Below are 72,089 nucleotides of genomic sequence, written 5' to 3'. Positions count from 1 at the left end.
TGAGTTGTACTCATTTATTTTTCATTAAATATAATAAAACTGAACAAGTTAGATTATAAACAAATTTACCGTAATTTAGTTGTTCATAGCTATGCCTGAAATTCCGGGATGTCACAAATCTGCACCAGTACCAAGGTCAGGATCAGCCTTTAGAGGCTCCAGAAACCAGGTCAAGTTATCCTTGTTTTCCATATCAACAACAACCCAAGCTATTGGGAACACTTGGTTATTAACATCTCGACATATGGTTGAGAGTAATTCACCTTTAACCCGACCCTTCAGAAAGCACCCATCCAACCATATAGCCCTCCTACACCCTATTTTCTAGCAAACACTTATAGATTTGAAACAAATTTAAAACCTTTGAAAATAATTCTTCTCATTTGGATTAGTAGTAACACTAACTTTGCACGTAGACCTAAGGTTTGACTCAACAACTCTTTGGCATAATCCTAAATTCTTGCATAGTGTTCAGTTAATTTACCCATTTTGGGGTAACAATAGACCTAATTTTAAACACTATAGAACAAAGATCTTAGAACTCATTTCTTTAACCTGGAAGGTTCTTTCATCGTACATCCAAGGTATATAAATTATGAATGGGTACTTATTATCTTCATTTCTCTTACCACATCTTGCAATAAATCTTCTATTGTCACTCTTTTTAAAGTATATATTGTACCCTCCATTAACTTCATAGTTTGTCACACTGAATTTCAGTTGTGCAGGTAATTTGAACACGTCCCCTAACTTAGGTTGCATATTATCCCACCTAACGTTTGGATCATGTATTGTGTAGTTGTTTGTCACTACTTCCCCTTCTCATCATCGCTTTTCAAATCATTACCATGATACACTCGAGCTTTCACTTCATCAGTCATACTTGAATTTATGATGCTCTCATCATTAATTAGAATGTTAAGAAATAGATCCTCACATTTATCAAGCCTTGATACAAACTATTGCTCTGGTTTACAATCCATGTAAATCCCGTGCAGCTCGAAATCCATCTCATTAAACCCAGAAAATGACTTGTAAATTCCAGTAAATGGGTTGCCGTAACCATCGTTTGAAGAACCCATTTCTAACTCATTCACAATCACAACCATTATAAAAAAAACAAAGAAATTAACGAAGATGATTGCAACTATTTTTGCTCATAAAAACCATGATCAAGGACAATGATTTCAAAACCCTCTTATCAGAACAATGCTTCAAAACCCTAGCTTCAAACAACGAAAATGCTTGAAAACCCTAATAACTTCCTTCACCAGAGAGAGTTTAACATTTGAGTTCCTACTAACTTCGTCTGAACAAGTAGTAGCATTGAAGGGTGGTAGGGTGTGCATCTCAATGTTGAAGGAGTGTACTTTTGTTAACGGAGGTTACCCAGCTTCAGTGACATGACCCGTTACCTTTGAATGGTTATCGGTTGCTAAAGGGTGAAACCGGTGAAAAGCATTAAATCAAACAAGAGGGGCAAATGTGAGGCATTCGTGGCAAAAGAAAAAGACCTTGGACATATTTTTTTGTGTAAAATTGGGGGCTCTTGTGGCAATACACTATAAGTCAGGGGCTCACCGGAAGTAAATAAGTGGAGGGGATAAAGGGCAATATCTATGTCTTACGACATCGTTTGGATGATCAATTCACTTTCCGCGTTTGTGGTACTACCAGACTACCACCACTCGCTCAACTATCAGTTACCTGCAAAACCCTAACAAACCCTTCGGTTGTTTAACGTACCAAGACCTAGAGCAGTTCGGCCGGCGATGGAAGAGACGGCGGCGGAGCTTATAGTCGGAGAACCACCGAAGATTCCGACTGAGCCACCTCAACTGCCTCGAAAATCGGTGCTTGAAATGTCAGCGGACGAGCTGGTGGCGAAATCTATAGTTCCGGTGAAGAAGGAATATATGTGTCCTATACCTATCAGACTTGGTAGTGATAACAATGGAACATCAGGCGACGCTGTTCCTGCCTCCACCACCGCCTCTGCACGACCTGTTAGCAAGGAGAAGAAATCGAAAAGACAGCTCAAGAGAGAACGAAATCAGGTATTTACCTGTGTTTATGCTTACCATTTAGATTTAAAAATGTCGTTTTTAAGGGATATAGCTCTTAACCCTCATCTACTGAAACATGTAATTCAACTTGCAGGAAAAGCAATCAACACGTAATCTCTGTCCTATGGTTGCTAAAACAGGAAAAGCAGATTCATGTCCTTATAATGATAAGTGTCGTTTTAGCCATGACATAGAAGCATTTAAGGATCAGGTAAAAAGTGATAACAATTCTGTAGTCATTTAACTTTTTATTTTCATGACATGGGAGACATTCTAAAATGCAGAAACCTGCTGATTTGGAAGGAAATTGCCCTTTTGAGGGTGATGAAGGTCCATGCCCCTATGGATTAGGTTGTAGATTTTTAGGTACTCATACAACTACTGATGTTGCAAGTGGAATTCCAAAGGGAAATAAATACTCTGAAATCAATGGACTGAAGAAAGATGTCCAAAGGCTATTGTGGAAGAACAAAATGAAGTTCCCTAAAGCAGATGCTGAACTCAAAGTCCTTGGTTTAATGGTATTAATGAATAACAATTAACACCCTTCATATCATCTGAATTTAATAAAAAAGGCTATTGTGTTCCTAAGTTCCTTTTTGTTCGAAATGTAGGGCCCAACAAAATCAAAAAAGACACCCTCGACTAACAATGAAGAAGAAAATCAAACGGTTTCAAATGATTCTCATGTCACAAACGAGAATCGTTGTGGTGAAAATGAAATGAACGAGTGCTCTCTAGAAGCTACTGAGAAAGCCGAAGGAAATAATAGTGGTGATGATCCTCGACCCCAAAAGAGAGGAAAACCATTACATGATCAAACTTCTGAAGTCATTGGAGAAACCAACGGTTTGTTTTCTTTATCTCTAGGCTTCTCTTAATCCCTGTTCAGGTTGTACTGTGTTTGACATGCATCGAACTGACACTGATAGATTAGATTATACATTTTCTTTGTATCTTGTGATAGGTTCAAGTTATGAGGTGAAAGATGTAGACATAAATCCAACTACTACCGAAATAGAAACCGAAAAAACCCTAAAGTTACACCCACGTGAAAAGAAACTAATCGATTTTAAAGATAAGCTATACCTTGCACCTTTAACGACAGTTGGGAACCTTCCTTTCCGAAGGGTTTGCAAAGCATTAGGTGCTGACATCACATGTGGCGAAATGGCAATGTGCACAAATCTTCTACAGGTTTCTAATGCTCTACAAAACTACAATGACATAAAATCTGAAATTCTTAATGTATTTTTATTTGTGATCAGGGTCAGGCTGCTGAGTGGGCCCTATTAAGGCGCCACGTGTCAGAAGATATATTTGGAGTACAAATATGTGGGGCCTATCCTGATACTGTTGCTCGAGCTTGTGAACTAATTGAACAGGAATGTACAGTTGATTTCATTGATATTAATATGGGATGTCCGATCGATCTTGTGGTTAATAAAGGTGCTGGATCAGCTCTTCTTTCAAAACCAATGCGTATGAAAAATGTGATTCAAGCAGCTTCTTCTACAGTAGATATTCCAATAACTATAAAGGTTTGGTGTTTTGTTAATTATGGTTAATCTCAAAAAAGACCTTTTATTTTGTGTTTTTTTTTTTTTTCCGGATTAAACCTCGTATTTATTTTTTTTGCATGAAAAAGACCTTGTATTTTTCATTTTATTCGAAAAAGCCTTCAACTTTGTATTTTTTTTTTCAAAAAATACCCTCAAACTTCTAAATGCTTCCAAATAAACCATCAACTTTTTTTAGTTTTTTCTCGAAAAAATCCTCGCTACAAAGTGTTAATCTCAAAAAAGACCTTATATGTTGTCTTTTTTCCGGATTAAACCTCAAATTTATTTTTTGTCTGAAAAATGCCTTTTTTTTTCTTCTGAAAAAGCCCTCAACTTTGTATTTTTTTTTCCTAAAAAACCCTCAACCTTCTAAATGTTTCCAAATAAACAATCAACTTTTTTAGTTTTTGTCTAAAAAACCCTCACATTTTACTATAATGAAGGGTTAATCTCAAAAAAGACTTTATGTTTTGCTTTTTTTTTTTCTGAATTAAACCTCAAATTTATTTTTTGCTTGAAAAATACCTTGTATTTTTTTTGTTTTTTCCAATCTGGCCCTTTTAGTCATTTTTAAAAAAAAAAGTTGTAAAATTTGAGGGTTTTTTTTGAAGGTCTAGGGTTTATCTGGAAGCATTTAGAAGGTTTGAGAATTTTGTTTTTGGAAAAAATGAAAAAATACAAGATAAAAAAATAAATTTTCGGTTTAATCCGTAAACAACACAAAACATTAGTCCTTTTTCGAGATTAACCCTATTAATTAAGAGTAAATTACTGAAACGGTCCCTATGGTTTGGTCAAAATTACACATTTGGTCCCTAACTTTTTTTTTGCACTCGGATTGTCCCTGTGGTTTGATTTTGTTGCATCTTTCGTCCCTTACATACATAAAGTTAGGGACCAAACATGCAATTTTGACCAAACCATAGGGACGAAAACGCAATAAAATCAAACCACAGGTACGATCCGAGTGCAAAAAAAAGTTAGGCACCAAACGTGCAATTTTGACCAAACCATAGGGACGATTTCAATAATTTACTCATTAATTAAATAGAAAAATATTACCCGATCGATAATTTATTTATTTTTTTTATATGGTTCAAGGCAAGAACAAGTTACTACGAGGGAAGAAGCCGTATCGATTCTGTAATAGCTAATATTGCCGAATGGGGAGCGAGTGCAGTTACTATACACGGTAGGTCCCGCCAGCAGCGTTACACAAAGCAACCCGATTGGGAATATGTTTACCAATGTACGAAAAAGGCCCCTCAATCTTTGCAAGTTCTCGGAAACGGCGACATATTTTCGTTTTCTGACTGGAAGACTCACAAATCCGATTGCCCTCAGCTTTCCTCTTGCATGATTGCCCGTGGCGCTTTAGTTAAGGTCTGTTCTGTTATATCCCCATTTCACCTTTTCCGTGTGAAAAGACGTAAATACCCTTACTTTATGTTTTTGTAATGTTTGTATGTTTGTAGCCCTGGCTTTTCACTGAAATTAAAGAGCAGCGTGACTGGGACATAAGTTCGGGTGAACGGTTGGATATTTTTAAAGATTATGTTCGTTTTGGACTCCAACATTGGGGTTCCGATACTAAAGGTATCATTTTACATTTAACCTTTTTTCTTTTATATTTAAAAAAAAAAAATTATAAATAGTTTTTTAAATTTACAGGTGTGGAGACAACGAGGCACTTCTTATTGGAATGGCTTAGTTACACATACAGATATGTTCCATTTGGTTTGTTGGAAGTGATTCCTCAGAAGCTTAACTGGCGTCCACCTGCTTATTTTGGGCGTGATGATCTGGAGACATTAATGGCTTCTGAATCTGCAGCCGATTGGGTACAAGTTTTATTGCATGGCTTACAAGTTCATTTTTGAAATGTAATATAATATAATATAATATTTTTTTGTGCAGATTAAAATCTCGGAGATGTTGCTTGGTAAGGTTCCGGATGGGTTTGTGTTTTCACCGAAACACAAATCCAACGCTTTTGATAAAGCTGAAAATGGCTGATTTTGCACAATTTTGAGGAAATGCAAAAGTGACTATTATTATTATTATTATTGAAATTGGTCAAATTGCATACTCAGTTAAGAGTTACTTTACTAACAATTTTTTTTTTTTTGAGAGGAGAAAAGCTACTTCAAAACTATGGAAATTTCGTAACCTGTTTATGTTTGGCTGGTTTGAGTTTCGAGCTTTAACTGATATACTATTTAGTTATATTATGAATTATAAAATAAAAGGTGAAAATACAAATTTTTTTTGAATACATAATGGAAGTTTATTTTAACCAAAATACAGTTGTTAGTAAAAACTATATGTGAAAGCTTAATGTTAGAAATCAAAATACTGTTTACTTCAACAATTAAAATCTTGAAATTTTGTTTAACAAAGCCTATGCCATGCCTCTTTCTCCATGGTAGATTACTAGATTTGACAGTGAAACGGGTCGAGAGTGAATCGATTTTGATCCAAATTTTGTTATCAAATTTCATAATTTGATCCCAACCTACTCCATAACCCGTAATGTTTTGAATATAATCAAGTTCATACTTTTAGCCACTGTGTTCAAATCTGTCCCATAACTTATATTTTTTTCGAATTACCTAACACATTTCATTTTACTTGATTTTTAAAATGACATTTCTTAAACTAAAAATGTCCACTGTAACTTAATACTTAAATTAACATTTCTTAAATAAAACAAATGTCAATTTAGAAAACGTATTATATACTCCATAACTTTAAATTAGAATTAAAAATCATTATTGCAGTAATTTCTAATTGATTTTTTATTGTCGATTGCACAGTTATAGAGAATAACGATTGCAAGCTTTATTCCAATTAATAGATGATTTGATTGATTTAAAAATGTCATTGAGATTGCTTGATGAAATATAATTGGAATGAAATCTTGTTTCTTAGAGAAAACTGAAAGTTTGGATGTTGATTCCTTGAGCCCAAGATAAACACAGTTTGACATTTTTCTTTTGAGCTTTCGACTGGAATTAAAAACAAGCGATAAACCGTGTAAAATATAAGTCCATTCAAAATATCATATACATATGAATGAAGTTCGATTTATTGTTAAAACATCTGTAACAAATTAAAATGCATACCTATTTTTATAACTTCAAAAGTTTCTATTAGACCCACAAAAAACATCCCTTTAATTTTCACTTTAATATGAATATCACATATATTATATTCCATGAATGAGTTACATGCATTATGCATACACGTGTTTCATTTCGATGCTAGGTAGGTTCATCCCTTTTCGAGCATCTTTGCATTTTCATTAGGTCGATGTGTCACATGGTGATGCTTCAATTTCAACTTTTTGGTTAGACGTGTAGAAATTTCTAATGTTGTATTCCAGAAAATTCATTTCATTTCGATCTTATATTTTTCTTTTTTAAATATCCGGTCATACTACTTTTGTTTGCATCTTTTCTAGGTTAATAAAATTTATACAATTCATTAAAAAAACAAATGGACTATGTGCCGATGAGACATGATTCAGTTTAGGGTTCTTATTCCTAGTTTTTAACTACAGAAATGGTCCATGAAGTTTGGAAAATGACAAAATAAAAAGGGACAAAAAAGAGTGCTAATTTCATCATTTACATGTTATATTTAACAGAGGTATTTGAAAGTAGCTAGGTAGGGACCAACTGACAAAATATGATGGATTTGTTAACCATAATTCAAATTTGTGACCAAATCTGTAAAAATCTATCAACCGGACCAAAACAATTTACTCTACTTATAATATAAAACTCCAAATATACTTTGAATGAAAAACGTAATATTTTATAATTAAATGTATAAAATCTTATCATGGAGTTAGATGTTTATGATCGTGTATTTTTGGCGGTAGATATTAATTAATAACTCTAGTCTTACTAGGTGTGAGACCCGTGTATTACACGGGTTGATTTAAAAAAAGATTAAACATTAAAATGTACATTATTACTATTTTTTAATGTACAATTTTAAAATAAGAAAGAAAGAAATATATTTATTGCAATTTAATATTATAATGATATTTAATACTTTACATATATAGTATATGACTTTACTTTTAAAAATTAAAACAAACCAAAAATTGACAAGTGGATAATATTTATTTCAAAAATACTACAAAATGACAAGTGTCAAAACTAATGAGAGATTGACATGTAGCAAAAAAAAAAACCTTCATTTATTCAGGAGGATATCATATCCGAATACATATGAGATGCAATTCTTTTATAGGTATTTTTGCTTATTTTGATTTTATTTATCACTTAACGATACCTTTAATATTAAATAAAGAAATTTTTTTTACATATAAGCTTGAAAATGTAAAAATAAGTCACGAAGCAAGATTTGCTACACGTATCAACCACCTTCCAGAAGTTGCATACAACGTGCAGGAGTTAGCGGAATCATTTGCGCCCACAAGCGATGTAAATGCCTAAATTGAGTCTCGAACTATGCTGATGAAATTTGTTCAAAAAAGGTTTTTATATGTGAAAAATTTGTTAAAATATTAAAATATTAAATTTTTTTGATATTTGAACAAAAATGTTTTTAAAAACAAGGTAGTATATAGTAAAAATAAGATTTTTTAAGTGAATATTTTTTTTTTGCGTAAGTATGATTTTATAAAACAAAAATAACATATTCTAAACCCATTGCTTTCGAGCAATGTTGTTTTCACATAGGTGCACAAACAAAAAATAATTGTTAAAAATGAATACTATTACCGTATTTTAAATTTAATCAGAAAAAATAATAATATAGAGACTTAATTGAATATAAAGCCAAAATGTAGGGATTTTATAATAGATTTCCCTAAATATAATGCTATTACAGTTTAAAGAAACTAACTTGCCTCTATACATTGCTATTACAATTAAATAAATGCAAGTAAATTATTATGACGTCGATTTGCCTACATTAAATGAAAAATAATCGGCTATACAATGAAGACCAGATTAAGTATAGTAAGGTCATTTAGTATAAAAAATATATATATGATATTTAATTTTCTTAGAAAAAATATCAAACATAAGTAAATCCCATTGTTGTTTTTCCGCCACAGGGTATAGTTACATAATTTTTTTCTGCGACAAGGACCAATTATGTAATCATTTTTCAACCTTTTTTTTTTCTACCACTGACACCAATTATGTAATCTTTTTATGTGTAAGGACCAATTCTGTAAAGTTTTTCCTACATATGGACCATTTGTCTAATGTTGTACACCATTGGTAATTTGGTATTATTGTTAAAGAGCCATACATACGTATCAGGCTATTATGGGCAAACTAAGCTTCATTTGATTTGGTATATAATATATTTTAAAAAGGTATCAGAAAGACTTTCTGGTCCTTATTTCTACATCGTTCTAATCGCTAATCCACTCCACTTGAAACCCCACATGGATACAAAGTTGGACATTATGCTCCATAATCAAATTGAGATTCCACCATACGATTTTGCTCTCCTATATATTAAAAACAAAATCAAGATTAATTTAGTAAAGATTAAAGCAAAGTCAAATTTAGATTAGATACAAAGAGAGCTAGTTAACTCTACATTCGAAGAGTTAGACAAGACATATAATTAAGTTGTTGCGAAGACTTTGGCTCAAGAGCTTCAAAATATTCACTGTAGTTAGCACCAGATGTCGGCTTTCCTTTCGGTCGTGGATTCCTCCCTCCTCCTTTCCGCCACACTTATCAGCAAAATTACGAATATACCCCTACGAGATTTCAAGAAAAGAATCAGGCCCGTCCCAGAGGGTGGGCGATAGAGGCGACCATCCAGGACCCATCTTTTAAAGGGGCCCAATTTTTTTTTTTTTTTTTTTTTTTTTTTTTTTTTTTTTTTTTTTTTAGAAATTGTTATATTTAGAAGATAGTACAAGTAATTTTCTTTTGATTATGAAGTTATTATAATAAACTTGATGACATTGGTGTATATTAAGGGTCAATTTTTTTCTTTTGTCCTGGGCCCAAAATATGTTTGAAACGACTTTGAAAAGAATATCAATAAAAGAACACGAGGTAGTAATTGCAAAATGAATTGAATATATAAATAGGATTTGGTCATCACAAAGTAAGAGAGGAGTTTTTGAATAAAAATTGATAAATAGAAAGGGTTGTATACCAAATCAAATGAAGCTTAGTTTGCCCATAATAACATGATACGTATGAGTAAGGACTAATTCTGTAAAGTTTTTTCAATTCCACCCCCTAGCATCAATCTAATTAACCTTTCATTTTTTATTTGACATCAATTTTTTTTTCTTTTATTATTATTATTATTATAAATTTCGATAACCATATAAAATTCGGATAATATTTTAAAATTCGGACAACATTTTAAAATTTGGACGACATTATAAAATTCAAACGACTATATAAAATGAAACAAAAGTAAAGTTTGTTTTCAATCCGCATAACGCACCACACAAATGTAATACTGAACCAATTAATATATCTGTGATAAATAAATATGAATTTTGCTTTTGTTCCGTTTTATATAGTCGTTCGAGTTTTATTATATCGTCCAAATTTATAATGTCCGAATTTTAAAATGTTGTCCGAATTTTATATGGTTATTGAAATTTATAATAATAATAATAATAAATAAATAAATAAATAAAAATTAAAAACAATAAAAAAAAAAACAAAATAGGAAAAAAGAAACCCAAAAAAAAAAAAAAAAGTGAGAAGGGGTGGAATTGAAAAAGAAAAGACTACTTATAAAATTAGCTAATAGAAAGTGACAAAAGCAAAGGGCTTGACCTAGAAGTAAGAATTTTCAAAACTAATGATGCAGTGTCAACTTAAATTTCAATACCTCTCATATTGCTAAATTCAGTTGGACATGGAAGGGTAAAATTAGGGATAAACCTTGAACGCAATAATCCAAGAGAGAATCAAATGTTTGTATCAAACGATATTTAAAAAGGTAAAATTAAACCCTTATCCATTTCCTTCATTTCATTGCCCATTGCTAATGCAAAACCGCATGAAATGAACCATCTATATTCTATCCATCACCATCAAAGTAGAAAACGAACAATTAGCCACAGTATTAAACATCATTTCTCTAAGTTAGTCATTTTAGTAAAACAAGATTATTCATAGATCATAAATCGTAATACCACATCCAAGACAAAAATTGAAAAAGTTCCCAAAATCATTAAAACAACATATAAAACCATGATCAAATCTTCTCCTACTAAACATGAACTTGTTCTTCATAATTCACATCCAAATCCTCCCCTTTCTTTTCTTTCGATCCTTCAAGCCACCCCCCATCAATCGACCCAATACTCCCATTCAACCCATCATCCACAAAATCCCCGACCCGTTTCACAAGCCCACTCGGAACCACCGGATAATCCCCTGAAAAACACGCATAACAAAAATTCCCCGAATCACCCTTCAACATCTTCTTCAAACTATCGATTTCAAGAAACGCCAAAGAATCAGCCCCAATAAACTCCCGAATCTCCTCAACTTTCATTCGATTTGATATCAATTCTTCAGGACTTGGTGTATCAACACCATAATAACAAGATGCTATGATTGGAGGACTTGCAATCCTCATATGAACCTCTTTTGCACCTGCTTCTTTTAATAATCGGACTATTTTTGATGATGTTGTCCCCCTAACAATGGAGTCGTCCACCACCACCACCCGTTTTCCCTCCAAAACCGCTCTTACAGGTGAAAGCTTCAATTTGACCCCAAAATCACGAATCCTTTGAGAGGGTTCGATGAATGTTCGACCAACGTAATGTGACCGGATTAATCCTTGTTGGAATGGAACTCCGGCTTTGTTTGCGTACCCTATCGCCGCCACCACGCCGGAATCTGGGACTGCAATCACCACGTCACAGTCGACCGGCGACTCTGTGGCGAGGATTTCCCCGAATTGCTGGCGGGATTCATAGACGGATTTCCCGAACACGACGGAGTTGGGTAGAGAGAAGTAGATGTGTTCGAAGATGCATGATTTGGGTTCTGGGTGTGGCATTAAACAGAGGGATTGGATGCCGTCTTTGTCGACGATTAAAACTTCACCTGGGTTAACTTCTCTTTCGTATTTAGCTTCGATTAGATCGAGAGCGCAGGTTTCAGATGCGAAAACTATGGCGCCATTGCTTCGTTTTCCCATTACTAATGGCCGGAATCCATATGGGTCTCGAACTGCGACTAATTTGTCTTCTGTTATAAACACCATGGAGTAAGCTCCTTTGAGCTTTTCACAAGCTTCAACGATTCTTAGAAAGAAGGGTCTTTGTTTAGATATGGCGATTAGATGCAGAACAACTTCGGTATCTGAACTAGTACCAAAAATTGAGCCGTTTTCTTCTAACTCAGCTCTTAGGGTTTGATAATTTACCAGATTTCCGTTATGTGCGACGCCGACGCGGCCGAACCGGTAACCAGCGACGAAGGGCTGGACGTTTTTGAGCATGGATTGACCGGCGGTGGAATAGCGGACGTGCCCTATTGCGTTGTCTCCAGGGAGTTGGTCGAGTTTTGATTGGTTGAAGACTTCTGAGACGAGGCCGACGCCGGTGACGGACTTGAGGACGCCCTCGGCTGTGGCGGTGACTATCCCGGCGCCTTCTTGGCCGCGGTGTTGGAGGGCGTGGAGAGCTAAGTAGCAGAGACGTGAGGCTTCTGGGTCGCCGTAGATACCCACTACGCCGCACTCTTCACGAGGTTTATCGTCTTCATCAAATACTAAATCCTCTTCATCTGGGTATGATTCCGATGATGAAATAACGTCGGAGATTGGGTTTTTAGCAGCGGTTGTTGAACGGGCTTTGTGGGTGAGAGTAAACGACAATGTTTTGTGTAGAGGTTTAAAGATGGGTTTAGAGAAGGCAGGAGATGGTTTGTCGACGGAGTTACAGAGAGGGGAACGGTGGGAAATTGAGGCGGAGGTGGCAGAGGCAGTCGTGGTGGCGGTGGCAGCGGCGGCTGCCATTGTCTAAGGAGAGCGGAGAAGGGCTATGAATATCCAAAGTGGAATGGCGAGGTTTTGGTGTTTTTATGTTGGGTTCTCCTATGTACACGAATCAATTCATGTATTACATTAAAATCAATAAAATAATAGTATTATAAAAAACTTAAATGCCATACATTTATTTTTGAATGACAATCAAGAATCAAAGTTCCATCAAACTAATTTAATTTTTTTTGCCCCCTTTATTTTAGAATCTTCAAAATGCATACCTTAATGTTTTTAATTTATATTTAATCTCTTGTCATTTTTGTTAAGGGTAAGCAAATTCAAACCAAAAAAACTGTAAAGCCGATTAAAACCGATGAAACCGAAATCAAAGCCGATAAAACTAAAACCGAAACATAACCGATGGTTAGAGATTAAATATTTTAAAAAACAAAAAATTTGTTTTGGTTTTGGTTTTTACCCGAAAACCAACTCATCCAACCCGAAAAACCGACCATAATAAGAAACCGTCCTTTACAATTATATATATATATATATATATATATATATATATATATATATATATATATATATATATATATATATAATTTCACAATTGGTCTATATGGTTTACAGAATATCGCTCTTTGACTACTTCCTAGCAAAAAGTCACACGACTAGTCCCCGTGGTTTGTAAAATTACATGAAAGATCCTTCTACCGTTAAATCTAACTTTCTAGCTGTTAGATTTTAATGGAAATTACTATTTTGCCCTTGTACCAATATTGCAATACACTACAAACCTCAAGGACCATTCGTGTAATTTTATAAATTTGAAATTATATATATATATATATATATATATATATATATATATATATATATATATATATAATTTCAACAATTTGATAATTTTTTTTTATCTTGTTGACATTTTGTTTTCTTGTTTTATTTTATAGTTTTAGTTATTTATTGTTTTGTATTATATTTTTATTTATTTTAAATCAAGTAAATAAACTTAAATTCGATAAACCATGTCGAAATTGTTTTTCCTTTAATTTATCTTATTTGCGAATTGAAGTGTTAATGTTTTTTTTATTTTTTATTTTATTTTTTAATTTTATGCCGTTACTGTTCATGTTTTTTTTATGCTAATAGTTAATATCGTTAGCAATTTTATGTTTGCATTTATCATTATCATTATTTGACCTTTTGTTTTCTATTTTTGTTATAATTTTAATTATTTATTATTCTTCTATTTTTTTTATTTATGTTGATTCAAATAATAAAAAATAGAAAAACAAAAAACAAAAACACAAACACCAAATTCTAATATACCCTAATATATTAATACATTTTACATTTTCATCTTTTTTTGGTTTTTCGTATTTTTTTAATTTTTTCGTATTATTTTTTTTTTTAATTTTTTAATGTATTTTCTATTTTTATTTTTTTAATTATTTCCTTTTTTTATTTTTTTCCGTTGTTTCGTTTTATTTTTCATCAACTTGGTAATTTTTTTGACCTTTTCCAAAAAGTGTAAAATATATGAATATATTAGAGTATTTTACAATTTTGGTGTTTGAGTTTTTTTCTGTTTTTTTTTATAATTTTGGTTATTTATGTTTTTTGTAACTTTTTTAATTTTGATTCACGTAAATAAAATAGTTATATTTACAAATATAAATATAGAAAATAAACATAACTTTTTTATTTACACAAATCAAAATAAAAAAAAAAAGTTATGAAAACCATAAATAACCAAAATTAATAAAAAAAATGCGAAAAACACCAAAAAAATATGAAAAGTGTAAAATGTATTAATATATTAGAGTATTTTACAACTTTGGGGTTTTTGATTTTTTTTTGTTTTTCTATTTTTCATTACTTGAATCAAAATAAATAAAAACAGTAAAAGAATAATAAATAACTAAGTATATATATAAAAAAACAACAAAATGTGAAATAATGATAATGATAAATGCAAACATAAAGTTGCTAACGATATTAACTATAGAGCATCAAAGTAAAATAAATAAATAAATAAATAAACCGTAACAACAAAAAATTTAAAAAAAACATTAACATTTTATTTTATAAGTAATAAAAAAAGATTTCGATATGATTTATTGAACTTAAATTTATATACTTGAATCAAAATAAATAAAAACATTAAAAAACAATAAATAACTAAAATTATAAAATAAGAATAGAAAATAAAATCTCATAAAGATAAAAAGAATTATGAAGTTGTTGAATATATATATATATATATATATATATATATATATATATACATGAAATTTATATTTATAATTTATATATACATAAAATTTCAAATTTATAAAATTACACGAATGATCCTTGAGGTTTGTAGTGTATTGCAATATTGGTACAAAGGCAAAATAGTCTTTTCCATTAAAATCTAATAGCTGAAAAGTTAGATTTAACAACAGGAGGACCTTTCATGTAATTTTACAAACCAAAGGACCAGTCGCGTGATTTTTTGCTAGGAAGTCCTCAAAGTGCGATATTTTGTAAACCAAAGGGACCAATTGTAAAATTTTGTCATATATATATATATATATATATATATATATATATATATATATATATATATATATATATATGTATTGGCTTGAAGAATATGTGGCTGTTATGTATCTAATATTAGGTATAGAACCAGAAAAAACTATATAATTTTAACAAAATTCAATCAAATATCTCTACCATATTTCTTGTATCCTCTATTAGAGCTTATATTAAGCTTTGTATATATTTTTTTTATGGAGTTTTATAAGTTTAATTTTGCACCACAAATCATGTATAAGAATATTTTATCAACAACGTGTAGTTCGGTATATTGAAATTTATTATAAAAAACTATAGCGAAAGATTAAAATTGTTCATTAAAAACCCGATTAACCTCTTCTCATAATTAAAAAAAAACACAAGTATACAAAAGTAGGTATCAGAGGAAGTTATAAAGCTTCTACCAGAGGTCTAATAAAAAAATACATTCGAAATACATAAATATTGGGGATGAATTACAAAATAAAAAATAATATAAGTCCGAAAGCAATATGAAGAAACTAATACCGAAAGAAAATTGTTGTTTTTAATCAAAATGAAGTCAATTTAGATGGTTCTGTACCTAATATTACATATATAACAGCCATATATTCACTTTTTCATATATATATATATATATATATATATATATATATATATATATATATATATATATATATATAAATACACACACACACATAGTAGACGTGTGCCCGCGGAAAAGCAGCGACAATAAATAGATCTTTTGCCGAATAGTTTTTTATGAGGAAATAATTATTAAATTTTATTATTAGTTATTAGATAAGTTATCACTTTTAAATAAAATATTTCCGTTTATACCATATATTTATATTGTTTGTTTATATTATTGATGTAAATTAATTAATATTGGCATCTAGTTTAAATATATAAATTAATTTATATAAATGAATTTAATATTTTAAAATGTTCATAATGGTCAAAATTAATTTTTTTAATAACTTTCATTAATTCAAGTCTTCAAACTTTTGGCAAGTATTAATGATTTATTTATGCATAATTGATTAGTACAAAAAGTTTTGTAAGTTATACCTCTTAATTTTCAAGATATGACCATCATGCTTTATAATATAGTATAAGATTAAAAAAAATATATAACACAACCCTAATAAACCACCCGTTCTAAAATCTTCACTCTTCACTTCAGTTGAGTCACTCAGTCACCTCCTATCCAAAACCCAAATTGGCGAAATCGATTACACGAAGGTGCTCATTGGCCATCGCTCACTTGCTCAGTCCTCACTTCTGACCAGCGACAACACACTCCCAAACCTCCAACGACATCCTCCCTCACACACTTGCGACGCCTCCTTCTCCGATGAGTGGTGACATGTGAGTTTTTTCTGATTTCACTTTTTCTAATTTTGCTTGGTTTGCTTCATTGTTGCTGGGACACCGACCCATGACATCGTTTTTGCTTAGTTCTTGCTGAAATCTTCACTTTTCTCTTATTTTCTTTTCTAAAATCTTGTTAATTTCGATTTTTTTGTTTGTTATTTGTCTGATTCATGATGATTTCAATCTTTATGTTCATTATTTATTTATTTATTTATCTGAAATCTTGTTGAGAATGACATTATTACATGATATATTAATATTAGGGGGTGTTTGCCTGCTTGGGATTGGTTTGTCTGTCTGAAATATTGTTGAAAATGAATATTATGCTGAATTTTTTTTTTTGAAATATTCTAAAATGTTGTTGTGAAATTATGTTAAAGTATGTTGATTTTTTTTGAAAGATATTGATTTTTTTAAAAGATATTTGAAAGTATGTTGCTGGGAAATTTTGTGAAAGTATGTTGATTTTCTTATTGCATTTTTTTTTCTATATAGACAATAAGGTCTCAAGTAATTATAAATTTATAGTTTTACAGAAGTTTATTACTCAATAATCAATAATAATGTTTTTTGGTTTCTATATGAATTGGGATATGGTGAAGAGATTTAAATGGATGTGTATTGAAGATTTGTGTTTCATGTTTTGGTTGTAATTGACTATTCTAGACTTTCTGTTTTAGTTTGATTGTGTTTTGGTTGTAATCGACTATTTCGGACTTTGTGTTTTACTTTGATTGTGTTTTGGTTGTAATAGACTATTTCGGGTTTTGGTTGTAACTTGTAATATACTATTTGGTTGTAAGACAAATGTTATTTAAGTATTTAACTTCAATTTGGTGTTTTTGTGAAGTATTTAACTTCTTGCTTCATTTATGGAAAATATGTTAAAACCCAAAACCCATGGCTTAAAACCCAGAACCCGTGAGTGTATTGGTTAAACCAAAAAAAACTGAAAAAATGGCAAAACCGACTCCAGAATGCGAGAAACCAAACCCACCAGAAACCGAACCTATTGGGTTCTGAAAACTAGAAACCGGCCATTTATGGGTTCAGTTCAGTTCAGTTTGGGTCCAAAACCGACCCGAACCGACCCATGCACAACTCTAATTTTAGTAATGAAATTAACAAATAAAATTGCATCTTAACCTAAAAAATCACATCATTAATAAGATTTGATGCAACGTGCAAACGTAACAAAGATTAATTAGAGTGAACTTGTTGATTCTAATAGAATACCCAAAGCAATCTCTTCAAAACCACGTTAATTCTACAAATAACGTGGAATTGGCTTCAAAATCTGGTTTAACACACATAATTTCGGGAGAAAATTGGAAGTTCATAAAACTAAGAATTGACCATGCAAATTACATCACCAATAGTTTAATAAGAAGCATAAGTTAAATCGGAATCCTAAAGGTCCATGGGCCAAATACAAACCCATAAAAAACCCAAAAATAATGGAAAAAATAACAAAATTATTCATAACTCCATTTAGAAAGCGATTTCTGGACTAAGAAATGGGTAAGTCCCCTTTAGGAGGAGGCCCGAATGGAGCTCCGTAGCCAAAATTATGGACATTTTCATGAAGCCCCTTTAGTAACACGATCATGGGCCTCGAGTAACGTAAGTGTTTGATCCTCCACACTAGGGTCCACATCAAGATCGCACACATACTTAAAAAATAACATTAGGTATTGTAAAAATATTTTTAGTTGATTTAATATATGATAAAGCTAAGTTTGTTTGATAATTTGTTAATCATAACAAATATAATATATATATATATATATATATATATATATATATATATATATATATATATATAATTTTTTTTCGAACTCACTATAATAGTAAAATGAAAACTTGTGTACCTAAAACTATAAACGAATCGAACAAACACATACAAAAACTTATTCCTGTTTGTCAATTTATTTTTAACCAAACAAATAAATGACCACGAACGAATCATGAACATTTAATTCATTTACAACCTTACTTATAACTTTTCTGTTCAACTTGAAGAAAAAAAGTTTTCAGTTATATTTTATAAAATTTAATATTTGTTTTTTCCTAAGTAGTTGCTAATGAAATTGTCTAACTTATTATTGCCATTTTTTAATAAAGAAAATAATTAATATTTTTTCCTGGTACGCACCATCTTGTAATTAGTCCGCCTAGTCGAAGATTACCAAGTGACGGTCAGAGACCTTATATATATATATATATCATAGTAAAGTTGGTTTGCATATGAGAAAGGAGGTTGGGAATAGAGCAAACTCTAAGCATTATATTTTTTTTAAATATGACACAAGGTATAAGACATAGGGTTTTGGGTTGTGACAGCTTTGCGTCGCTACTTAATGACGTGGCTCGCACCACAATCATTAAGTAGTCGCGTCGCGATCTAGCCAAAACCCTAAATCAAACTTAGCTTAAATAAAACTAGGAGATAAACTACATAGTAGAAACTGGGTGTTACATCATGACTTTATCAAAATGCGTCATGACTCCAAAGCTTGCATCAACTGTCACAACCCCTCACCACTACCCACGACCACCACCCCCATCCAACACCCACTAAAACCACCATACACCACCACCAACACCCTACCACCACCACCCACCATCACCACCTATCATCATCACCCGTCTCCACCACCTACCACCCTACATGTCACCCCCACCACCATTCACCATTCACCACCACTACCTACCACCTACCACCATCACCTATGATTATATATATATATATATATATATATATATATATATAATCACATGTGATTATGCGTATCTAATCACATATGATTTATATAGACAATATTCTTTTTTGTCCACATAAATCAGCTGATTGGATACATATAATCACATGTGATTAGATATATTTAATAAAATGTGATTAGGTATATTTAATCGCACATGTCATTATCGCGTTCTCGATTCAATAATTATTTATTTTATCAACTTTAATCATATATGATTAGATACATATAATCACATGTGATTATGTGTATCCAATCACATATGATTTATATAAACGATATTCATGTTTGAGTTTTCGTTCAAATAATTTTTCTCATATATTCAATCATATGCGATTATAAGTATTTAATCACATATGATTAACATGGACACAAATTTGTTTTAATGTTCTTGGTTCAATAGTTGTTCTCGTGTATATAATTACATGTTATTATATATATATATATATATATATATATATATATATATATATATATATATTTCATCACATATGATTTAATGAATAAAGAACGTGAAAACAAATCTTTTTCACATAAATCATATGTGATAAAATACATGAGACCAACTATTGAATTAAAAACACAAAAATGAATATTGTCCACATAAATCATATGTGATGAAATACATATAATCGCATGTGATTATATGTACCTAATCACATATGATTTATGCCGACAAGATTCATTATTTTTTTCTCAATTCAGTAGTTGTACTCATATTCTTAACAACATGTGATATATGTATTAGATCACATATGATTTATATTGATAATATTCATTTTTGAATTTTTGATTAAATATTTTTTCTCATGTATTTAATCATATGTGATTGTATGTATTTAATCACACATGATGAATGTGGAAAAAGAAAAACTATTGAATCGAAAACGCGAAAATGAATCTTGTATACATAAATCATATGTCACTAAATGTACAAGAACAACTATTAAACAAGAATGTGAAAACGAATATTGTCCATATAAGTCATATCTGATTAGATACATATAATCTCATGTAATTAAATACACAAGAAAAACAACTAAATTGACAGCGCGAAAATGAATATTTTCCACATAAATTCTATGTCACTAGATACATATAATCACATGTGATTATATGCTTTTAATCCCATATGATATATGTGGAGAATACTTATCTTTATGTTCTCGATTCGATAAATGTTCTGATGTATATAATCATATGTGATTATGTGTATCTAATCACATATGATTTATATAGACATCATTGTTTTTTGTACATATAAATCATATATGATTAGATACATATAATCACATGTGATTAGATGTATTTAATCACATATGATTAAAGTTGACAAAGAACAATTACTGAATCGAGAACACGATAATAAATCTTTTCCATATAAATTATATGTGATTCAATATTCGTTTTTGTGTATTTAAATACATATAATCACATAAATCATATGTGATTATACGTATTTAATCAAATAAATAATATGTGATTAAATACATATAATCACATGTGATTATATGTACCTAATCACATTATTTATATAGACAAGATTCGTTTTCGATTTTTCGATTCAATAATTTTCTCACGTATTTAATCATGTGTGATTATATGTATTTAACCACATATAACTAATATGGACAAAGAACAAATTTTGAATCAAGAACGAAAAAACAAATTTTGCACACATAAGTCATATGTGTGTTAATACATACAATCACATGTGATTAAATACACGAGAACAAATATTAAATCGAAGACGCAAAGCAAATATTGTTCATATAAATCATATATGATTAGATACATATAATCTAATCATATGTGATAAAACAATGAAAAATAACTATTGAATCGAGAAAGCAAAAATGAATAGTGTCCTCATAAATCATATGTGATTAGATACATATAATCGTATGTGATTATATGTATTTAATCACATATGATTTATATAGACAATATTCATTTTTGCGCATTTTCGACTCAATATTTGGTCTCATGTATCTAGTTATATGTATTTATTCACATATGATTTATGTAGAAAAAAAATTTTGTTTTCGCTTTCTTGTTTCAATAATTGTTCTTGTGTATATAATCACATGTGATTAAACGTATCTAATCACATATGATTTATATGGACAAGATTCAATTTTTTCCATATAAATCTTATGTGTTTATATACATATAATCAAATGCGATTAAATACATAAGAACAACTATCAAATAAAGAAAACATAAATAAATCATGTCTACATAAATCATATATGATTAGATACAAATAATAATTAGTGATTATATATATTTAATCATATATGATTTATATAGACAATATTAATTTTTGCGTTCTCGATTCAATAGTGGTCTCGTGTATTTAATCACAAATGATTATATGTATTTAATAATATATGATTTATGTGAAAAAATACTAGTGTTCGTGTTTTTGATTCAATAGTTGTTCTCGTGTATATAATCACAAGTGATTATATGTATGTCACATCTAATCACATATGATTTATATATACAAGATTCCTTTTCGCATTTTCAAATTAATATTTTTTTTCATGTATTTAATCACATGTGATTAAATTATATGTATTTAATCACATATGATTAATACACGAGAACAACTATTGAATCGACAAAGTGAAAATAAATCTTGTCAACTTAAATCATGTGATTAGATACATAGAATCACATGTGATTATTATGAATTTAATCACATATGATTTATGTGGATAATATTTATTTTCAGGTTTCCAATTGAATAGTCGGTCTCATGTATCTAATCACATATGATTATACATATTAAAATATTAAAATGATATGATGTTTGCATTTTCAATATTTTTGCATTGCTATAACCAGATAGAACTTTCAAATATAACTAAAGGTATATAGATATCACATCATTTTTATGGCAGAAGACTGTTGCCATTTTAGAATATTTGTTGAATTTGTTATAAGGGTGTATAAAGATCTTTGACCTTCTTATGTGATTGACTCTTTCCACATATCTACCAAAGGAGTTAGCTTTTAGTAAGTAAATTAATTATAATTCAAAGGCAACTCATAATTTTCTATTATTTTTCAACATTTATTAAATTCTAAATCAGTTAGCATTTCTTAATTTTCTAATTTTTATTTTTTAGATGATGAATTATCCTTTTTTTATCACATTTATTCTATAAATTTTCAAGATACCATATCAGTGCTAAGTTGGATAGATGTTGGTGAAGACCCTGAATTAGTAATGATTTTTTTATCAATGTCAAAATGTTTTCTGGTTTCCCTAACTTTCTCTTGAATTACAATTGCTTTCTTATGATAATTGCTTTTAAAAAAACCATCAGGTCTCTTTGAGACATTTTATCAAACAACTTTAGTGCAACTGAATTCATTGCTTTCTTGATAAGAAGCTCAACCAATTTGTCGACATTTTCGACCTCCCTTCTTTATAAAACAAATCCACCAAGATAGTATATGTTTAAACATCTGAAAATAATTTTTGTTACCTGTACAAAGAAAAAATAGCTAGAATTTACTCCATATACGTGATTAACTTAAACAACAACATTTAACAATCATAAATTTGTAAACGCACCTTGAATTTCATTCTCTACTTCTGAATTGGTTCCAAAACAAATGATTCTAGAGTCTTTTTCCGGTGAAAAATTGAATGAAGGCTTGCGAAAAGGTTCATGTAAGAGTTTAGGTTTCATAAATGGTTTATGAGTTGGTGTTGGAGATGAGGCCGCACCAGGACTCACTGCCACTAATGGTTTTGAGCGGCGACCTGGTGGCGGAGTTCGTGATTTTACGAATCCTTTTTTGGTTCGCTGTCTCCTTTCTTTTACTCTTTGCTCAAACAGTGGGAAGCGAGGGAGATGACGGTAAGTGAAGAGGTAAAGGAGGTGGTTTATGAATGACAGAGATGACAATAAGTAGAGCTAGAGATCGGGAAATGATATTGGGAAACCAAACAGATCTAGAGAGAGTGAAGAAGCAGCTAGATGATTCCGACGAAATTAGGGTGGTTCCGCGTCATGACCGTGATTCCGGCGACGTTAGGGTGGTTCCGGTGTCATTATGGTGGTTCTAGTGGGGGTACATTGGAGGTGACGGCGGTTCATGTAACCTCGAGAGACATGTAGAGAGAGAAAGATAAGAGGGATATATACCCTAAGAAAGTCTAAAAATTGTTCTCAATTGTTCTCAATATAAAGATTGTTCTCATTTGAACATACATCTCTCTCTCTCTCTATATATATATATATATATACACACACACACACACACTAAAAGTTATAACTTATAAACTAAAAAATATAAAAAATCAAAAATCAAAATAAATGATCTACAACATTACAACATGTATATTTAAGGGTGTATAAACTAAGAGTTGAACCTTTGTACATAAACATTATTTAAAAATAAAAAACAACAAATAAATAAAAAGTAAACATTTTAATGACTATATAACTATGTGGAGTTGTCTCGGCAGCCACTCGGCATTTGTCTGTTTGACATTTGGCACACCACGTCATGACTGTAAAATGACAAAAGTGGCATCTCTATTCAACAACTTATTATCGAGCATTCTCCCCATTTTACTTTTTGACCAACCAATCAAAAAGCCTTTAGATTTTTATCAATTATTTTAACATGGAAAAAATGACAACCCACACCCTCTAAATGACAATTTTTTTGAGGCAGTGTGGAAAATCCTATGTGGCGTCTACGTAGATTGTGATAAGCGTGACACCATTCCCTCTAGCCTAAGATAAATAGTAAAATGTCAATGTCATTCATTTGTGTAATTAGAATTTGGTTCTTGCAATTATAATTATGTTTCGAGATGAAAGATGTTTGACTAAAGTCACTGTTGGTGATTTTATTGCACACTAAATGATATATCATTGAGTGGGAACCATATGTTCTGATAACTACTGAGGTTGCATGAAACTCACCAACGGTGAGATTATTGTGTGACTGGTGTTTGTGAGTGGAAAATTGATCATTTAATAGAGTATATTGTTATTAGAATTTTTAATCATGTTATTGAATTAATAGGGATGACAAAGTGTTAGGTTTGGGTTGTGGGTTGGTGGTTCAAAATGCATCAACCCATATATGATCTATATAATTATTCGTGTCAACATCAACCTAGACACTATGCATCTAAACTATTTAGTTATATGGGTTTGCGGCTTCATGTGTTAGATTCATATTGATGGGTCATATTTAGGTTGGCGGGTTGACCCATAAACCCGTATATTATTTTGTGTAACAGTGATGATGATATGATTTAGGGCATGCAACAAACATAGGATGATTGACATTGTCGTATAACTTAAATCTAATAAATTACATGATGAATTTTCCGATAGAGAGGTTATGAGTTCAAATATTCTTAAGATCATTTCAGGGCGACTAAGAAAGGTTATACAACAACGTTTGCAAATACAAGACAAAACATGTCGACGTCTTCACCAAATGTTGAATCACCTTCCTAAGAACATGCTTTAAAATGATAATACCCTTTAAAATATAAAAATGAAAGAAAAAAAATAAACGAGTTGGTGGGTTAACGGGTTGGTAGGTCAGAAATCTCAACCAAAACATGTTTATTTTCGTGTTAGGTTTGTGTTTTGTTGTTGCAGGTCGTATCGAGAATTGTAACCCCTAGAAAAAATATTTACCAATCTAATAAAGTTTAAAAAATATTTATCAAACTAGTGTTATTTTATTTTATTTTTTATATATTTCAGTTTTTCTTAATTTTTTATTTTAAATATTCGTTTATATCCTTTTTCATTTATTTATGTTTTTTTTATGGTTTTTTATATTTTTTTAAATATGATTTTTCATTTCATTTTTTATTTTGTTTTTTTTTTCCTTTTTTTAATAAATGTTTTGATATTATTTTTACAAGTCATACAAACTATTTTGAACATCAAATTTAAGCCCTTTTAAATTAAAACTACCATTACACATAGAATGTTTTTTAAGATGCAAAGACTCCGACATTATATATACAATGTTTTTAAGATAAAAAAACTTCAACATTGTATGTTACAAAAGAAAACATCACAATTAAAAATAAAACCCCAATATTTTTTGTGTAACATTCCCGGATTTCCGAGTAAAAATTTCATTTTAAATAAGTTAAAACCATTCATTCATTGTTCCAAAAGACAATCATAGTTAAAGTATTCTCAAAACATCCGAGTAATTCATAAACATTCAGTGCGAAATAAATTTTCAAGTGATGCAGTGCGATCAAGCCAGACCTTTCCTTTTGAAAACAGAAATATCTGAAACCATAAACATAAAACCGTAAGTACAAGCTTAGTGAGTTCCCCAAAATAACCCATACCATACATAACAACTCGTATCTAAACTGAGTATATTTCATCTCTAAGTCTATTTTAATGCCTTCAGTATCTTTCAACTGGTACAAGTCCATTTCGTCCTCGATTCTATTTCAACTCTTTCGACATCTTTCAACTGGCAAAGGTCTATTTCACCCCCGAGTCTATTTCAACTCCTTCAATATCTTTCAATCGGTACGAGTCTATTGTACCCTACATCTAAGCATGCAATCATATCAACAAGAGTTAAAAAGACAACAAGCACATACTGGCATATCAACAAGTGTCACAAAGATAACTATCATCCTAAAAACATAATCCATTGGACCGGTATTGGTGCCTTCGACCCATGAGTACAGTGAAGAGACTCACCTGAACTATTCAACAGAAGCGCAACAACTACCTCAACAACAAAACAACCAACCTAAGCTTTCAAAGGCCAAATCGAAACCAATCCTTAGTCAAATACTCAATTCTACCCAAGTTTCACCAAAAGTCAAACCGGTCAAAAAGTGAAAGGTCAATGCTAAGGCCATTATTGCCAATAACAACCCTCCATGTCGTGGCCTTCCTTGGCCACATCGTGGTCACAAAATGCCAAAACAGTCGATGATTCCCTAATGGCCACGTCATGGCAGCCTAAGGTCAGGTCATGGGAACTGGTCTAAACAGCTCAAATGAGCTTAATCCATTTTCTTCCGATTTCAAGAGCTCCAAAGCTCAGATCTGATCCTTTCCAAAATCTTAATGGATAAATTTTTTAACTTTATCCATTAAGAAGGTCCAAACCACCGAGATCTAGAATTGAAGTCTTAAAGGGACCCCAAAATGCATCTTTCCTAACTTAATCCATTAAGTCCAAGTCTCCAACCTTCAAATCTGAATAAATATGATGTTTAGATGGATAAAATTTCCAACTTTATGCATAACAAGGTCACAAACTTTCAAGATCTAAATTTTATGCACTAAAATGACCAAAAAGTGGCAAATGACTAGATCCATGAAACCAATGAGCAAGCTAAAAGTATTTTACTCATAATGGTCCAGGAATGATGTAATCTTGTTGGATCTATACTTTAACTTTTATTCTATACACTTTGCCACCACCTTGATCTTCAAGATTTAACCTTCATGGAGAAAAAAAGCTCATAAATGATGCCATGGCTAAAAAACAAGTGAAAGGAGTCTAGGGTTTCTCAAGGAATGATATTAGGTGATGGAGGCTGGTAACGAGAGGGTTTCCCATAAATTATAGCCTTAAATAGGGGTTAAAACCAAAGATTTAGGGTTTTGATCTACCCAGATTATGGCTTGCGTAACATAAATTATGCCATGCGTAATTCATTAAACCCTATTTACGCCCTACATAACTTTAAATTAAGCCATGCGTAATCAAAAGTCCCCATTTTTCCATTCAACTTCAAACAACCATAACTTCTTCGTTTCAACTTCGTTTTCTACGTTCTTTATATGCACATAAATGTATTGAAGAGACTCACAATCCTATCTAATTACTTTTGAATTAAAACATACCGAACTAAAATCCTTATTTCATGAAAGAAGTCTGAAACATCACTTTTTCCCATTTGACCCTTTGACTCCAAAACACAAACCGAAGGCTTAGATCTCATAACCAATATTATCAACATCCAATAGGGTCTAAACCCTATTCACTTGAAGCCCAAGGCCATTACTTGATCCATTTATTCTCCACAAACCCAAAATAAGAAACTTCTCGAAACAGGATGTTACAGTTACAAAAAAACACCACAATTAGCTTGAACTTGAACTAATAACAAATCCGTACCTACAAAAACAAGATAATAGCCACAAAAATAAACTATAAAAAATATTGTCTTTTTATTTACCCTCATCTACAAAAATATCAAAAACAAGCAAAATTGATCAAAAGTTGGTCATAACATGATGTGATTACAAGAAAGAAAAATAGGTTAACGTGTATGTAAACAAATTCATCTACAACAAGATCAAAAACAAACAAACAATGATCAAAATTTGGTCCTAACAAGTTGTGATAACAATAGCATTCAACTAGCAATAGCATCATATAAAAGCAACAAAAACAATGAGAAAAAAAAACAGGAAGAATTGAGAAAAACTTAACATACTTGCATTGTAACGCCCAAATTTTTAACACAAAGTACACCAAAAACTTATTTATTAAACATGAATCCTTACAAATTCGGTGTACATTGGTATCACAAATCAATACAAGTAGTTATCAAGAGGATCTTAAAATAACTTTGTTTAAGAATCCAAGCCAGACGCTACTAACTCCACTTCCTGCTACTAAGTTTACATGGACCTAAAAGACACACACAACAAAAAGGTAAGCTACAAAGAGCTTAGTGAGTAACCAAATCAATATGATATAAATTAATTACACAACTAAATATATCATCACATTCTCTGACATCTAATCCTAATGTTTCTTCCAATCATTAAATATACCGTACGACATTACTGACACCAAGTCTGCCATTTATCATTCATACTAGACTTATAGTCAAACAAGCTACTATCAATTCCAATTCACCTATCATTAGTAGTAATCAATATTATATATATTACAAACTCCTCCAACCAACATTTCTCTTTCTGACATTGCAACCATTTAAACTTTCAATACAAAATACTCTTTCACGAGTATGGTATTTCAACCACCAAGGTTACTATTAATTTATAATTCTCCAATGATAATATCACATTCACCAAGGGTATTATCACAACATAATACTAACATACAAGCATTTATACATTCTCATAACCCCATGGTGTTACCGTCACCAAGACCACCACAAATAACAAGTTCCAATACAATGATATTATAGTCATCAAGACCACACAAATAACCAATCCCAATACCACAGTGTTACTGTCACCCAGACCACCACTAATAACTCATTCTCAATATTGTGGTGTTACAGTCACCAAGACCACCACTATTATTAGTCCATGATATTACAATCATTAAGACTATTATGACTAACATTATTTCATCATTGTGGTATTTCTAACACCAAGTATACCACTATAACCAATATTTGCATCAAAGATATTATAGTGGTAAGTATTACACCAAGCATCCCACTAACAATTGATTCCCACACAATGCTAATTACCACACCAAGAATAACACTAATTCTTTCTAAATAAACTACAAGTATAGCGTTATAAACACTAAATCCGTCATTGACTTGTATTCCTCAAATAATACCACACATGTATAATATACTTAATGATTTATTATTTAACACACACTCATGTGATTATTACTACATATATATCTTAAAATTTCAGTAATTATTCACGAAGTGAGACCATTGTGTGTTTTTTAGTTTTTATGTATTCATATATATCTAATTTTGTTATATATTTCAATCAACTTATGATTTTAACTTACATAATTTCCCGAAAAATATTTCTACATGAATTACCGAATCTGAGTACTCCCTGAGTTCTCCCGAGTACTTGCTAATGGATAGTCGGCTGAACATGTACCGAGTAGCGAGTTCTACAACCTTGCATATATGTACACTAACAGTATACCAACATTCTGCTACTCAATAGACATAAAATGTCGCTAACCATGCTATTAAACATTCCACTTACTCAAAAGGCATAATAGATTTACAGCCGCATTAGCTAGTATTAATCTATATAACCTCTCTTGGTAGTAATATATTACATAAACTACTGATTCATCTAGTAATGGTATTACAATCACCAAGCCTTCCATCACTCTTCCACAACAATCTTTCAAATATAACGTGTTACAGATACTAATTTTGCCATTATCCATTAGGTGTAGGCGCTTTCCAGAGGTGGAATCTTCTAGTTCTTCCTATTTGACCCGTTTCTATACTGATGAAAATACAACCACCAAGGCTACCATCACAAAATAATAATTCTATTACTCTAGAACTTCTAAACACCCTTACCAATTCATATTTCTTAACGGTATACAAGTATGGCATTCAGACACTAAGTCCGTCATTACCTTGTATTAACCAATATCAATCGACAAGTATAACATTACCGACACTGAGTCCGCCGTTGACTTGTAATTCATCGATACCAAAATACAAGTATAACCCTACGGGTTCCAAATCTGAACATAACAGTTCAAAATAATCATACTATTGTATTAAATATGTAATCAACAAAATATATAAACAACATATATCTAGACAATATATATTTAGAAAAGAACTGAGGTTTCTCACCTGGTTAGTTAGCGAAGGCTAACTATTATTCCGACCTCAAGCTCTTTACCGCTTTCTAATCCATCACTTATCCAGACCTATTTGGACAATATATCAAGTTCATTAGAACTAATCTAAACTTATCACTATATCAACCACAACAATCAGTTACATGATCACTAACAAAACCCAGTAACCATTTGTTACAAAACTAATTAAGTTTCCAAATATAATCACCTAATGCCTTAACCCCATAAATCGTTAGCCTAGTCGAAAAATCTTGGTAAACTAGGGTATATAACCCTTACTAATAAAATTAAACATTTGACTGATCACTGGGATCGTAATAACACCGTATCATGAATTCACGTAACACATACTCGGGGTCTAACAACCCTCTACAAAATATTACATAGACGTATTTATGTAAAAAGGGATAAAAGATACATCTGCAAATCCCATAATTCAACCCTCGTATCCCCGTATTCTAGTATGATTATGCAATAACAATTCTCCTGAAACACCTCTCGAGCCTCTGCCCTGACCGAATGTGCATAACTCTCAATATGACACAAATAAAGAATATTTATACTAGTCCCCTGTGGTTAAGTAGCCATGTCGTGACCACTCTATTTTGTCGTGAGTCGTACTACTTCACCATGTTTCTCACATGATCGACACATGTCTCATTACTCTGCTTACTACTATGTTGTGGTGACCTAACATTTGACCGTTTGACTTTGACTTTTGTTGAAAATAGAAACATACTTTCATCCTAACTTCAAATGGTCATAACTTCTTTATATGAAATCCGTTTTCGATGATCTTGGTATCCATAGAATTGCCTCAAAGTAATCTATCACTTTCTTCAACTAAATATTTCCATCCTTACAAAATAATACATGTTATGAAAAATAGTTGTTACATGGATCGAATGTTTGTTGGAGATGATAATATATTTTATGAGTGTGTGGTGAAGGGGAGGCAAGGTGGAAAACGACTAGTAAATAAGGCGGTAGGTGGCCAATGATGGCTCATTGAGATGATAATTGAAGTGGATCACTCAACACAATTATTTAGAGGGCTTTTTCACATGGATATTTCTTGGATAAAAAACCTATGCATTATAACCATCCTAGACGAGAATGTTTAATGTATGACAATTTGAGGATGGTCTACTTCTCAGGGTCAGCAACTAAGTTTAACAACACAATATATCTTCCTCTTACTGATTATTTTTTGTTTATTTGTAGTTAGAGGATCACTAGGATGATTATTGAAGCGGATCACTCAACCCAATTGTTAAGAGGTCCATTTCACATGAACATTTCTTGGATGACAAAGCCAAGTATTACAATCATGCAATATGATAATGTTTATCAATAAAAATTCAAGGATGGTATACTTCTCAGTGTTGGAGACTAACTTTAGTGGATAAAATGGGTTCCATGGTGGAGTTACTTTGGATCACAAGAGCTTTGGTCAAACCTTATTCTACCTCTCACATATGTGGTGGAACAACATGTTGATGTAACGAGCCAAGAGCTTTGATACCCAAAGACCAAAATATGAATCTATGAAGAGGAAAATATGCAAGACTAATGTATCTACTTAAAATTAGTCCCATATTGATGGATCTATTGGAAAACATCCACTCTCTATTGTGTGTATTTTGACGAACTCCCAATGTTTGCAAACTATAAAACTTACATATGTATTATTTACAAGAGAATACATGTAGATTGGTTGGTATTGAGATAATGGTCAGGGAACCTAATTCTAAACAACCATGTTAGGAATTACATTATTATTAAAACCAATAGTCTATTTAAGAAAAATGAACTCATTATTTGTAAGGGTCAATGAAGTGGTAAAACTATCTTTGGATACGTTGATATCATATTCATTGTCATCTAGGAAGATGGTCTCACATGGTGGTTGCATGTTTCACTAAAGCTTGGTTTTAAATTAATGATCACCAGATTTGTAGCCATTTTTTAGTTTGTATGGTTGTAAAAGCAAATATCACAACTTCAGTCCCCTACTATTTTTTTGATATACATGATCAGTGGTTTCTAAATCTTGCATGGTTGATCCATATGGTTTCATTTTATCATAATTTTGATCTATAATTAGTATTATACCCTTTTTCATTTTCATTTTTATTTTTAGTTTCAGTTTCTTTTTTTCTTTTACATTATTTTATTTAGAAAAATAGAGAACTACCTCACCTCCACCCTACCCTACTCCCATCCCCAACTCCTTCCATATTCTTCTTCCCCATGTATCTCTACATAACAACACCTTTCTTCAATAAATTAATGATTAAAGTCATTGCAAATAAATGAAGTCAATGATCTCCTTTTGGATTACAAAAAAATATGTCCACCGGGAGGAAACAATTCAACGATTTTATACACAACATCATTAAGGTTAAGATAGTAGTGAATAAGAGAGTAGCGGTCAATAAATTCGTGGGTTTGAGGGACTTCATTATTGTATAACAAGGATCTTAGTTTCACCACCTTTGTCCTTTTTCATTATACATTAGTTATCCCCTTCCCTGTTTATCGTCTTCTCCACCTTGCACCTGCCGTCATCCAATCATCACCTTTATACCATTAATGAGCATCATCTTTTACCCACCTGCAATTTGAAGAAAGATTGAAAGATAAAGGCCATGCTTCGATACAAAAGATAAGGAAAAGAAATATGGCTATTACTTCCAAAAAGATAGAAGAAAATGGTTGTTATTTTTAGGGAAATCAATTTATTTCTTGGGTTTCTAAACACACACAACATTACAGATGCACAACGAAACAGGATTCCGTGACATCCCGAAATTTAGGGATGATATTATAGACGGCCAATTCACTGCAAATTTTGTGATAATTTGACTTATTGGGTTTTAGTGCATCTTAAGTAAAAGAAATACATTCATTTAAACTATTATAAGATGTCAGATGATACCTTACTTCCAAAATGTGTAAACTGTCAACCAAATCAAACCGCTCAAACTGTAACGCTAATTCATGCGTTTGAAAAACTAAAATTTTGCATTAAGCAGTTTTATGCAAACAAACATTAAAATATTATAGTGCATGTTCCCATGTTTTAGAAAAATATAAAGAACGTCCAAAATGGAGTTTGTATGCTAAAGATCCGACCGTTTTCAGAAACCAAACCGGTATAACACCAGTTTTACCTGTTTTACTTAAATTGTTTTAATCTGTTGAGGCACTTACGCATTGCCGACGGGATTTCCGAGAACATTTTTGGAATTAGACTATATCTTATTTTTTAATTTCACACTCGGAATATTTTTAACAAAAATGTTTACAAAATTCGCGAAAATGGATATCGCGAGCCGTTTAGATGCAAAACTTCAAAAGCATTTTCCCGGAGTTCCGTAACTCCAAAAACTAATCCGTTTGATGTTCTGGAATCCTTGAGTTAAAATCTATCTGGCAATACTTTTGAAAAAAATTCTTGACTTTCGGATCCCAATGTACTCGATTTGGAGTGTGTTTGAGCATTAAACTTAATTGGGACCCACTAAGCCTAGGAGGACCTATTTCCAGCTCATATTTCTTTCTCTACATTTCTTTCACCAATCAAGGTTATGTGCACATGTTGCTAAACAAGGTAAAAGTATGGGATGGGGTATGACTTCAAAGGTAATGGGTGTGTGGACTTTTACTATAAATTGAAGCCTAATAAGCTTCAAATCCCACTCACCAGCTTCTCTTCCCTTGTACCACTCTAAATCTCGATCCTTCCTTCTCCATATCTCCCTTGGTTTCTTGATCACCACCACAAAACCATCACTAAACTACCATAACACCACCATTCCTCCACCCCAAATCAACCATTATGACACCCTTATAACCCCATTAAGCACCTACCTCACCCCAAGCATCCCTTGGTCGAAAGATAGCTCCAAAGGAGGAAGAATCGGAGTCAAAACAACCCACGGAACCACCCCCGATCACCCCACTGCCGGCCACCCTCCATCACCATCTAAAACTCATCACCACCACGAATGTTGTGTTGCTTGACTGACATCAAAAACCTTCTTCGCTCCTTTCTTTCTCTCCCTTTCGTCGAATACCACCGGAAAACCAGGGAAAAACCGGAAGCAGGAAGCTGCCGGCCTCTATGTATCATCACCGAACCACCACTGTTGCTGCAAGCAACCTCCACCAAGCACCAGTTAATGCTGTAAGTAACCTCCCAAACACCCCTTTTATTTATTAATAAAGTCTTTGGTCGACATGGAATAATCTCAGGACCATTCGTTCGTCTTTTTTCTCGTTTTGGTAAGACATAAATACGAAGAAGAACAGGAGGATTCCCTCCTGTTATGAACCAGACAACCAAACATATATACACTTTAAATAAGTTCAGTCCTTCATCTATGAAATTGCGTAACTTTAGCCCTCCCTCTCAAAAATTGTTTACAAATCTAGTCCCAAACACCTAAAGTTCCATTAAAAATGTTCAAAACTCATCCCCTACTCGAAAATGTCTTTCAAATTACAACTAAAGATACCAAACTTTCATTTTATTTAATTAAATTACACCACTCCTTGTGATTTATTTGAAAATAAATCCAAAACTCAAATGTGCTATGACTGTATAGATGGTTATCAACTTGGTAGTTTCAATATACCTCATACATACACAAAAATATATAGGTTTACATATTTATACAAGTTATAGAACTTGTATCTTAGGCTCATATATGTGCTTGTGTACACTACCCTATTTTTTATCAACTATTTAAACAAGTATCATACACTTTTATGCTTATGCTTATCAATTATACTTTTCTTCCATCTATTTATCCGTATTTGCGGTTGTTATGTACAACATTGACAGATAACTTTATCCGTATATTCGTATGTTTGTTTATCCGTTATTCATACAACTTTGTCACTATAAACTTTAACTAGATTTCATTATCTAGAAACCACAATTTAGATTTCTACTGTTATCTTACATTTCCAAACACAGTTTTACTTACAACAAAGGTAATACTTTTTAGATCATATTAAAAGTATCATTATTACACAAAACCTGTAACTCTCACCAACCTTTGTGTTGGCCCTCAAACTTACATGATTCTCAAGAGATAATTAGACAATCTTTCAGACAAAAGATTAGTCATGGATTACAGACAACCTAGCTATTTAGTTTTTGTTATCTACTTACCTGTTTAAGGCAACTACTGTACTATTATTATCTGTAAGAACCCTGTATTCAAACTTAATTATGGAATACAAATGCTGTTTTGTTGATCGTTGTACTTGGGCTATATATTCAGTTTATCTGTGATCCATGAACTTAGTCGTACTCCCGGCATGTTCCGCCTCGGACGGGGGTGTGACAGAAATGGTATCAGAGCTAAATTGGCTATCGAGAACCCGTATCCTCGAAAGAGGAATACAACTATTGCAAACTGGCTTCTAATAAATGTATTATTAATAATAACACTACTTCTCGACTACTTACGGTATGAGGAATCCGGTTTAAAGTGTCTCATAGGGTTGTTGGATTTCAAAATAGTTTAATAGCCAAAATGGTCCTGCTCTCCGTTGCTTCATGTCTGGCCCTCGTCTATGCTCGATAGTTGGGAAGTATAAAACAAAAATTAATAATACTACAAACCCCACCAACCATAATATATAAGAGTTTATATATATATATATATATATATATATATATATATATATATATATATATATATATACTTTGACTCCCGATAAGAACACTTAAAGAATTCTAACTATCCCTTTAACTAAAACTATCAACTCAACCCTTTAGGCCAGACACCACAATTAAGGTTAGTACCATACATAAGTCATACCATAAATTAATCTAGAATGCGCACCTATTTTGTTTATGTTCGGGCCGGTGAACAACCAACCTTGAGCAAGAAGTTTAACAGACTACAACGACTGAGAGTTTTAGAGATTGAAGAATGTTCTCTAGATCCGCTGTAGCAACCTAGTATCTTAGAATCCATATATGCATTTTAAAACTCTTATACATTTCAAAATCATTAGAAATTAAGACCCGTTTTCTATCATTTGGAAATGTAGAGGATTTCCGAACCAATCACCTTTCCCGTATCGTTTAGAAATCTGTAGGATTTCAGGAAGTCAATCCCTCCCTATAATTTGGAAATCTGTAGGATTTTATGAACAAATTATACTAATACACTATGATAAAATTCAATTCATACATACTTGCTTAGGACTTCGTAGTGTTAACACAACCTAACGTGTCCGTTTTGAACATATTAAGGACAATGCCTCTACGAAAGGAACCACGAGTTCGTCCACCCCCAACTCCTTGAGGCAACCGGAAGAAAAGCCCCACAAGTAACTCAAACCTCGGTAGAAACTCCAAACCGTGAAGAAAATATTTACACAACGAATATGAACCCAACATTCCAAATGGACCCCACCATGATGCAAAACATGCTTGCACAAGGAATTGCTACAGCCTTGGCAACATACGAGGCAACCCGAAATGGAAACACTAGGAATAGTGGAAGTAGCACTCCAATAACTCACCAAAACAATCTCAGATACTGCTCCTACAAGGAATTCGTGGGCTAAAAACCTCGATCCTTCTATGGAACTAAAGGACCTGTTGGTATATCCCGTTGGATAGAAAAAACTGCAGCAATTTTTCACATCAGTGCGTGCCCTGATGATTGTCGAATCAAGTACGCTACCTGCACACTGATGGACTCTGCCTTAACTTGGTAGAATAACCATGCAAAGTCCATGGGAAATCAAAGGGGGACTCCAAGCATCACAAAACTAAACCAGAACCAATGGCTATCTATGCCGCAATTACCAACAATCCCACCCCAGTTAAGTGCTATACTGGGACTTTACCTCATTTTATAAATTAAAATTTCCATCATGTCGGAAATTGTAGGGAGGTAATATGCAACAAGTGTAACATGAGAGGTCACATCTCGAGGTACAACAGAAACACACCAACCACTAAGGCAGGAGGAAGCCATAACAATTTTGAATGCAATCAACAAGGGCTTTTTTGGAAGGACTGTCCGAAACTGAAGAATCAGGGTGGCAATGGAAGAGCACTTATGATCACTAATGGAGATGCTCTTCAGGAACCACCTATAATTATTGGTACGTTTCATATAAAAAATGTTTAGGATTCAGTATTAATTGATACTAGTACCGATAAAAGCTTTATCGACCAGGTTTCGAAACATTTGAAAACATAAATTCAACAAACTTAATAAAACTTACACAGTAGATATGTCAATCAACCAAATAGAAGCACTTTAGAAATACTCACCAATTGCCTTCTCACCATGAATAGTTATGTCATTCATATAGAAACTAAGGACCCTTGCTGGTAATCTATGCTTGCTAGGTGTATACGTTAAGGTCGTATATAAATAAGATTCTATAGACTTAGAATTTGTGACTCTGCTTTACTTCTTGTTCCCTGTTTGGTTGTGAGCTTAAGGTAGAATCACTTATTCGATCATCTATTCAATCTTGATTATATACGACATGTATGCACAAAGCGATTATAGATGGACCATGCATGGATCAAATACCACAAAAATACATTACGATTCATTAAAGCGTGATGTACTATCGGTACGAACTCAATTTCGAGACAAAATTTCCTTTAATGGGGGAGGCAATGTGACATCCCGAAATTTAGGGCTAATATTATAGATGACCATATCACTGTGTATCTCGTGATAATATGTATTATTGAGTTTTAGAACATCTTAAGTAAAATAAATAAGTTCATTTAAACTATTATAAGATGTCAGATGATACCTTGCTTCCAAATGTGTAAACTGTCAACCGAATCAAACCGCTCAAACTGCAACGCTAATTAATGCGTCTGAAATTCTGAAATTTTGCATTAAGTAGTTTTAAGCAAAACAAGCATTAAAATATTATAGTACATGTTCCCATGTTTCTAAAAATATAAAAAACGTCCAAAATGGAGTTGGTATGCTATAGATCCGACCGTTTTAAGAAACCAAACCGATATAACACCGATTTTACCTATTTTGCTTAAACTGTTTTAATCCGTTGAGGCACTTACGCATTGCCGACGGGATTTCCGAGAGAATTTTTGGAATCAAACTATAACCTATTATTTAATTTCACACTCGAAATATTTTTAACAAAAATATTTACAAAAGTCGTGAAAACGGACAGCGCGAGCCATTTAGACGCAAAAACTTCAAACGCAATTTCCCGGAGTTCCGCAACTCAAAAAATTAATCCGTTTGATGTTCCTGAATCCTTGAGTTAAACTATATGTAATGGTGCTTTCAAAAAAAATCTCGACTTTTGGATCACGATGCAACCGATTTGGAGTGTGTTTGAGCATTAAAGGAGGGTATAATCCTTAAGTGGGACCCACTACGCCTAGGAGGACCAATTTACAACTCATATTTCTTTCCCCACATTTCTTTCACCAATTAATATTATGTGCACATGTTGCTAAACAAGGTACAAGTATGGGATGAGGTATGGCTTCAAAGGTAATGGGTGTGTGGACTTTTACTATACATTGAAGCCTATGAAGCTTCAAATCCCATTCACCAACGTCTCTTCCCTTCTACCTCTATAAATCTCGATCCGTCCCTCTCCATATCTCGCTTGGTTTCTTGATCACCACCACAAAACCATCACTAAACCACCATAATGCCACCATTCCTCCTCCCCAAACCCACCATTATGCAATCGTTATAACGCCATTAAGCACCTACCTCACCCCAGGCATCCCTCTGTCGAAAGATAGCTCCAAAGGAGGAAGAATCGAAGGAAAAATGGCCCCCAGAACCACCCCTGATCACCCTACTACCGGCTGTTGCGTTAATCAGTTGTTTCTAAAAGCAATAGGAAAGTTTCCTTTTTATTAGTTGTAACATCCCAAAATTTAAGACCAAAAAATTCATTTTTAATTAAGTAATTATAAAAACCATTAGTAGAAAAACATCCATAGTGTCATACCTTATCAAAACCAATATGTCAATAATCGAAACATGTCATAATGAAACAACATTAGAGTATAACTCCCAAGGATCTCATGTGCGGAAATCATGGTGTGATGCGCTGCAGTCATGCCAGCTCCTTTCCTTTCGAAGAAGAAGTACCTGAAACCAAAACTGAAAACCGTAAGCACAAATCTTAGTGAGTTCCCCCCATCATACCACATACCATACAATAAACATACTATCACCCGACCTACGCTGCTGAGCATATCTCGGTGCTCAACCTACCAATTTCAGGCATACCGGGGTGCCCAACCAACCCCTGTTAGGCATAATTAGCCTAATGTGGAGGAGCTTTGTTCTTTGAGAGAATATTGAGTAAGTTGAAGAAAAATGGAGATGGTGGGGGGGGGGGGGTGAGGTGATGTTTGTATTGTTGTTTGTTGGATAATAGCCTTGATACATGTTGGTTAATGTTTTGTGCTGGAAAGGATGCAACACTCATGTCACTTTGTCAACTCTTTTTTATCAACTGATAATGTTATTAAGCCACCAAAATCACATGGTGATTTTGGTCTAGTACCACCGAGATCATAGAGTTTTCGGTCGTAAACCGAGAACTCTAAAAGCGAGATCATAGAGTTTTCGGTCCTAAACTGAAAACTCTAAAAGCAAAGTAAAATCCCAAAATTTATGTCCTACCTATTTGACTTTTATTGACTTGTGATGTGTGCAAAAGTACCTACTAGTTTTAAATTTATAAGCCAACAGACTTACCTAGCTAAAATGCACCTAGGCAATGTACCTAGTCGAATTATAGAATAGTTTAGGTAAGTCGGGTGTCGATCACAGGGAACGAATTTAATTAACTAATTTAACTACTAAAATTAATCTAACATAAAACAATAATTAAAAAGGTTTTTATATGATTTTGCAAGTTCAGACAAACTTAAACACTCAACGATCAATATATTAAAAACACTTTCGTTTTGTTTCGAATCCACCATTTTCCTATGGTTAGCTCTTATTTATGGATTAATAAAGTTGGTTACCAATTTATATGTAATTAGAAATTTGGTCAAATCTACTAATATTTTCACCAATTCATGTACTACTTTGTAAGGTCCTACACAAGCAAACACAAAATTAGTTCTTAATTATAATTGGGCTATGTAAGATTTGTTAAACACAATTATGGTCACAATTATGTTCTCTAACACAGTTAAATTGTTACTTTTATCACTTAACTAAGATGTGGTCAATCCTAGCTCTAGCAATTTAATGGTCACTAAATCACCACGTAAACAAGTTCATGTAATTTAATGGTCACCAAGCTACACTTAACTTGAATTAAAGCAACAAAGAGAAACACTTTAACATGCTAGGTAAGTTAATCAAGTACAAGCTCCAAACCAACTTTTATAAATCCATAAACTAATAAACTAAACCATAGTTATTAGGGTTTCATCTAACTAAACGAAAGTAAAGAAGTTCAACTACTCATATTTAAAATCAAACACACAAGCTCATGGAAAAGTGACATGATCAAATGAATGCAAACCGAATGTAGTGTTCTAATCTTCAAATTCTCGATCTTCAAACAATCTCTCCTTCCAAAAGGTGTTTTTTGCACTTTTATGACCTCTAAGATCGATTATAACTCCAGGAAATCATATCCAACCTCCCCGAAGTCGATATGCTAAGGGATATTTATAGTTTCCAAAAATCGCGTCTCACGTCGTGAGAATTAGTGTCTCACGTCGTGATATTAGTAGAATTCGTGTTCGGCAAGGAAACTGCATTCCGCGTTGCTATCTTCTAGAATAATCAATCTCACGTCGTGAGATTATACTCCTTACATCGTGAGAACTGGGAATTAGCATTTGGCACCAAAAAGAAAGTCTTCATAAATTTTGTCTAGTTTTCAAATCATTCTGAATCTTGTCAATCGGAGTTACGAGTCATGAGATATGGTCAAAATAACGACGAAGGGTCAAGCTGTCTAGCAACATCCTTTTTGAATCTTTTTTAGCTCTAGTCCTCCAAGTATCTAGCTTTTGTCGGTTTCAATCATTTTCTTTGTGAATGTCCACTTTTGGCTACAAAATATAATTTAAATATTATATGTACCAAATATCTTTGCAATTAACTAAATCATAGCTTAAAATGTATTAAAATATTGCCTAGGTATGTGTATAAATATGACACTATCAACTTGTTTGACTTTTGCTGATCTAGAATTGCCAGTTGTCACATAGTACGAGCTTGCAGGCATACAATCTCCTACAATACACATACCCGGCTTCCTTCCTAGATCCTTAGCCCAAATCTAGCATGCAGTTCACATATTCAGAATTCACATCATAACGTAACATATATGGGTATCTTGGGGAAAACTTACTTGAGCTCGGCCGATTGAACGCATCACACTCCTTGTTCTTTCTCAAAACCCTTAATTTTATTTTGTTTGAAAAATTATTTTCATAGTAAAAATTTCTCAAACCCTCGATTTGAGTCCAAATACCCCTGAAGGTGTGTCCGAATCCCTTAAACCAAGGCTTTGATACCAACTTGTAACATCCTAAAATTTGAGAACAAAAATTTCATTTTTAATTAAGTAATTATAAAAACCACTAGTATAAAAACATCTATAGTTTCATCCCATATCAAAACCAATATGTCAATAATCAAAACATGTCATTATGTAACAACGTTAGAGTATAACTCCCAAGGATCTCATGTACGGAAATCAAGGTGTGATGCGCTGCATTCATGCCAACTCCTTTCCTTTCGAAGAAGAAGTACCTGAAACAAATACTAAAAACCGTAAGCACAAAGCTTAGTGAGTTCCCATATCATACCACATACCATACAATAAACATACTGTCAGGCATATCTGGGTGCCCGACCTACCCTGCTGAGCATATGTGGGTGCTCAACCTACCCATGTCAAGCATACCGGGGTGCACGACCAACCCCTGTCAGGCATATCTGGGTGCCCAACCTACCCTGCCAGGCATATCTAGGTGCCCGACCGACCTTCATGTTTATCTCAACCGGTTACAGGGACTATTTCACCCCTACCACTACCACATAATAACATATCATATCATACTGTCAGACATATCTGGGTGCCCGACATATCCTCTAGTTTATCTCAACCGGTTACGGGGTCTAATCCACCCCTCCTACCACTATCACATAATATCATAACATACTAGCACATAAATCATAACAGATAGTGACATTCCAGATAATTATCACAAAGACAATCGTCTCTACTATAATCAACTATTAGTGGGCCGACATTGGTGCCATCGACCCACTTCTACTAGAAGGTAAGTCACCTGACACTACTGAAGTTCATTGCAGGAAATCCTTAGCTGCTGTCCTGGCAACTCCCTGGGCTATTAATTCCAAAATATCACCCAATTAGCAATTGGGTTCTAAACCATGATCCATAATCCTTACTTGGGGTAAAATAACCGTTTCACCCCCGACCCATTAAGGACTAAATTATAAAATCCATGAAAGTCCATCAATGACCCAATTTTCCAACTTGGGCCTAAACCCTTACATGAAACCACCCTTTATAACCCATTATGTACTTCATAACCCTACAGGAGTCAACCATGGTCAAAGTCAAGTCAAGGTCAAAGTCAACATCCAAGTCAAAGTCAAAGTCAATGCTCCGAGTTGACTTAACTCGTCTAGTTGTCCTTCAACTCGGCGAGTTCCCATAAACCACAGAATCGTGATACTTCGAATCAAATCATCGAGTCCTCCCTTAACTTGTCAAGTTACTTCCTTTTCAACAGAATCGGGACATATACATCAACTCGTCGAGTTCTTTAGTCTGTTAACCATTCTTAATGCATTAAGACATTTCCCTTGAATCCAACAGCTCCAAACCTCAGGTCCTTTCCATTATGATGTCTAGAAGGGTAAAGTTTCCAGCTTTACCCCCAAGAACTATCTACTATGCTTAAAACTCAAACCCTGGTTTCTATAAAGGTGGTCTTGATCCATTACACCCCCTAAACTCCTACTACAACCCACCAACATACAGATCTGATGTCCCAAGGTGGACAAATCACGTAAAGTTTCCAACTTTATGTTCATGCATGCTAGAAACACCCTCAAATGTCCATTTTTGGCTTCACAATGGACATATTGCATGAATAGGACATGGAGGCCATTAAAGTTTGCAACTTTTAAGCCTCAATAGGCCATATAGGGGTTAGATCTATCCCATTATCCCCTGGAAACCTCTGCTCTTCGGACCATTTGATCAAAGCCCCAAAACTCAAGCTAAAACTTCAAGAAAAGTGATGTATTAAGCTATAGGTCAAGGTGACGACTTTATACCTCAAAGATGCAGCTCTTGATGAAGGGTTTCTGGATCTAGAGTCACCCCTCCAAGCAAGTTGCTTCCCTATTCAAGTCTCCTTCAAGAATCACCAATAAATACTCATCATGAACCCACAACACTCAAACATGGCCTTAGGTTCTCGAGGTTAGGGTTTTGGACAATGGAGGCTAGAAATGAGGCCAAAACCTAAAGCTTAAGTTGTTTAAATAGGGTACAAAACCCCGAATTTAGGGTTTCTCAAATTGCGACCAACTCATCGAGTTGGTCCCCTCCAATTCTTCGAGTTAATCTTCGAAAAATGTGTGTGACTCATAATTCCTACACGTCGAGTTTATGCCTTAAACTTGATAAGTTGAACTTTAACAATGAGGTTTTATTTTCCATAATTAGCCTTCTAGATTCTGGGTGTTACAACTCTCCCCCACTTAAATTAGATCTCGTCCTCAGAATCGCTCCTTATTGACATCCATATCAAAGCTATCAATCCTGATGACCATGATCGGATTTTCTGCATATATGATGGCCTTCCCAAGGCCACCGAAACCCAAACGAAACTCCTACCCCGTAATAACACCGAACCTTCATCCCTTGCAAACCATCTCTACCTCCTGAGACCTGAATCTGCAGTATCATGACTCCTCAACAACTCGACCGTGCTGAACAAACTGTCTGTCAATCATTCAACTGATAGAAACAATCATAATTCTTCCAAGTCCGATCATACAACGACCTATCCTGATCTACTCAAACCATCCTTAGAATAATTCTTCAAGCTTGGTGATTAACAACTCCTCAATCTCTCAATTAAAACCAACCCCACATATCTGGAATCCGAATCCTAAGTCTCAATGGTCTGACTCCCTGTCAGACCCCTCACACCGAACTGTCACCAAGCCATCCTCATATAGTCTCTCACCACACAAAATGCTTCCAATCCCCGACCAAATTATCATCTCGACGGAAACAAAATCACTAACCATATGTTGCTAAAGAACACTTAACTCGGCAGGAGGCTCAAATGATCCTTCGAGTAGAAGATTCACCCTTGCAACCGTTAGACTCAGACGAGAGCTGTGCAACATGGTTAAATCAATTACTCTGAGATTATTTAATCCCACTATGAGTGACTTGGGATTACCCAACCAATCAGTTACCCATCTATACATGAAGTCCTAAAACACTAATACTGCCTGAAACACTAAACTGCCTGAAACAGTGAATTGCCTGAAATAGTGTGCTGCCTCCTAGATGCCTTCCAAATTCCACCGAGATCTCCCTGGTTTCAATTCATTTGCCAGTCATATAAGATACTGGGTTTCAGCCTAGTTGCGGAACCAAAAGACTCTCACGTAGTCGCCCCACACGACTTCCAAACGAAATCCTCGTCTGCCAATAGTTGTCATTAGTTATATTGCCACTATGGCTCTCATGACCTCCTGATCTAACCGATTGGTCCATACGTCGAATCCCGACGTCGCCAAATCCAAGGTTGAAAGTGATTGCTACATGACTAAGGGTATCCTTATATCACCAACGACCTTAAATGGCCCATCGCTTCCTTGATCCCATGACTTCAGTGGTGTTCCTATGGTCTTATCATTGGATCAACCAACTCTAATTCTTCTAGGGAAATCCATAAACCAATCCGTGGATTTTCCATGCCCTCATTGCTGCACTCGAACTGGTGGGTACCACTATTCCTTCTGTGATCTAACAACACTCCCATGTTATCTACCAACCTAGTGAATGCTATGGCTACACCCAGAGTCTTACAACATTCTAGCACTATCTGCCAACCTTGTGAATGCTACGGCTACACCCACAGATTTACAACATTCTAGCTCTATCTGCCAACCTTGTGAATGTTGCGGCTACACGTACAGACTTACAACACTCTAACATTATCTGCCAACCTTGTGAATGCTATGGCTACACCCGCAGACTTACAACACTCTAACACTATCGGCCAACCTTGTGAATGCTACGTCTACACCCGCAGACTTACAACACTCTAACACCATCTGCCAACCTTGTGAATGCTATGGCTACACCCGCAGTCTTACAACACTCTAACATTATCTGCTAACCTAGGTCCTACCGCCATTCCAAATATACCCATCCTAGGTTGAACATGCACTTGACCTAACACTCAACTGAACCCGAGTCCTAAATGGACCACTAACCTAGTCCGCGAAACCTGCTATCCGATGCCAAGGAAAGGCATGAACCAAATGTTGGAGCATTTTCTGAACTCTCAACTCACACAATTCTCAACCTAGACGGTCACTCGACCTCCTTCCTCCCTGACGGGGATGAGAAACTCATCCTAGTTTCACACCTATTTCTACTCCTGAATACCTGGTCAATTCTCCCCTACTTAGATTTGACTAAGTCTTCACGGCACGTGAGAATTGAAGGATACCCAATCCATCTTACTTTCTAATAATCCACTTTTGACAACCTATGCTTACCCATGCTAGCGATCAATTACCAGTCAAACCCTAAGATCGTCCATCCTCTGAAATCTTGAAGAGTACCCTTGAAATCTGGTCCAGTCCGATACATCAATCCACATCCCATGCTGGCGACTGGAGGCCTTAATCTTTACCCTGGCTGGCGAATCCTCGTTCCTATTTCCATTCTTGCAGCACCATGAACTCTAACTGAACACAACCCATGATAAAATACAATTCTATTGAACATCCAATAACCAAACACCTATGCATCTAACACCCATATCTTCCTGCTACCGCTCCTCTCCTAGTGTCAGTAGTGCTAGAACCCATAAGTTCTCCCTTAGGGCACTGCCGATCATACCAGAACAGATGATGAAACCACGATATCCCATCGATACAGGTGGAATAGCTCGATGAATCTAACCACAAGACTTCCATATAATACCCCTGATCAATCTCTACTATGAACCGAGAGAACGCTGAACACCCCGATCCAGCAAAGGGAAACGACCTTTCACTAACTACTTAGTAATTCACGGTATGCAAATGGCATATGACAATAATTGAAGATATAACCCAACAAGAGAAAATAAATAAATTAGGGATTCACTTTCCCAACCCGCTACAATATTCCAAAACAAAGAAAAATTCCCACAACAACGTACAGATAAAACTGAAAGAAGACAAAGTTACATACCCACAACATCGCTTGCTGGAGTTCTGAGTTCTCCTGTCTGATACTTCAGGGCTTGACTCCTATCTGCTAGGGCTCCTGCCCCACCCTCTCGACCATCGGAGATTTGCAAAATAGCTAGAGAAGGCACCTTCACTGCTCCTCCCCTCTTTCTCGGACAGTCGGCCTTTTTTTGGCCTACCTGATCGTAGTGAAAACATAATGGGCTTGCCCCCTGAGAACAATATCTGCTGATATGACCGACCCTGACACACTTGTAGCAGTCTAAACTCTTGGAACAACAAACTCCCTTGTGCACTTTCCCGCACGTGCAGTGCTGACTCCGACCTTCCTGGCCTTTTACCTGATGATCAGAAGTCTTTGGGTCTCTTCCCGCGACCCTCTACTATACACACCTGGCACGATCCTCTCTTTCCAAGGTGCTCCAAATCAATCTCGCATCCTCGGAATCTGGAAGTCATATCCTTCAGGGTCTGACACCCTGTCACGCTCACTAGCTCTCTTGCCAACTTCTAAACTGCAATCGCTGGAACATCCTCTACCCCAAACCGGGTCACAAACTCCTCCCAAGACATAGTCTCTAATTTAGAAAGCACAATAGTTCGTGCAATCAATTCCCAACAGCTCCTTGCCACCCGATAGAGGAGATCCAAGGCGAACCGAACCTTGGCTCCTATGGGGTAGGGACTAGTGCGGAAAACACCTTCCATCTCCTCAACCCAACGCGAACTCAAAATCTTGGCAGTCCTCCCTCGACTGGATCACCACCTGAGCCTAGACCTAATTCTGAACCAGAACCGCCTCCCTGAGTGCTCATCTCTAAACTTAAAAACCACAAAACCACCGATCAAAATATACTTAAGGATTCTCCACCCCGAAGCTTCTCAGATTCTCTAGGACTCTCACCAATTCGAGTATGGATCCTATGCTTTCAGTAGTATAGGCCCAATACTACCTTCCAAACCTATCCATACTTTCCTCAGCAATCCTCCCAAATCCTCCAAGTCACTTCCTCAAACTGATGCACCCAAGTCTCACTAAACCTCACTGCTAACCCACGAAAGCATATCCTAGGCTTTCATAGGTTCCCGAACCCACCCAGTGCTCAGCTGCTGAAATATTCCCAGTAATATCAACTAGATACCTCATGAATATAGCCGCATGCAATAGAGATCAAATAATCCTTCGAGTAGGAGACTCGATCCTAGAACGGTTGGACTTAGAAGAGAGTTATGCAATAGGCCAAGTCCATTACTCTGAGATTATCCAGCTTACGCCACATTAACGTAGCATATTCACTTAATAGCTAGCTTACATTGCTAGGAGTCCCACAAAGCACAAAGCAAGCAACATTCGGATAACGGAAAAACTAACCAACATACTCCCATCAAGCCATTCTATCCTCTTATTAGGAATCTGTACTATCATGCAATTCTAAGGCTCATACAATCACACATAATCTAAACAAACCATCTTATTACTGACTGATAAGTATGTCACACCCCCAAACCAGAACGGTAGAAATGTCTGGGGGTGGATGACTTCATGTACAGTATCATAACAAATGAATAATAGTGATCAAAGCCATACAACCATCATATTGATAATTAAGATGTTTAAATTATTTCCAACATATTGTTTGCTTGAATACTAAATACATATGACAAAAATAAATGGCGTGACGTGTGACGCCCCATCCTCGAAACTCTTTTGATTACATGTTTATTGATTTCCTAAGAATACAAGTGATTTTGAAAAGTATCAACAATTAAGTTTGTGAGTTTATAAGAGTTTTGTATGATAAAAATTGGTAACTTTCCTTGTAAAATGATAGAGTGCGCTTTATGAAAATCCAATAATTTCTTTGAAAATGGATTGTAAGTCTTAAAACCAAAGACCAAAAATATAAGTAGTGTTGTATTGGAAAATAGTATTATGTAGTCTTATCATTATATAAAACCAATTGAATGTATGTTAGCCCCGTAAACCAAATGTATTGTTAATACCCCATGTGAATTATTTTAACCATGCTAGCGGCTAGTAGCCTGCTACGACGTTCTTTAGGTGTCGAAATGTTAGAAATTTGTCACCCTAGACCTGCCGATCTAACTGTAGCTAACAACTTGGGTTTGGGGTTGTCAGTACCGTATAGATCTATACACAAGTGTCACACTCTCTTATCGAGACTCTAGTTATAATTCAAGACTTTAATGTGTACTCTGGTAGGTACGGTGAAGCCAATGTCCCACAAAATTGTATGAACTGGTTTACGTCTAGTGTAATGAAAACCCTTTTTCTTGTAAATTCAAGTATTACTCTTCCATAGTGTAAAAATAATTATATCTTTAAATAATTATATGTTTCGTCCGAAATGATAAAGTAGTGTTTGTGACTCCCAAACTATATCAACTATAGTTTATTATGATAGTTTTGTTAAGACTATTTATATAATCATTTATATAAATACGTAGTAGTTATCTTGTCTAGATGTTTTTAAAAGATTATATCATATAAACTTACATCTAACACCAGTATGAAAAATTGGTATGAAAAAGTCCATTTCTCGCTTTTGCTCATTTTTAACGATATTTACCGGTGCCAAAACAAATGTAACTTGATAAAACTTACTTTTACTGCTCTTAGGGTTTTTACTCAAGTCAACTTTATGTGTTTTTAAAACCATATATTTTTAGTTAAAACCCAGAAAATGATGTCATAAACTTGTTATAACCACTTTTGTATAAAAATCCATTTTTACATGAAATACTAGATTTTTGAGTTTTATTTTCGTGTAGCTAACACTTTGGTATTTTGTCTAGTTTCAAAATGTATGGTCAAAAAAACATATTTTGGGTTATATCCCACTAAAAATGGTGAAATAACTACAATCTAACCATTTTTTCTAGAAACCCATATCTTGATCATAAAAGTCTTTAAAATCCTTGTAGCTTTGTGGGTTTAACCCTTTTCTAAAGAACATATAACATAGTTTATGTTTGTTTTTCTTAGTTTTGTATCATTAAAACTATCATACCACACATAAATGTTCTAAAAACTAGTAATACTCATATTTAATGCAAATAATACTTTATATTCAACATAGAAATAAAACGTGCAAGCATTTGTGTTATAAACTAAACTTTACTTGTATCCCCCCCTAAAACATGAAAAACTCGAAAATATGGGGGTATGAACTCACCTTGAGTGTGTTTGTGGTTGGATAAAGAGATGAAGATGGAAATCTTCAAGCTTAGAATACTTGAAGGTGGTTGAAGAACACTTGAAGATGGTATTATCCTATGAATTTTAAAACATGATAGTGTGTGTAAATGATATGAAACTTGTATGAAAGTGTGTAGAAACACTAGATAATGAAGAAAAACTTACCAAAATGTTAAGAACTACTTGGAATAATTAGCCTAATGAGCAGGAGCTTTGTTCTTTGAGAGAATATGGAGTCAGTTGAAGAAAAATGGAGATGGAGGGGGGTTTGGGGAGCTCTCGACCAAAGTTAAAGAGGGGGGGGGGGGGGTGAGGTGAGGTGATGTTTGCATTGTTGTTTGTTGGATAATAGACTTGATACATGTTTGTCAATGTTTTGTGTTGGAAAGGATGAAACACTCATGTCACTAAGGCAACTTTTTTTTATCTACCGATAACGTTATTAAGCCACCGAAATCACATGGTGATTTCGGTCCAGTACCACCGAGATCATAGAGTTTTCGGTCCTAAACCGAGAACTCTAAAAGCGAGATCATAGAGTTTTCGGTCCTAAACCTAAAACTCTAATAGAAAAGTAAAATCGCAAAATTTATGTCCTACCTAGTTGACTTTCGTTGACTTGTTTGACTTTCGCCGATCCAGAACTGCCAGTTGTCACACATTACGAGCATGCAGGTCTACAAGCTCATTCCAGTAGGCATACTAGGCATCCTTCCTAGATCCTTATCCATAATCTAGTATGCAGTCCACATATTCACAATTCATATCATAACATAACATGTATGGGTATCTTGGGGAAAACTTACCCGAGCTCGGCCGATTGCACACATCACACACCTTGATCTTTCTCAAAACCCTTAATTTTATTTTTTTTTGAAAAATTATTTTCATCGTAAAAATTTCTCAAACCCTCGATTTGAGTCCAAACACCCTCGAAGGTGTGTACGAATCCCTCAAACCAAGGCTCTGATACCAACTTGTAACATCCCAAAATTTAAGATCGAAAATTTCATTTTTAATTAAGTAATTATAAAAACCACTAGTATAAAAACATCCGTAGTGTCATCCCATATCAAAACCAATATGTCAATAATCAAAACATGTCATAATGAAACAATACCATAGTATAACTCCCAAGAATCTCATGTACGGAAATCATGGTGTGATGCGCTGCAGTCATGCCGACTCCTTTCCTTTCGAACAAGAAGTAGCTGAAACCAAAACTAAACACCATAAGCACAAAGCTTAGCGGGTTCCCCTATCATACAACATACCATATAATAAACATACTGTCAAACATATCTAGGCGCCCGACCTACCCTGCTGAGCATATCTGGGTGCTTAACCTACCTATTTCAGGCATACCGGGGTGCCCGCCCTACCCCTGTCAGGCATATATGGGTGCCCAGCCTACCCTGCCAGGCATATCTGAGTGCCCGACCTACCCTTCAGTTTATCTCAACCGGTTATGGGGTCTATTTCACCCTCTAACACTAACACATAATAACATATCATATCATACTGTCAGACATATCTGGGTGCCCGACCTACCCTCTAGTTTATCTCAACCGGTTACGGGGTCTAATCCACACCTCCTACCACTATCACATAATATCATAGCATAATAGCACATAAAGCATAACAAATAGTGGCATACCAGACAATTATCACAAAGACAATCGTCTCTACTATAATCAACTATTAGTAGGCCGTCATTGGTGTCTTCGACCCATTTCTACTAGAAGGTAACTCACCTGACACTACTGAATTCCATTGCAGGAAATCCTTAGGTGTTGTCCTGGCAACTCCCTGGGCTATCAATACCAAAATATCACCCAATTAGAAATTAGGTTGCAAACCATGATCCATAATTCTTACTTGGGGGTGAAATGATCATTTCACCCTCGACCCATAAAGGCCCAAATTATAAAATCCATGAAAGTCCATCAATGGTCAAAATTTCCAACTTGGGCCTAAACCCTTACATGAAACCACCCTTTAGAACCGATTTTGTACTTCATAACCATACAGGGGTTAACCTTGGTCAAATTCAAGTCAAGGTCAAATTCAACATGCAAGTCAAAGTCAAAGTCAACGCTCCGAGTTGACTCAAATCATCGAGTTGTCCTTTAACTTGGCGAGTTCCCATAAAACACAAAATCATGATACTACGAATGAATTCATCGAGTTATTTCCTTTTCAACAGAATTGGGACATACTCACATCAACTCACCGAGTTCCATAGTGAACTTGTCGAGTTCTTCAGTCTGCTAACCGTTCTTAATGCATTAAGTCATTTCCATTAAATCCTACAGCTCCAAACCTCATGTCCTTTCCTTTATGATGTTTAGAAGGGTAAAGTTTCCAACTTTACCCCTAAGAACTATCTACTAAGCTTAAAACTCAAACCCTAGTTTCTTTAAAGGTGGTCTAGATCCATTAACCCCCTAAACTCCTACTACAACCCACCAACATACAGATCTGATGTCCTAAGGTGGACAAATCACGTAAAGTTTCCAACTTTACGTTCATGCATGCTAGAAACACCCTAAAATGTCCATTTTTGGCTTCAAAATGGACATATTGAATGAATGGGACATGGAGGCCATTAAATTTGCAACTCTAAGCCTCAATAGGCCATATAGGGGCCAAATCTATCCCATTAACCCCTGGAAACCTCTTCTCTTCGGACCATTTGATCAAAGCCCCAAAACTCAATCTAAAACTTCAAGAAAAGAGATCTAGTAAGCTATAGGTCAAGGCGACGACTTTATACCTCAAAGATGCAGCTCTTGATGAAGGGTTTCTGGATCTAGAGTCACTCCTCCAACCTAGGTGCTTCCCTCTTGAAGTCTCCTTCAAGAATCACCAGAAAATACTCCTCAAGAACTCACAACACTCAAAAATGGACTTAGGGTCTCGAGGTTAGGGTTTTTGACGATGGAGGCTGGAAATGAGGACAAACCCTAGAGCTGAAGTTGTTTAAATAGGATACAAAACCCCGAATTTAGGGTTTCTCAAACCGCGACCAATTCGTCGAGTTGGTCCTCACCAACTTGTCGAATTGATCTTCGAAAATACATGTGACTCGTAATTCCTACACGTCTATTTTATGCCTTAAACTCGACGAGTTGACCTTTAAAAATGAGGTTTTATTTTCCATAATTAGCCTTCTAGATTCTGGGTGTTACATTAGTATTTTATGTTGCTTTCCAAGAGTTTGTATTAGAGTAAAAGTTTATTAGTTTTAGTATAAATAAGGGGTTGAACTCATTAGTTTTAATAGAATTAAAATAAAGTAATCTTCAAAGTTTCTCTCGTTTTTTGTTATTTTATTCTTTTATTCTCCTGTTCTCCCTTGTATATTTTGTTGTTCATTGATTTCTTCCTTAGGAACCAAGGCATCATCAGTTGATATCTTACACTTGGTATCAAAGCGGTTTCTTTGAAAGGGGTTTGATTCGAGGTTGATTACAAGCACCTCCGATTTTCCCTTAACCGGGCTTGTGAGAGACTAACCGGAGGCGTAGAATAAACGAACGGGTAGACGTCAATGCGATTGCTTTGATTTGGTTCGTTTTTGCGGGTGACAGAAGATGGTAAAGGTGGTTGTGACCTTGTCTTGTTGTTTAGTGGAAAAGCGCTCTTAGAACAAGCTTGATTAAAGAAGTCGGGGTTGTCACAAATAATAGGATGTTGATGGTTAAAGAAGGAGGTTCGATGACATATCAAGTTCCAGTTTTGACTCCAATAAATTATTTGGTGTGGGCATTCAAAGTCAAGTTGATTATGGATGCACACGACATATAGGAGACAGTTGAACCAAAGGCGTTAGGTGAAGCATCAGATCAAAAGAAGTCAAAACAAGATCTTTCTTTGTTTCAAGCGATACCCGAAGACATGGTGTTACAAATGGCGAGTTACACCAATCCCAAGCAAGTGTGGGATGGGTTGAAAACAAGGTATTTCGGTGTGGATCGGGTGAGAACGGCTCAACTTGCAATCTTAAAAAGGGAGCTTGAAAGCTTGCGCATGAAGGAGGGTGAAATGGTTGATGATTTTATGACAAAATTATCTAGTTTAGCGTCAAAAGTAAGGAGTCTTGGTTACGAGCTTAAAGAAGTTGATTTAGTGAAAAGGTTACTTGATTCGATGCCTAAGTTATTTCTTCAAATCGTGGTTTCAATAGAGTAATGTTTTGAGTTTGATTCATTGTTATTTGATGAAGCGGTTGGTGGATTAAAGGAATACTAGGAGCGTATAAGAGGAATTGAGAAAGTGTAGGACACTCAAGGTGGGTTTTTGTTGGCTAGTGAGGAAAAAATCACATGATTTTAAGCATTGTGGCAATGTGCGTTCAAATCGGGATGACTTTGGACGTGGCCAGGGAAGAGGTCGGGGGTTCGAGAGAAGTCAAGATGGTAATGAACGTGTCTAGGATAAAAGTCACGTTAAATGTTACAAATGTGGTGAGTTTGGTCACTATAGCAACGAGTGTCCTAAAAGGGAAAAAGAAGAGGCGGGTCTAATCGAAGCGGAACCGACATTGTTTTGAACGAGTGGATCATATGGCCAAATCGATTAAAAGGGTGATTGTTGGGTTAATCGGTTGTTTGAAAAGCAATAGGAAAGTTTCCTTTTTATTAGTATTTAATGTTTCTTTCCAAGAGTTTGTTTTAGAGTAAAAGTCTATTGGTTTTAGTATAAATCAGGGGTTTAACCCATTAGTTTTAATAGAATTAAAAATAAAGTAATCCTCAAGTTTCTCTCGTTTTTTGTTCTTTTATTCTTTTATTCTCATGTTCTCACTTGTATCTTTTCTTGTTCATTGATTTCTTCCTTAGGAACCAAAGCATCATCAGTTTGATATCTTACACTGGCCACCCTCCATCACCATCAAAAACTCATCACCACCATGAATGTTGTGCTGTTGTGCTGCTTGACTGACATTAAAAACCTTCCTCACTCCTTTCTTCCTCTCCCTCTCGTCGAATACCACCAGAAAACTAGGGAAAAACCGACAGCAGGAGGCTGCCGGCCTCCACCTATCATCACCGAACCACCACTGTTCCTGCAAGCAACCTGCGTCGGCCACCACTTAATGTTGTAAGTAACCTCCCAAACACCCATTTTATTCATTAATAAAGGTTTCGGTTGACATGGAATAATCTCAGGACCATTCGTTCATTTTTTTTTCTCGTTTTGGTAAGACACGAAGACGAAGAAGAACATGAGGATTCCCTCCTAAACCAGACAATGAAACATATATACAATTTAAATAAGTTCAATCCCTCATCTATGAAATTGCCCAGCTTTAGCCCCTCCCTCTCAAAAATTGTTTTCAAATCTAGTCCCAAACACCTAAACTTCCATTAAAAATGTTCAAAACTCATCCCCCACTCGAAAATGTCTTTTAAAACAAATATAAGATACCAAAATTTCATTTTATTTAATTAAATTACACCACACGATTTACTTCACCTTGAATAACTATCGAAAAATGGCTTTCTTTTCACCCGCTTTCATATTTCATTAAGGTAGTTTGCTTACTTAGTGCTTTCGCTAAGGCATCATGCATGGGTTCGAATCCCATTTCTTCCAGTCTTTTCCTACTGAACACTTTCCTGCTCAAGATAGGGTACTAGAAAGTCGGAAAAGAGAGATAAGAAGAAATAAGGGCCAAAGAAAAAAAGAGAATGAAAAATAAGAATAAATTAAGCTCGACTGCTTCTTCCTTCACGCCCCGACCCTCAGACGCGGGGTTCACTAAGCAAAGGAGTCGGCATATGTTACATTTTTTTAGACTCCACCTTCGCGCAACGTAAACAAAGACTCAATCTAAGCTAAGGCTCTTTCCCTCTATGATTGTTACGAAGATATTACGTGCCCTCCCCTTCTTTCTCAAGTAGGCTACTTTTTCCGGAACGCAGTCCGAGATAACCGTAAGAGACTTCTCCCACAAAAGATCGATCGAAGGCCCAGGAAATTGAGAATAGTGGCATTTTTTCTGCAGATATGGAGTTTGTTGAGAGGACTTGCATCATCGTTGTGGCATGAACTCATTTCTGCCTTTCCTCACCCCGCCCTACCTTGTAACGGAGACTATCAAGTACCGAGTCAGAGGCGCAAAGCGCTCCACCATTTCCGGAAATCCTAGAAGGCATAAGTCATACATTAAACCAAGTCAAGTCGAATCCCGTGCTTTCGGGTGATTCCGCATTCAAATGCTACCCACGTGAATGCTAGTCAAATCCGAGCCGCGATAGCCTATTATGTTTTTCAGCTGCATCGTACCGTACTATGGGAGGGGTCCGTACCTCTTTTAGATAGAGCCCCTCTGCTCCTAATGTAGAGCTAGTGAAAAGTGGACGCGGGGACTCGGGTCGGGGCAATTCTATCTCTTTATTCCGAATATCTTAGATCGAACATCACAAGCCTTATCACCATAATTCACAACTCACTCCCGACCGATAAGAGGCGCACCCCTCGAAAATACCCTGATAATGAAAGTCAGCGCCCTTCGAATGGACAATGGGGGAAGGTTTGTCTTCCCCCTGGTTCGGTGAAAGAATTTAGATTTCCCAATGAGGTAGCCTGCTGGGACTTTGCTGGATCCAGAACGAATAGGAGATATATCAGTACGCCATCCACGGGACACCTTTGGTCAATTCAATATCGAACAGAAAGGTAGCAATTCTTTGATTTATTTGCAAAATAAATCCAAAACTCAACCCTAAAATTTAAATAAATCATTTTAGTCCCTCATTTGAAAAGTATTGCCAAACTTAGTCCCGTTTGATTTGTTTAAATTAACACATGGACCCTATACTTTGGTTAAGTTACCAGAACAACCCTCCACATATTAATTTTTGTTAATATTTCATAGGAAATTAATTTAATCTCAGAGATTCGTGTTCACGACAATACGTTTTGGTTTGTCACTTCAATTCTAGAAACCAATCGACAACACATTAAGGTGAGTGTTACATCCCCGCTTTTACATATTTTCGGAGGGGGGGGGGATACCTGTACTACTTGTACTATATTATATATATATATATATATATATATATATATATATATATATATACACACACACATGTGTGTGTGTGTGTGTGTCTAAATGTTTTTACAAACAACATCATTATTTTTATGCTATATAAATCACACAAAAGTATTATTTACTACTCTGCTACTTACGGTACGGGGAATCTGGTTTGAAGGGCCGCATAGGGTTGTTAGATTTTAGAACGGCTTAATTGCTAAAATGATCATGCCCTATAGTGTTTCATGTCTGGACCCCGTCTGTATATGGTAGTATGTGTACTAAGTAATATTTATCATACAAAATATACACAAAATATCATTATTTTGTGTAAACACATTACTAGTTTGTGAAATATTTTTTTAAACGCTAATATGTTATAAGTAAACAAGCTAGTTTTAAACCTTAATATCAATATATGTTATGTCGTTAAAATGATACAACTAATAAAAATAACATATACTTTCCGACTACAAATGTGCTATGACTGTATAGACGATTATCAACTTGGTAGTTTCAATATACCTCATACATACACAAAAATATATAGGTTTAGATATTTATACAAGTTATAGAACTTGTATCTTAGGCTCATATATGTGCTTGTGTACATTGCCCTAGGTTTTATCAACTGTTTAAACAAGCATCATACACTTTTACACTTATGCTTATCAATTATACTTGTCTTCCATCCATTTATCCGTATCTGTGGTTGTTATGTACAACCTTGGCAGATAACTTTATCCATATATCCGTATGTTTGTTTATCAATTATCCGTATTACTTTGTCACTGCAAACTTTAACTAGATTTCATTATCTAGAAACCACAGTTTAGGTTTCTATCTTTATCAAACATTTCCAAACATAGTTTTCCTTACCACAAAGGTAATACTTTTTAGATCATATTAAAAGTATCATTATTACACAAAACCTGTGACTCTCACCAACCTTTGTGTTGACCCTCAAACTTACATGTATTCTCTGGAGATCATTAGAGAAACTTTCAGACAAAAGATTAGTCATGGATTATAGACAACCTAGATATCTAGTTTTTGTTATCTGCTTACCTATTTAAGGAAACTACTGTACTATTATTATCTGTAAGAACCATGTATTCAAAGTTAATGATGGAATGCAAATTCTATTTTGTTTATCGTTGAACTTGTTCTATATATATATATATATATATATATATATATATATATATATATATATATATATATATATATATATATATATATATATATATATTCAGTTTATCTTTGATCCATGAACATAGTCGCACTCCCGGCATGTTCCGCCTCGGCCGGGGGTGTGACATATTCACCCTCTCGATCCAATTTGATCCGAAAACTGGATTTGACTAAATCAGATCGGATTCAAACCGGGGACCGTATTAAAACCGGTTTTAGTTATCGGATACCCAATCAGATTTACCCCTAGATCGTAAACCAGATTCAAACCGTTGCTTTTGTGATCGTTAAAAAACGGGATTTTTCAAACTATATATATATATATATATATATATATATATATATATATATACACATATGTTAGAAAACGGTAATAAACGGCTATAATGTCATTTTTTTTTGTCTTTTTTAACCCCCCTTAACACATATAAAGAGATGGTATTTGCTCGATTTCAACCCACATATATTATCAAATATTCTATTTTGTTAACACTAAAAAAATTAAGCTTAAGAAATTCTACCGCCGCCTGTGGTCAAGAATCGAATGTATCGGTGGTGAAAATCTTACCAACCGTTCGGAATAAAGAAGTGTAGGAACTTTTTGATATGGGGCTATTGTCGAACGGGAAGGAAAAAGCTCGATTGAAGAAGTGCAAGTTGTTAATGGGTAAAGATGGCAATAATAATTTGAAGACTCATGCAACTAAAACTTTTCCGGTTGTAAAGGTTAAGGCGATTCAGATCAAACAAGTATTACTCCCGACATGGCGATTTTTATGTACAACAATGATGATATTCGTGAAAGCTTTTGCAAGTTCGTGATTCAAGAGGGATTTCCTTTCAACCACTTCGACAAACCATGGTTGAAAAGGATTTTGCAGGAAAAAATGCAACCTCGATACCGACAAGTAAGTCACATTACTCTTAGATGTGATGCTATAAAGTATTGGAGTATGGCCAAAAAAGATATGCAATTGAGACTTTTAAATATAAAAACTGGTATTTCTTTAACGTGTGATGTTTGGTCCTCCACCAAAAGTTGTCCCAAAAGTTATCATGCCGTCACGACACATTGCATAGACCCATGTACTTGGGTAATGAACAAACAAGTTATTGCTATTGAACTTTTTGCGCATCCTCATTCGAGGACACGGTTATTTGAAATTTTAGTAAGCGTTATAGAGACTTATAATTTAAGCGAAAAAATCTTCTCTATTTCGTTTGACAATACAAGTAACAATACCACCGCCGCAAAAGATTAATTGCAAATATAAACCTATTTTGGATGGCTCGTTTTTTCATACTCGATGTGTTTGTCACATAATTAATCTTGTGGTACAAGATGGTTTAAGAATGATAGATTCTACAATTGAAAAATTAAAAAATGTGTTAATAAGAGTTTTTGGGAAAAATAAAGAGACAATTGAAAAATATCGATGTTTTGCACTTTCCATCAACGTAACTCCATATAGTCTTCATTGGGATGTTGACACTAGATGGAGTTTGACATGCATGATGTTTGAAAGTTTGACACATTAAATTATCTCTTTGCAATTATTTTAAGATACAATTTCAAAAGGAAAAAACCCAGTTTCGGATTTTGATTGGGATTTGATGGAAGAGTTTGTGGACATGTTAAATTTTTTTAAACAATCAACAAATTTTTTATCGGATGTGTACTATCCTACAAGTCATTTGCTACCAAATGAGTTATGGTTGATGTCGGCACAATTGGAACATTTTGAACAAAGAAGTGAAATATTTTTTTTGGTTATGAAACCAATGAGAACAAAATTAGTCAAATATTTTAAAGAGATGCCACCATTTTTTACTTGCGCCGCGGCTTTAAACCCTTGTATCAATGTTACAGGTGTAGAGGCTTTACTTACCAAAATTTCAATCTCTTTAAATGTGTAAAAAGATGATTCTAACTACATTCGTAACCAAATCAATGATTTCAATAATATTTTTACTAATTTTTTTGACATTTACGCAACAAAATGTGGCAAAATGTCATACTCTTTTACCGGTGTATCTAATGATACTAGTGGTGCATCACGTAGTAGTGGAGATCGAACAGATTTTCATATCGACCTGTATAACTACCTTTTGGAGGAACAAAACAAAAGAGCACACACATTAACCCCTAGTAGCGAATTTGGAATTTATATGGGCTCAAACTTTTAAAAATTCACGAGTGCACCAAAATTTAAAAATTTGGATCTTTTGGCTTGGTGGAGAGAAAAAGAAGCACAATTTCCTATTCTCTCTGTCATGGCCCACGATTTACTAACCGTCAGCTTTCACGGTAGCTTCGAAATCCGCTTTTTCTTTTAGTGGTGGAGTTTTATCAAAGTTTAGAACGAATCTTACTCTGATTGCGGTGGAGGTATGCGTTTGCTTGAAGGATTACTTGGATTTGGTGGAAAGTATACGACACTTGGCATCACATGAAGGCCCACTACCAGATAATGTTGAACTGGAGATAATGGAACAAGAATATGAACAAGGCTTATCAACGCCTCTGGAACTAAACAAAGACGATGACAATGAAGATGAAGACGAATATGAAGAAGAGGCTATTGATGAGACCGCTATCTACTTGCGTGGCGGTTGAAGAATAGTTTAGTGAAGGTGACAAGAAGTGGAAAACCACAAAAATTGAAAACTATTTGGCAAAAATGTTATAACGACACTTTATTATTATTATCAGTTAACAAGTTTGATATTAGAAGCAAAACTCTTTATATTTGGATGTTTGATGTATGTTTTAAGCATTCTAATGAACCTATGTTGCATTTTGTGTTATATTTGAGTGTTTAAAAATGTTTTTAAAAAATATCAAATTTCTGATCGGATTAAACCATTTTGGATCGGGCATCGATAAATTCGGTCAAAAGCGGTCAAAACTGGTTCAGATTAAGAGCAAACTGGTTCGAAGGTGAAGTCGGCAAAACTAGAATGGATACGGATCCAGATCAGATTCGATCAGATTCTGACTTTGTTCATCTCTATATAACATATATGAGAGTCAAATAACCCAAAATCCCCATCTACAATCGTTTCTTTGAGAACTCTACCATGAGACCTAACAATTAAATTCAACAATAGTTCTTTTTTTTTTTTTTTTTTTTTTTTTTTTTTTTTTTTCTGCCATGGGTTTGTTAAAATGCTGCATCGTGTTTGTTAAAATGCCAAATAAGAATTTCTTATAGGAAAAGTTCATTTTTTGATTGTATTGTAAGGCCAACCCTATACTGGTCTTGTTTTGTATCTTGAGGAATGAAAAATCTTGGGATGGCACTTCCCAATCTCTAAATGTGTTGGAGAAATAGGAGAAAGAGGCGGAGAAAATGAGAGGATGAAAAGAAGAAATTGAGTTGATATGAAAATGGCGGAAAAGGGTGTGGGTTTGATTTTATTTTTTATATAATTTCAATATGAGGAATGACACTTTAGCCCTACAATGTTTCTAGAATTTGTCTAATCAGTCCCTAAACTTTTTGTGGCTTTATAGGGGCATAAAGTGAATTTTGTTGAGTCTAAATAGTTATTTTTAAATTTCTAAAGGGGTAACCCTGATGGATTTGGAGCCTCATTAGAACAAACAAAATGGCAGCTAAAACAACAAGCAATTCAATCTAAAACTCAAAACATATGGATCTAAATTCAACTAATCTATGCAACTTATAGAACTTAATAGAAAGAAAATCATACCTTTGACTTATTTGTTGGTTTCTTCTTTGACGATCCAATTGATTGGACTAGAGAACCGAACCGATAGTTCCTCTCTTATAATCGCACCCACGACACAAAACTCTAGCAGATATCAACAAACCACCAAAAACTAACACGAAACAAGCTCAAATATATGATTCTGATCATCACCTTGTCATGGAATATGAGGTGCCACATCGTGGTATCGAGCCTTCGGGTTTTTCTAGGTTTTCTCGAAGGTTCCGACTTTCAGAGTAAAGAGGCTAAGTTTTTCACCCATCCAAAACTGGGATTTGTTTAACATACACGTTCAGTTATCGTGTTATATATTTTTAAAAAGTGAATAATATTATGAAATATTATATGAAATTTAAGTATTGAGTTCTAATAGATGGTTTTTACTAGAAATGAAGTAAAACTATGTTTAAAATCAATCGGAAAATATTGGTAGTCTTATGAGATTCCAATCAGAAGACAAATATTGAAATTTAACGAGAATATAAATTTTGAAATAAGTAAAATTTTATTATTAAAAGTTGTAAAGAATCTCATTAGAAACATTTAGGCGAAAACGTCATCGAAATCCAAGTTATAACAAAGAAGTTATGACCAATCGAAGATCCGCGAGAAAACCGACACGACGCTGAATGACGTAAAAAGTGAGTTTTCGATAAACTACTTTTTAGCCTTTATGATCTAAATGAAAGTTGTATTATTCGTTAAACCGAGTACTTTCATAAAAACAACGTCAAAATCTGACTTCATATGAGGAAGTTATGATTTTTCTAAGTTTCGGTATAGTAGTAGACAACTAAAAACTCGAAATAAAGATTGAGTGATTTTTAGCTGACACAACCTAAACGAGAATCAAAGATCTTGACGATTGTAGTTCAACAGTAAAAAGACAGAAGAAAACAGACATCAGATGAAGAAGTTATGAATTTTTAACGGATTTTTCCTGTCCCGGCCTGTTAAAAATATAATAATAATAATGAAATCAAAATTAGCCGACGGAGTCTAAATGAAAGTTGTAGAGCATAATTTCACCTACATGTGGATATAAAGAACATCAAATACGGAGCTCATATGCGAAAGATATGGATTTTTGAAGTTTGGGGCACAAACTTCGAGACCTTCACGAGGTGAACATTGAAATTCACGAGGTGAATTCATTGCATGACACCTTTCGAGCCTAGAAGATTCATGGAAAGCCTAGGAGATGATCATGATTGAGTTCACGAGGTGAACATACTTGGTTCACGAGGTGAACCTTAGGAGGTGAACCTCACGAGGTGAATATACTTGGTTCACGAGGTGAATCTCAAAATTTCACCCTATAAATAGATGCGAAGGTAGCCATATTTTGATTACATTTTTCTCATTTATCTCACTCTAAAACACTCCTTTAACCCAATTTTAACCCCCGAAGTCCCGATATCATCCCCGACATCCAAAGCAAGTCCCGACATCCCGACGTTCCTGAGAAAATCATATTTTCAAGTCGAAACTCTGCCCGAGTAAGGCCCAGTTTTCAACTAAAATACCCGATTTCGTTACAAGCAAGTCATATTTAGAGTCGAAGTACTTCCCAAATTAATACCTTAACCCCCGGTTATATCACGGTGAGTTCAATATATAGGAACAATTGTATGTTATGTGTTATATGTGCTATATGCTTTCCTGAGTTATTTTGAGTTTATACTGTTGATCATGTAGAGCATGTCTCTTATAACTTCTGGTATTGGATTTGAGCCTCTGGCCATGTTGAGCGTGTCTCGTATTATTCTGGTATCAGATTTATGCCTTTGGCCATGTAGAGCATGACTTGTATCACTTCTGGTATTGGCTTTGTGCCTTTGGCCATGTAGAGCATGACTCGTATAACTTCTGGTATTGGCATAGGGCTATGTAGGGCCGAAAGCCTGTATATTCTAGCAAAATTATAATCAGAAATTGTATGTTTTCTGTGCCATTTGGGCCAAAGTGTTATTGATGTATATCAAGTATTGAAATTGTTATCTCTCGTTGATTGTATATCTTTGAATCAAATCATCGATTGATATGGAAAGTTTGTCGCATGAATCACATATGCCTTTGTTGTTCCTTGTTCCTATTTGCTTCTGCCATATTGAAGTATATATGGCTTAACGTTATATTGTATCTATTATTGAACTCACTAAGTGTCACCTCTTACCCCTCTCAGTGTTTAACAATTGCAGGAAATGATAATCCAGTATAGTCATATACTGTTGGAAGATTTAGAATAGTTTATACTATTACTTTTGTACTTGGGTTTACGTATGTATAAAAACTATATTATCCTGGGTAGTTATGTAATATACTAAAACTTAGTCGGTTTGTATCCAGTAGTTTGTAATCACTTTATCAATGTAAAATATTGTTTTTATGAATATGAATGTAGCATGTTTTGGAGTAATAATTGTCAAGTATGAAAATTTGGGTCTTTCAGAAATATGAAAGTTAGGGTCTTTCAATTTGACCCTCTATTTATAGAGAGGTGGTTTGAAACCCTAAAGATAATTACCAAATATAATAGTAATTATCTATGGTATTGAAATCATTTTGGAACATTCCATATTTCTTTATTTAATATTAATTAAATAACCAAACAAGTCCTTAAAAAAATATTTTTCAATTCTGCTTTATTTTGTTCTTGCGTGTAACCCTAAAGGACACTGTTATTTTAGTAATATTATCGTGCTTGTTATGATTATGGACACTAATCTACATTAGCTCCCACTTATGCTTAGGCATTAACAATTGACCGATCCAATACTTACAAGGGACAATAATGAGTGGTAGTCCAATGCAACTACTATACTTATCGCAACAATGGTATAAATAGTCCTAAGACTAGTGACTTTCAATTCCTTTCATCTTCATGATATTTGTATGAATTCAAGACATGGATAATAGTCAATCTCAGAATTCATGCTTATGTTTCTCGACATAGATTTGTGATGACTGCTTCTACATGGTAAATTGAACACTTCAATTTCAGTTACTGCTTGACCGAGTACTTTAGATGTCAACACCAAATAATCAAGGGGCCTATAGATATCGACTTACCCATTTCTAGAAGAAGGATCAAATAAACTTTGACTACATAAGCCAATACTATTCCTCATTTAATATCTAGTCAAACCCTCTATAGCTACCAGTTACGGACAACGTTGTGGAAAAACCAAGAAACAACAGATTGTAGGACAAAACCTCATGCATCTCCATTTTAAGAATAAGAAATATATTCAACTTAATTTACTTATGACATGATATATGAAGTAATCTTTAAGCATGGTTACTCCAATACTTAAAATCTCCATTTTCAATTACTCATCAGTATTGGTCGCAAGACTTAGCCATGTTTATCTCTATGAACAATCGACCAATATTATGACAATCTTGATTCACTATTATCTCCCAATATTAGGATTGATTGTGTAAGTTTGAACAATATATTATTCTAGAAGTGGTTCTAAATATGCAAAAGTGGAACACAATAATATCCTAATTGAAATGATCGGTTTCCATCCAATGTTAAGCTCTCCACTTAATAATTGTCAGATCAATTAGAGACCACAACTGCATCAATTCCTAAATTAAAACAAGATAAAGCTAAAAATAAAGTTCTCAAGACACATGCAAGCGTAATAAAATTAGGTCTTTATGTGACTATTAAACTTGATTAGAGTTTTAGTTTAAATGTATGACTCAACAAGATTCTCTTAGTTGACTATGATGTTCTTCACATTCGTGAAGGTAGTTACTAAGTAATTACCATGTGATCTTATGTAACTTCGGATCCAAAAACTAGCTAAAGTCACCTTATAGTTACAAGAAACTTCTAGAGAACCATGAATGATTGAATACAATAATGGAGTCACTATTGAGTTTCTTTTAGTCACATAGTTTGTATTTGCAATCTAACTTATTGCACTACACTCTAAGCTTATTATAAAATATATTTATGTGTATTACTTAGTACTCATCCAAGCTAAGACCTTTATTAACTAATATCATGAAGTCCAACTTCTAAACAAAAATGTCTCTATTAGAAAGGAATTGGCCATCAATGTAAATTCATTCACTGATTACTTCTATACTAACAATATTATCTCTTTTGTCCTTTTAGGATTCCAATGAATATTCTTGATCTTTGATTTGTTGATTATAGCCAAAAATGTCTTATATAACTTATCATGCATAAGGCATATGATTCATTACTTTTTCTAGCACGAAATCGTTAAGAATTTTGTATCTTAAGTTTCCTTAAGATTCCAAGTGATTTGGCCTACATTAGTGAGTTACTTAGATCTATATCCATATACTCTAAGGATGCTTTCTTGTTCCTCCTATGTCTTTTGTAGCGAGACAATTCTTAAACTATGTAAAGATTTTTCACTTAGTAGAGTTAGCATATCGTTTCCTATTTCCATACAAGGGAGAACATCGCTCCCAGTAGCTTTGAGATTTATATGGTCTATCTTTTGTTTCTCGTAATTTGACCTTTTGAATTTATGATTGAAGCAAATGATCCAAACATGAGATGCTTGTTAGAATCCATCAATGTACTTCTCATGCCTACACATCTTTTACAACCCATATTGGTTTGAATATATGTGTGTTTCTATCCATGCTCGTCATCTTTTGAAGATCCACAAAAATTATATTGTTTTAACACTGAGGTTTGGACCAATTAAAATGTACAACATTTATGGATCGGATCTCGATTCTCATAGATCCTGCAATATTGACTTATAAGGCCTTCCATAGCTTCCAATATATGATAGACTCTGATTCTAATCTAACAGTGATTCATTCCCAAGTAACATGGAGTCAACAAGGTTAATGACGTGTTCTATCATATCTATGTGGAAGAGGTATAGGGATGTCATCATTCTAAATAGGTTTTAACCTCTAATTAAGTGTTAGTGTTTTCCTTTAGGATCTTTGTTTATTGATTCTTGAGTCTTAACAAGATCAATGTGGCTCCTACTAGTTGTTTCGGATATCAGCTCTCTCTTTCAAAAGACTTCTATTAGAGAAACAAATATTTTGTTCATAGAGAGTTTCCAAAAACATAGTTGGAGTGTCCAACTAAATAACCCATTTTACAGAGCATAAAAATTTCTTAGTTTGTACAAGACCAAGGGTTCTTGTAACATTCATTCATGGTACAATCCATGAACTATTTGTAATCACAGTATGAATCATCAGTTACAAATCAAATAATACTTTGGTTTGAGACAAGTTGTGAAAACACTTTAAAATTCCATTAGATGATCGTTAACCTTTTGATCAAGATTCTCACTATCCTATTGGATCTGAATTACTTATCATTTTTCGTAGTTGACTATGAACTTCGTTTTGTGACCAATATGAATGGAAAATTAGCATGAACTAATTTCGACAACAGATAGAATCACAAACTTATTTGTTCATCATTTATCTTGATATTATGAGATATGTATCATTTAGAAGATTTGTGGTCTAATGACATCCAAAATTCTATCCAAATGAATATTTGGTAATGCATTTCTCATTCACACATTCAAAGATGATGATATAAACATTTTGGATATAATTGGAATAACATACATAATGGCTAATCTGAACGACCAATTAGTGTAAACTAATTCCAACAGATACTTTGCCACTTGATGGTGTCACTGTCATCATTCCTGACAAATAACATTTTCATTTATCACAAGTCTTAGGGTCAAATTATTTATAAAATCCGATCCAACTAGATATTTGGTAATGCACCTATTATTTAAGAAGATGATACCATAATTGCATTTCATCCAATCAATGAATCTCCATTGAACTATTGCTACGATACTAGTTTCAAAGATTTCACGACTTACTTTTAAACAGAAAACACACGAAACGTTCTTTATTTAAATAAGCTAGAACTATCTTACGAAACATTATATAAAAAATTTCAGTCATAAGACCATAGACTTAACATTTAAGAGAATGAGTCATCTTATGATCCGAAGGACAATAAAAGAATTTGAATTGATGTCCTTGAGCATAATCACTTCTCTATGTTACAGTCTATTACTTTCTTTTGGTCACTGCACATTCTTGCAAATGTCAGTACTCATCCTATAGTGAAACACTAAAGGATTTGAAGTAACATACCAATGGCGTTATGGATTCATTATTCTAAACACTTGGAAGAATGAGTTGACACTTGATCATTAAATTTTCTTTTATTGTGTGTCCTTATTATCAATGATCAGTCAACTCTTCTTTAGGTTGTAGTATGCATCAGATTACTTTGGGAATTGGTGCTTATCTTAGTCCTTTTTTTAGTAATCAATTTAGCCTATTAGAATATATCTCAGAATGGGCCTACCTATTGTTCTTTGCATTTGATGTTGCAGTTGGATACACCAACTAAGAGCATTCTTTTGCCAATAGACAATTGGATTTCTTCTTGATGACACTTCTTTCATGATAGCTAAATATAGGATCATTTGAAACTTTGAGTTATATGCTTAGCCATGTTAGTCTCAAAGGGTTCTCAACATGGTCTGTAATTCCACAATGGATCTTTTCAAGTTATCCATGCTAAGTCAGAATCATACGACCACAGCCAATTCGATCCAACATGTGAAATTCCATGTTTCTTTAATCTTATCAATGTACTTAGTTCTTTGAAGCTTGGTGTGACAACCAAGAGGGTTCTCATTGATCACCATTAGGCAAGAGTAGGAAAATTAGATGTAATAACATAGTATTGTAATATTTGATTTTAGAGATAACAAAAATCAAATGTGCCATTAAATTTATTGATTTTAGAGATAATAAAAATCAAATGTGCCATTACAGTACTTAGAGATTGGTTTAGTTTTGACTAAAAGTGCAAAACGGAAATTTGTAGCACTCCTTAAGATATAAAGTTTAGGAAACAGAGTGCCGAAAACGAGATCCGTATGAGAGAGATATGATTTTTGTAAAATCATTTATTTTTACCCCTGTTAGGCACAAAAATGAAAGTCAAAACTAGATAAAGCAACCTAAAGGACAGTTGTAGTACCAATTGAGATCATCACATAGATATAAAGAGGGCTTAGATTAGATCTCGCACGAAAAGGTTATAATTTTTGCACAATATTTTCGTGTGCGTGAGGTGCGCGTCTATGAACGTCGTGCATCTGACACCAAATTCGAGCAGATTACAAGTGATGTGGGCAACTTAGGAAGTGACACGTGGCCTTCTCTGGATGGAGCAACGATGATCATGCACGATGCGCACAAATATTTGTGTCATGTCACCCCAAAATCCATGACTATAAATAGAGGGTAGTGCATAACTCAATTCTAACACCCTCTATAACTCACTCACTCTGCATCTCGAAGATGCTACCCTTAGGAGTGGTACCTGAGTTACAAGCCCGATTCAACCCTACACCAACAGTATCATGCGACCAGGGTGAGTTCATGACCCCTATTTTACTATCTTAAATGCTTTTATAGAGGGGAGGGGGATACATGCTTATCTAAGTGCTTTATCAAATTATATTTATATTTATGAATATCAATCATTTTATAAAGCTTAAAACCTTAGGATAATATAGTTATAGATACTATACCAAGTTGTAAGCTATTATGATATTATGCCTAAGAGTTATGATGCCCGGTAGTTTAGGAAGAGATAATACCTAGAGGTTTTAATGGACAATTCCCTAGGATAACATAGTACCTAGAAATAGTTTTGGTCAAATATAGGGATATGCACCGTACCTAATCGTTACTCTGCCAAAATATCATGTTTTCTAAATAACCAAAATTAGGGTATATAGATATGTATCGCAAGATATATATATATATATATATATATATATGTATGTATATATATATATATATATATATATATATATATATATATATATAAATTATGAGATCTAAAAGATATAATTATAAAATATAAAACTAAAGGGGTTTATATTATGATAATTATAGGAAATCACTAAGATAAGAGATAAAAGATAAAACACATAAGGTTAATACGTTAGTAAGCTGTTAATATTCATCCTTAGCCTGATTAAATTCGGCTACCCTGATACCTATAATCGTTAATCTTGCGAGAACGAGAGAGATATGTATAGGTCTATACAAGGACTGACACCCCCACCTGTGATTGCTAGCTACAATCCCGATAGGATAATTCTTATTAATCACTATTTGACATCCGATGAAGCGTCATCGTGGGGTAATCACTAGTCAAACAATGTCGATTATGGGGGCTCATGGTAATACATTACAAACACCTTAGAGACCAGACTACCATTAGGGGTGCCTTAGTATTGTAGATAAAATACATTAGGATTAGTTAAATATCCTACAAAGACAGTAAATTAGGATTTATAAAATATCCTAAAAGATAATAATATAGGATCATTAGATATCCTGCAAAGATAGTAAATTAGGATTTATAAAATATCCTAAAAGATAATAAGATAGGATCATTAGATATCTTGCAAAGATAGTAAATTAGGATATATAAAATATCCTAAAGGATAATAAGATAGGATCCTTAGATATCCTACAAAGATAGTAAGCTAGGGTTGATAAAATACTTTTAAGAAAGGATTTTCTAAAAGAAAAATGATTCTTAAATTAATACACCCAAATAAACTATAAAACATGTGCACTCGCCAACATTATGTTGACATTTTAAAAAATACATGTATTCTCAGGGAGATGAGAGTGGAGGATAGTCGTGTCAAGGAGGAGGTTTTCATGGAACCTTGCTGCAGTTTAGTTCCAATTATTTATCATTTCTAGTAATGTTTAGGATGTGTGCTTGATTTTTAAACAATGTAATCCCAAATAATTTACAACAAATAAAAGTAATGTTTGTGATATACTTTTTTGTTATGTTATATATCCATCTGTATGCCTCGATCCAATTTCCCCACGTTCACACCACCCGATGTTTCTGCCGTCGGTCGAGGGTGTGACACTTGGACTCTATTTGCTTTGTCATGTTAATTCTAAAGGTGTTCAACATGTGTAACTGTTAGATGCCATTTTATGCATATTATAGGGTAGTTTTTATTATCATTTTAGCATCATATTTTGTACATTTTCAATTCATTTATTTAAATAATGTTCAGCTCATGTCTTTTGTTAGAATTCCCGTACTGCTCATGTTTTTATGTCGATTTCAGATAGTTTGAGTGGAGCGGTACTTTGGCAGCAATTAGATGCACGTTTGGAGCCTAAAATGGAGCTTGGGACTTATGGATTATATTGAAGAATGATTGGAAGATGTTTTGGTCAAGAAACATTCGATCGAATTGATCACACGAAGATAGAATATGCAATCTAAAGTTAAAGGATGTTGTTGGAAGCTTTGACCCCCTGTCAGTATTTTGACCATATCTCATGAACTGTAACTCTGACTGAGGTGATTCAAAATGATTTGAAAAGTAGACGAAATTTTGGATGTCTTAGGCACAACATGCAATCAGAGGTTGCCTTTATGCAATCGCATGGGGCCTTTCTACGATTGTAGGTTAGGTCGCAACTTGGATTCGAGGTTTTTATAGTGCCAAAAATTCATCCGGAAGCAAAAAATGACAACTTGCAATCGCAGGTTGTGTACATGTGATCGTAGGTTGGCCAAAAAGTGCCAAAATGGTATCCTACTTCATTAAAAAGGCACGAGACGCGTTTTTTTCAAAACCTGTGATCACAGCTTTGACACATGCGATCGCATGCACATCATTTTTGCTCCTAGACGTATAAATAGACCTTATAACCTTCCAGTAACCTAAGTTGGCGATTCCAGAGGTACCAGACGATGAAAATACGATTTTGGAGGTGTTTCTTCTCCGATTTCAATGATTTCTGAAGATCTGAAGACTGTGGATCATCTCCTTCAAGTAGATTAGTAAGATTAGTTGTTTGATGTCTCTTTTCATATGTTTTCATCAAATTTTGGCCACGTCTGGCTAAACCCTAGTTTTCAGTTCTGCATAAGACAAGTACTTTTCATGTGATTGATCATTAGATCTGGTTTTTGATTTGTGTTTCTATCTAGATTCTTCAGTTTTGAGCTTAATGAATGTTTGATTTGAATTCTTGTTAGTCTGATCACCTAGCTAGGGTTTTGTCATTCTAGTAAATCTATTAATATAATCCGTAATTATTCTAATAAATTGGTAAATGTAACAAGTATCAGATTGGTTCCGTTTTCTGATTTAACTCTGGTATAAACTGTAAAAATCATATCTTTACGCTTCCGAGCTTGTGAGAAGTATTGGTATTGCTGGGAATTTTACAAAGAACTTAATGCAAATTTCCTGATTTAATTAAGAGCTTATTTAATTGAATAGTAAAAAGTTAGTGTTAATTGAAGTGCTTGTTTTGATTAACTAGTTTAGGTAAAAGAGAAATTACTAGAGCTTGTTAGTTTTTCTCAGTACCAGCTTAGATA

At 34.1% G+C, this 72,089-nt stretch overlaps 2 protein-coding genes and 1 pseudogene across 2 annotated transcripts; 2 read left to right on the top strand and 1 right to left on the bottom strand.

Moving 5' to 3' along the window:
* The first annotated feature begins 1,640 nt into the window (after nt 1-1,640).
* Nucleotides 1,641-5,835, top strand: LOC145066339 (FMN-linked oxidoreductases superfamily protein). The gene is made up of 10 exons (XM_079013569.1): nt 1,641-2,057; nt 2,161-2,277; nt 2,351-2,587; nt 2,681-2,915; nt 3,034-3,263; nt 3,335-3,607; nt 4,730-5,011; nt 5,104-5,224; nt 5,300-5,469; nt 5,546-5,835. The coding sequence occupies exons 1-10, from the start codon at nt 1,773-1,775 to the stop codon at nt 5,642-5,644; spliced, it is 2,049 nt and encodes a 682-aa protein (XP_078869695.1). The 5' UTR covers nt 1,641-1,772; the 3' UTR covers nt 5,645-5,835.
* A 4,918-nt stretch (nt 5,836-10,753) lies between these two features.
* Nucleotides 10,754-12,728, bottom strand: LOC145066163 (amidophosphoribosyltransferase, chloroplastic pseudogene; annotated as a pseudogene).
* Nucleotides 12,729-23,342: 10,614 nt separating this feature from the next.
* LOC145067836 (uncharacterized) lies at nt 23,343-53,850 on the top strand. Its single transcript, XM_079014874.1, has 2 exons — nt 23,343-23,429; nt 53,467-53,850. Exons 1-2 carry the CDS (start codon nt 23,343-23,345, stop codon nt 53,848-53,850), a joined length of 471 nt encoding a protein of 156 aa, XP_078871000.1.
* The last annotated feature ends 18,239 nt before the right edge of the window (nt 53,851-72,089 follow it).

Source organism: Lactuca serriola, chromosome 8 (assembly GCF_051521515.1).
Source record: "Lactuca serriola cultivar US96UC23 chromosome 8, Lser_US96UC23_V15, whole genome shotgun sequence".
Classification (NCBI taxonomy): Eukaryota; Viridiplantae; Streptophyta; class Magnoliopsida; order Asterales; family Asteraceae; genus Lactuca; species Lactuca serriola.
This window is presented reverse-complemented; position numbering and strand designations above follow the sequence as displayed.

What these genes read in the sequence shown, in the direction of transcription:
- LOC145066339 (XM_079013569.1), top strand. Translation starts at nt 1,773, where the DNA reads ATGGAAGAGACGGCGGCGGAGCTTATAGTCGGAGAACCACCGAAGATT. An exon ending in TTGGGGTTCCGATACTAAAG is followed by an intron (nt 5,225 to 5,299) that starts GTATCATTTTAC and finishes TTAAATTTACAG; the next exon opens with GTGTGGAGACAACGAGGCAC. An exon ending in CTGAATCTGCAGCCGATTGG is followed by an intron (nt 5,470 to 5,545) that starts GTACAAGTTTTA and finishes TTTTTTGTGCAG; the next exon opens with ATTAAAATCTCGGAGATGTT.
- LOC145067836 (XM_079014874.1), top strand. Translation starts at nt 23,343, where the DNA reads ATGACCGTGATTCCGGCGACGTTAGGGTGGTTCCGGTGTCATTATGGT. An exon ending in TGGAGGTGACGGCGGTTCAT is followed by an intron (nt 23,430 to 53,466) that starts GTAACCTCGAGA and finishes CACGACATATAG; the next exon opens with GAGACAGTTGAACCAAAGGC.